At 44.2% G+C, this 72089-nt stretch overlaps 1 protein-coding gene and 1 pseudogene across 1 annotated transcript; one reads left to right on the forward strand and one right to left on the reverse strand.

Moving 5' to 3' along the window:
• Window positions 1-44252: 44252 nt before the first annotated feature.
• LOC133911131 (uncharacterized) lies at window positions 44253-44950 on the forward strand. The gene is made up of 2 exons (XM_062353334.1): window positions 44253-44744; window positions 44840-44950. The coding sequence occupies exons 1-2, from the start codon at window positions 44315-44317 to the stop codon at window positions 44854-44856; spliced, it is 447 nt and encodes a 148-aa protein (XP_062209318.1). The 5' UTR covers window positions 44253-44314; the 3' UTR covers window positions 44857-44950.
• A 22364-nt stretch (window positions 44951-67314) lies between these two features.
• LOC133910646 (ATPase GET3B-like) overlaps window positions 67315-72089 on the reverse strand; it is an 11537-nt pseudogene continuing 6762 nt past the window's right edge.

A 72089-nucleotide genomic window follows, 5' to 3' on the forward strand; every position in this document is an offset into this window, starting at 1 on the left:
CCTATAAGTCCTCCCAGCCTAACAAGATCAATTGTTGGGGGAGTCGCCGAGGCATCAATACCTTCGAAGGTATTGCTGATAGCTTCGCACGCGGCGATTGCCTTCGGCTCGAGCTCCCCAAGCACGTTCAGAGCATCTTCAGAGAAAGCCTTCGCCTCACTCAGTTCGCCTTGTAGCTGTTGTGCCTTAGCACTCTCCGAGGCACAAAGCGCCTGCAGGTCACATACTTGCGCCTCGGAAGATTGCAGGTTTTGGCGCAAGCATTTCACTTCGTCTTCAGCCACTTGCTTCTCCGAGCGAAGGGTGCTGAGTTCCTTTTCAAGCTGTTCCAAGCGTGACTCAGCTTCCCTCGCTTGACGCAATAACTCACGCTTCTGGCCTTCGGCTTTCTCGGCGCTCTTTTGCAGCATATTAATTTGAGCGTGTGTGCTCCAAGCACGGGCTTCGGATTTCTCTGCTTGCTTGCGCTGAGCCCGTGATAAAAGCAGAGCCTGGGATGTTGCACATATGTGAGCAAAATACTAAGTACATGAATAATAACAGAACATATTGGTATACCTTCACAATAGCCACGTCGGAAGCGTCGACGAGCTTGTTGACGGGCTTCTGGCTGAGCGAAATTTCAAGCTCGGGGAGGACGAAGGTACTAAAAATCTTCTTCGTGTCATCGACCTCCTCGGCGCTTGGTGCGAAGGAAGAAGCCTTGAACGCCTCGGGCGCTATGGCCTTTGCGTCAAGTAGCCCACCAAGGCCCATCAACCCTTTTCCGCAGCGGTGAGGCGCACTCGGGGTCGATGCCTCAGTCCCGAAAGAGGAACTTGAGGGCGAAGACGGTGAAGAATAGGCTACAACTTCAACATTATCGGTTCCTTCAACTTCGGTTTCCTGAGTGGTAGCCTCAAGGATTGTTCCCGTCTCTGTCATCTCCTCGTCATCACTCACGATTAGCGTTGGAAGGTCCACGCATGAACAAAACAATGACTTCGGAGGCCTGGCCTCCTGGATGCCTTCGGGAGTTTCCCGCCTGGGCATGTCACACGACGTGGAGGAACCCTCCGGAGACATTTTCGCATGGGCAACATCGGGGGCAGCTTTGTGTGGCCTTTTTCGAAGAGCAAGGGCCTTCTTTGTCCAACCACCCTGCGGTTATCGCTCAGACTGTTTCCTTTTCATTGAAGGACCAGCGGCAACCTCTTCGCCTACATCTGCTGCCGGAGATCCATCTCTAGCACCCTGCAGCACGGTGTAGGCCTTCGGTCTTTCAAGGTAAGAAAGGCCCCGGTATTCCAAGACTCGATTGAGTCTTCAAATGAGGCCTTGCTCGGCGCACAACTGTGCTTCGCCCGGTGTAAACTTGCCGACAAGCATCACAGCTCTGGCCTCCACTTCAGACACCGACAAATCTGGAAAATATCAATACCAGTTAACAAATAAGGCCGAAGTTATAAATTATATATGAATGTTTTACAGGCAATCGCATACCCGTGAAGCCGTGCATGGGAGGGTGGGGTCGGCAAAGCCCCTCGAGCCCTTTTTCCCCAAATTTTGGGATAATCCAATCCCGGCTGAGGGGCCAAACCCCAGCAGCTATAAACTCCTCTACCAGGTCGTGGGTAGATAGATATTTCGCGCACCTAGAGAAGGCCTCGAGAGCTATCTGTTGGGATGTTTTCAATCGCACGTCTGGCGCGTGGTTTCCCTTAACCTCTTCGCATTTCGACACGAGAAATTCTTCGACCTCCACCTTGTGGTAGAACCACCATTGAGTCCAGTCGCTGGGCCATTTATTCTTGTACACGACGATGAGCGTAGTTAGCCCAGTGTGGTACGCGAAGTTCAAACAGCTGTAATGAGCCTTGCTCTGGACTCCACGAGCGAAAACCGGTTTGGGTTGATGATGAAGCCGATGTGCAGCAACGAAGGCCCTCGCGGATGCCTTCGCTCCTTCTGACCGAGCGGCCCAGGAAAAGAGCCCCATCCTTACTATCGCATTGGGCGTCAGCTGGTGGAGATATACTTCGAATAACTTCAGTACTTTAATAACCATGTCATCGCATGGTAGGCGAAGACCCGCTCGGAAGTAATGAACAAATACAACCGCTTCGTCATCAGCAGGCTCCGGTGTCTCCTGTCGGTCTGGGAGCCGAACCTTCGAAACATCACCAATCAACCCTTCCTTCACAAGGCTAGCTAGCACTTCGTCATCCACCTTGGATTTCCCAATCCAGTACGTCTTCAGATGAGAAGACCGGACCTTCGGTGCCATTCGCCTCAAAGGGGATGACTTAAATAGAAAATTACGCGAAGAGCTCAAAAGCGGGGCTTCGTCCGAGAAAGGCTCGGAAAACCGTAAGAGGCTTCGTACGAGAGCGACAGCTTCAGCAAAGGCGCAGTAAAAACAATTGACAACGGTGTGATATTTATAGCGTAGGGGGATGGCGGTTCAAACTGCGCGCATCGGAACTTGAACCGGCGGGAAAAACTACGCTTCGATGTACATCAAGAACATTAAATGCATATCAACGATGCTGTTACCAAGGGACCGTTCGACAACCAAAAATAATAATAATAAATAAAAATAATAAATAAATAAATAAAATAAATAATAATAATGATAATAATTTTCAACGACATGCATTCACCACATTAGACTTCGATAGGCCGAAGGGGACGGCGTTGAGACATCTTGCAAACTACAGGTTCGGCCTATCGAAGATAAACCTTACCAGTAGGGGGCTACTGTTGGGGATGATCTCCCACCCCCGCCCCCGCCCCCTCCCCCCTCTTCGGAGGGGTCCTCGAAGTCTACTGGAAAGATCACATGCTTGCCACTGCAGCTTCATTTCAGGGACTTCATTCGCAGGTGGCGAAGATCACAAAGCGCCCTCGGTCGAAGGGTGTAGGCGCGCCCGCATCCTCGATTTCTCGTGCTGGCGAAGACGAGGGTGACCTTCGACTGGAGGGTGAAGTCCGTGCCTGCGGTCCTGAGTGATCGCGGCGGGCGAAGATACAAGCCGAACTTCGCTCGGGGGCCGAAGGCCATCTGACGGTCATCCGAGTGGAGAAGGCTTCGGTACATCTTCGGAGGCAGAGATCACTGCGGGACAGTGGGACCATTTTTGGTCGTTCGGGGTAGGGTTGTAATTATGTAATTATACTCACTTGTACCATAATGCCCTCGGATATTCCTAGAATGTAGCAGGTAAAGGGGTAGGATTTGTAAACCGCGCTTGTGGTAGTCGAGTACGGGCTATAAATAGGGCCACACTGTACCCGGAAGAGACATCGGAAAACTGTTCCACCTCTAACACGTGTCATTCCGAGGACCCTTCGATATTTCCGTAATCGAAGGTCCACCTTGTCTGGGATTTCGGTCCCAACACAACTCAACTCATCAAGCATATCATCTAACCTAGGGATAGGGTGATGATATCTTATAGTAATATTATTGATGCTCTACAATTAATACACATACGCCAACTACCGTCTTTCTTAGGAACCAAAAGAACGGGAACAACACAAGGGCTAAGACTTTCTCGTACATACCCGCGGTCCAAAAGGTCTTGGATTTGTTGTTGAATTTCCTTAGTCTCTTCCAGGTTGGGCCTATGTGCAGCACGGTTTGGCAAAGTTGCTCCCGGAATTAAATCAATTTGTTGTTCAATCCCTCGAATAGGTAGTAATCCCAGGGGTACCTCAGCTGGAAATACATCCACAAACTCCTGCAAAAGGTTGGTAACAGCAGGAGACAAAGAGCTTGATATGTTCTTGAGTGAAACTAAAGCATCTTTGCATATCAAAGCATAGCATGACAACTTATTATCACAAATTTCAGTAAGGTCAGATTTAGTAGCAAGCATAACACACCCTTTTAGTCTAATTCCATCGGACATAGAAGTTGTTGTTGCTTTCTCCTTTTTGGGTGGAATTTTTTTTCGCTACTTGTTGATTTTCAGATTCATTCTTAAACTCTTTTCTCTTATTTTCAGCTATCTCTTGTTCACATTTCATAATTTCAATAGAGGTTAAAGGTAGAAAAGTTATTTTCATTCCTTTGTGCATAAGGGTGTACTTATTACTTCTATCATGATGTGTTGCATCAGTATCAAACTCTCATGGTCGTCCTAACAAAAGTGAACATACTTGCATGGGTACTACATCGAAATCAGCACAATCATGGTATGAACCAATAGAAAAATACACCTTAGCTGTTTGCATTACATTTACCTTACCATTGTTGTTGAACCATTGAATATGATAAGGGTGAGGATGATTTCTTTTTGGCAAGGCATGCTTCTTGATCATATCTGAACTTACCAAGTTGTTGCAGCTTCCTCCATCAATAATGACTTGAACACGATAATCCTTGATTATGAGGAACATATGAAACAAATTATGGCACTGTAGCGGTTCCGCTTGCTCCATTTGAGTGCTTAACACTTGTTGCACAATGAGGGTCCGATAATCCTTTGTGGTAGTGGCATAGAACACTTCCAAAAACATGGTCGATACCCGTCTCACGACCATCCTCATCACCTGCAAGGTTAGCTGCAAGAGCATATTCATTCTCAACATAACTAGCACTTATATATCCACCGTCTTCTGTTACAATGTACACTCGCTGACTTGGAAAATCCTTCGTGACGTGGCCCATTCCCTTGCATCGGTGCCATACAATCCTGGTCGATCGGCCTGTAGAAGCAACCGAAGAAGAGCTCTTGGCTGGACCCTGCACACTTATGGATTTGCTTACCTCGGGAGCGTGTCGATGTTGAAGGTACTGCTAAACGCGCCCTACTTGAGAAGGGGGCATCAGACCATGTAGCTGAACGTGGGGCTATATTGACTTGTTTTGATGTTGATTTTGAAGTGGTCGTGCTTGCAAAATTGCTCCTTGGCCTCTGTTGTCGTCCCTGCAATTCTTTTTCTTCCAAACATGCAAGTTGAAACAATCTACGAACACTATTGGATTTTTTGTAATGAACTATGTTATGAATTTCATGCCTTAACCCTCCATAAAAGCATGGCATTGCAGCCTCTTCATCCTCAATAATATCACAACGCAACATACTAATTTGTAGCTCCTGATAATATTCTTCTACGGATCTATCACCTTGGTTTAAACACTGCAATTTCTTATGCAAATCATGTTTAAAAAAGGGTGGAATAAACCTGTTACGCATAGCAACCTTTAAAGCATTCCATATGGTAGGCGTTAATCCATCGATGAATGAGGGTTCCCGATCTTCCGAAAGGTTCTGGTAACTCTCGATTTGGTGGAAACGAGACACAAGTCGATCCGGCTTCCGAACAACACGATCCGAAACCCCGCAATCGCAGCACCACGTCTCCTCTGGTTATCAACCGGCGTTGCACGGTTGACCTCGCCAAGAAGGCTAAAGTCCTTGCCTGCGAATCGAAGAACACAAGCAAGAACAAGGAAGAATGCAACCAAATTGCAGATGAATGATTAATCTCACGAGTTGGGGTCTCACAAACCGACGAAACGGCGAAACTATTCTTGACAGAATAATCTAAGCAAAATCTGCCCTAATGAGAGCGGTGGCGGCTGATAATAAGGGTCTAGGGTCGTCACACCCCCTGGTCACGCCCCCCTAATGGGCTCAACGACGATACACGGCCCAACGGACCAAAAACGGTGACGCAGCACCGGGACAGATTCTGGACGCTGACTTGTTTCGACGTTTCCCGTTGACTCAAAAGGAATTTGGACCTCAAACCAACGCCATTGGTTTCCTTATGAAATTATCTTTCCAACCATATGTGAATCGTCAAAAACGGAGTCCGGATGCGTCCTGGGCGTCCGTTTTACTGCTCGCTGGTCCTGGAGGTCGAGGCTGATTCGGACTCGAGTTGGACTGGACCTCCTGCTGTTGTTGGACGTCCTAGCTGCTCCTCCACGCCTCCAAGCCTTCCTCTATGTGTCTCCTTGTCCTCTCCATGATTCCTAAGCAACACATAATCATTAGGTAGTAATCTATTCTCAAAATTATATAAAGAGTTGCTTAGGAACGAGCTCACCTCTAAATTTAATTGTCGTGCGCGAGCTCTTGTGATTGAACCTTGAAAGTTCAATGGAGGATCATTGTATGTATCCGAGGGAGTGATGTCCTCATCATCCTCCCCCTCTTGAATTGGAGTCGTCCTCGACTCAAGCTCATCATCGGCTCCCAAGTAAGGTTTCAAATCTGCAATGTTAAAAGAAGGACTAACCCCGAACTCGGGTGGCAACTCAAGTTTATATGCATTATTATTTATTTTCTCAATTATCTTATAAGGACCAGCAGCTCTTGGCATTAATTTAGACTTACGCAGCTCTGGAAACCTATCTTTTCTTAAATGTAACCACACTAAATCACCCGGTTCAAGTTTGACTTCTTTCCTACCTTCACTACCAGCAATTCTATACTTTTCATTCATCTTTTCGATATTTATTTTAATTGTTTCATGCAACTTACGAATAAAATCAGCACGTGCACTAGCATCACTATGTGTTCTTTCAGTGGTAGGTAAAGGCAAAAGATCAATAGGAGTGCGAGGGGTAAAACCATACACTACCTGAAAAGGACTTACCTTGGTGGTAGAATGTGTTGCCCGATTATAAGCAAACTCCACGTGGGGCAAACATTCTTCCCACATCTTCAAATTTTTCTTCAAAATAGCTCTCAACATGGTACCCAAAGTGCGGTTCACTACCTCCGTTTGGCCATCAGTTTGTGGGTGGCAAGTAGTAGAAAACAATAGTTTTGTACCCAACTTATTCCATAGAGTGCGCCAAAAGTGACTCAAAAATTTAGCGTCGCGATCTGAAACAATAGTAGAAGGCATACCATGCAAGCGAACAATCTCTTTGAAAAAGAGGTCAGCAATATAAACGGCATCATCACTTTTATGACAAGGTATAAAATGTGCCATCTTAGAAAAACGATCCACAACAACAAAAATGCTATCCCTCCCCCTCTTAGTCCTAGGCAATCCCAAAACAAAGTCCATCGAAATATCTGCCCAAGGAATAGAAGGAACAGGAAGAGGCATATACAAACCATGTGGATTCAAGCGAGACTTAGCCTTTTGACATGTGGTACAGCGTGCCACGAACCGCTCAACATCTCTCCTCATCTTTGGCCAAAAGAAATGTGTGGCCAACATATCCTCCGTCTTCTTAGCACCAAAATGTCCCATCAATCCTCCTCCATGTGCTTCCTGCAACAACAAAAGACGAACGGAACCAACTGGAATGCATAGACGGTTAGCTCTAAACACAAATCCATCATTGATCAGAAACTTGTTCCATGTACGTCCCTCTTTACAGTTCAACAATACATCTTTAAAATCAGGGTCAAGCACATATTGTTCTTTTATTGAGTCAAGTCCAAAAATTCTAGAATCAAGTTGGGATAACAAAGCATATCGTCTAGACAAAGCATCAGCAATTATATTATCCTTCCCTTTCTTGTGTTTGATAACATAAGGAAAAGATTCAATAAATTCAACCCACTTAGCATGTCTACGATTCAGATTATTTTGAGAATGAATATACTTAAGCGATTCATGATCTGAATGTATAACAAATTCTTTAGGCCACAAATAATGACGCCACGTCTCTAAAGAACGTACAAGTGCATACAATTCCTTATCTTACGTAGAGTAATTAAGAACAGGGCCATGCAATTTTTCGCTAAAGTATGCAACGGGCTTACCTTCTTGCATCAAAACACCTCCAATGCCAACTCCACTAGCATCACATTCTAGCTCAAAGGTCTTACCAAAATTTGGAAGTTGCAGCAATGGCGCGTGCGTAAGCTTGTCCTTCAAAGTGTCAAAGGACTCCTCTTGTGCCTTACCCCAATGGAACACCACACCTTTCTTTGTCAACTCGTGTAAGGGGGCAGCAATGGTGCTGAAATCCTTCACGAAACGACGATAAAAACCTGCAAGTCCAAGAAAACTTCTCACCTGTTTGATGGTTTGGGGCACCGGCCAACTCTTTATGGCTTCAATTTTCATCTCATCCACCTCAATTCCCTATGGAGTAATAACATAGCCAAGAAAAGAGACTCGATCTGTGCAAAAGATGCACTTCTCAAGGTTACCAAATAAACGTGCATCACGTAAAGCATTAAAAACAGCACGTAAGTGATCCATATGTTCATCCAAAGGCTTGCTATAAATCAATATGTCATCAAAGTAAACCACCACAAATCGTCCAATAAAAGCTCTTAAAACCTCATTCATCAAACGCATGAAAGTGCTAGGTGCATTAGTTAAACCAAAAGGCATTACTAACCACTCATATAATCCGAATTTAGTTTTGAAAGCTGTTTTCCATTCATCTCCAAGTTTCATTCTAATTTGGTGGTAACCACTACGCAAGTCGATCTTTGTAAAAATTATAGAGCCACACAACTCATCAAGCATATCATCAAGTCTAGGAATAGGATGGCGATATCGAATAGTAATGTTATTGATGGCTCTACAATCAACACACATACGCCAAGTACCATCTTTCTTAGGAACCAAAATCACAGGAACAGCACAAGGACTAAGGCTCTCACGTACATACCCGCGGTCCAAAAGCTCTTGGACTTGCCGCTGAATTTCCTTAGTCTCCTCGGGATTGGTTCGATACGCAGCACGATTTGGCAATGTTGCTCCCGGGATCAAATCGATTTGATGCTCTATCCCTCTCATAGGTGGCAGTCCCGGGGGTATCTCAGCTGGGAAAACATCCTCATACTCCTGCAAAAGGTTAGTGGCAGCAGCAGGTATCGAACTAATAACATCATCAAGCGAATACAAAACTCGTTTGCAAACCAAGGTGTAGCAAATATCATTATTAGAAATTTCAGCAAGGTCACTTTTTAGTGCAAGCATAACACCACCCTTCAATTTTATGCCCTCTACCTTAGAACTAGGTGCAGACTTATCCTTTTTAGGTAGGTAAAGAGAATTAGCAACTTGCTGATTTTCAGATTTAGTATCACGCAAATTAGCAGCTCGTTCTTTATCAGCTTGTACAATTTCAGCAGGGGTCATAGGAACCAAAGTAATTTTCTTTCCTTTATGCATAAAAGTATATGTATTACTTCTACCATGGTGTATAGCATCATTATCAAATTCTCAAGGTCGACCCAATAAAAGTGAGCAAGCTTCCATAAGTACCACATCACAGTCAACATAATCAGCATAGGAACCAATGAAAAAAGAAACTCTGCAAGTTTGTGTTACCTTAGCTTTTCCAGCATCATTAAACCACTGAAGGTTATATGGATGGGGGTGTTGGCGTGTGGTCAAGCCAAGCTTCTTGACCAAATCTGAACTCACCAAATTATTACAACTACCTCCATCGATGATGACACGTGCTCGCCGATTTTGGATGACGAAGAAAATCTGGAACAAGTTATGGCGTTGCAGCTTCTCTTGTTGTTGTACCTTTGTGCTGAGCGCCCACTGCACAATGATGCTCCTATAGGTCGCTGTGTCATCACTGCCCAAGATTTCGTTGCTCTCCTCAACAACTGGTTCTTCTTCTTCTTCTTCCTCAATGTTAGAGGCGCTGATGTACCCATTTTCTGTTGCAATGTATGCCCGCTGACTTGGGCAATCCTTCTGCACATGACCGAATCCATGGCAGCGACGACACTGAATGCCAGAGGTGCGTCCCGTTGATGCAATAGAGGAAGCATTCTTGGAAGGTCCCTGCAAAACAGAATTTTTACCTGAGCCTGAAGGTCGTGTAGTGACCGGATTTGGTGCCGTAGCTGCTTGTTGCTTGCTCGCTGGTGAGGGAGCCATGTAAGTGGATGGTTTGGACAGCCCAAAGGATGGTCCTGTGCGCGGCGTGTATGTGGTGCTGGCCTTGTACTTGCCCTGCTGCTCACGCCCCTGCAACTCCTTCTCTGCAAGCATAGCAAACTGAAACAACTGGTTGACATTGTTAAATTCTTTATAATCAATAATATCCTGGATTTCACGTCTCAAACCCGAATAAAATCGACAAATAGAATCTTCGTTTCCCTCTACTATGCCACAACGCATCAAGCCCTTTTGAAGCTCACCATAATAATCCTGCACAGATTTATCTCCCTGTTCTAAGCGCATCAATTTCTTACGCAGGTCTCTATGATAAGATGGGGGAACAAATCTATCACGCATAGCAACCTTAAGCTCTTCCCATGTACGAGGTGTGGCACCATCTGCAGCTAAACCAGTCCACCAAATAATAGCAAAATCTTTAAACTCACTAGTGGCTTGTCTAACTCTATGTTGTTTAGGTACTTGGTGGGCACTAAATTTTTGCTCTACTGTCATCTCCCAATCAAGATATCCCTCAGCATCATAATGTCCCGAAAAAGAAGGTATAGTAAATTTAACCTTAGCATAAGGATCTTCAGGAGCTCGATTATACATACCTCGATGGTGGTGGTGATGTGGAACGCCACCCATACCTGTGGTGTTAGTGCGAAGACGACGCCGTAATCTGTTTTGCAATGTCGCCGCTGGATCAACATTAACATCGTCATCATACAACTCATCACCGGTGTTGCTTCCATTCACATCTTCGTTGTGCACAGGACGGTTTTCCAACGCATTTACCCTGTCGGTGAGCTCGGATAACCGTTTGTCCACCCGCTCAACCGCGTTTGCGAGTTTCATCTCAATTATCGCTTCAGTGACAGCCTTGATGACTGTCTCCTTCATCTCCTTCTGAGCATTGTCTACAACAGCTTGTAGCTGCTCTTGGCTGACACACTCCTTGAAGTCCTTTGGCATTTTATCTCCTTCAACTGACATTGTGGAAACAAACACAACAACAAACAGTGAAGGTTATCCCTAATAATCGTACTACAAAGGTGGAGTGGTGCCTCTCAATCAAGATCATCAAAGGTAGACACCTTACCAAGCTCTTACCAGGGTTCTTACCAGCAAAGCAAAGGATACCTGGAAGGCGTGCGAGCGATTGCAGGGATGCAAACCAGTGCTGTCCAGAAGAATTCCGTGGAGCTTGGAAGGCACACAAAGAGAACAAATATGTATATGTGGAACACAAATCAGAAACAGATAGTAATGCTGAATTATAGTCCCAAGTACTTGTTCTCGTTGCTGGCCTAAAGTGTTGCAAGTACCAAGTATGTGTGATAAACAAGGTGGAGAAACAAGTATGATGGATAGCAAGAGCAACAGAAACAAAGAACTAAACAGCACACGCTAACACAGCTCACTTTGCCCTTCTCTATGTGCTCCTCTAGATATTGTTCCTCTTTTGCCCCTCTCTTTTTTCTATTTTTTTGGGGTGTCGTTGTTTTTTTGGGAAAATTTGACTTTTTCTTTTTATTTTTTTGATATTGTTTTTTCACTTAGGAGCACACAAGAGGGAACCACAAAAAATTTGAGCTTAAACAAGTGAAAGACGTGGCCTGTAGAATTTTCTGAAGTTCAGCCGGAAAATGAGAAAAATATTTGGAAATTGAAAACTCAAACTTCGGAGGCGAATTCGGGAATTCTGATTTCGCCGAACCCGGCAAAGCCGGGGACGAACGGATCCGAAATGCCATTTCAATGCGAAAAACTCTGTGACTTTTCTGAAAACGGAGTTCGTACGCGAAAGTTATGCCCGATTTGAGAAACGACTCCGAATTAGAGGACAAAACGGGAAGAAAGTGGGGAAAATATGCGACGGAGGCTAGGGTTTGATGGAAACGGTGGGGGAAAACACACGAACTGGACTCTAACACGACCTAACCAGCAACAAGACCTTGACCAGGACACAAACTCAACACGACGAACTCTGAAACTGAAATATGCAAAAGCTAAAGGCGCGGAAGGGTTTAGGACACGAAAAAAAAACGATATGGCAGTGGACTATGGAACGAAGGCGAAAACACTTGAAACTAAGGGTAGATATGAACCTGACGGTATACCTGAAGCTCTGAATACCACTTAATATGAACAAGGGTTCCCGATCTTCCGAAAGGTTCTGGTAACTCTCGATTTGGTAGAAACGAGACACAAGTCGATCCGGCTTCCGAACAACACGATCCGAAACCCCGCAATCGCAGCACCACGTCTCCTCTGGTTATCAACCGGCGTTGCACGGTTGACCTCGCCAAGAAGGCTAAAGTCCTTGCCTGCGAATCGAAGAACACAAGCAAGAACAAGGAAGAATGCAACCAAATTGCAGATGAATGATTAATCTCACGAGTTGGGGTCTCACAAACCGACGAAACGGCGAAACTGTTCTTGACAGAATAATCTAAGCAAAACCCGCCCTAATGAGAGCAGCGGCGGCTGATAATAAGGGTCTAGGGTCGTCACACCCCCTGGTCACGCCCCCCCTAATGGGCTCAACGACGATACACGGCCCAACGGACCAAAAACGGTGACGCAGCACCGGGACAGATTCTAGACGCTGACTTGTTTCGACGTTTCCCGTTGACTCAGAGGGAATTTGGACCTCAAACCAACGCCATTAGTTTCTTTATGAAATTATCTTTCCAACCATATGTGAATCGTCGAAAACGGAGTCCGGATGCGTCCTGGGCGTCCGTTTTACTGCTCGCTGGTCCTGGAGGTCGAGGCTGATTCGGACTCGAGTTGGACTGGACCTCCTGCTGTTGTTGGACGTCCTAGCTGCTCCTCCACGCCTCCAAGCCTTCCTCTATGTGTCTCCTTGTCCTCTCCATGATTCCTAAGCAACACATAATCATTAGGTAGTAATCTATTCTCAAAATTATATAAAGAGTTGCTTAGGAACGAGCTCACCTCTAAATTTAATTGTCGTGCGCGAGCTCTTGTGATTGGACCTTGAAAGTTCAATGGAGGATCATTGTATGTATCCGAGGGAGTGATGTCCTCATCAGAGTCACACACTCTCAAACGTCTTACCACGCTTTTGCAAGTGTTCTTACCAATCACCATAGTTGGCACAACAGGTGGCTGGTTCGTGATACCTTATCGAGTGTGAGTGAAGGTAGTTGCAAGAGGAGAAACCGTTCTGATTGAGAGAAGGTGTAGCTTGGATAGGCAGTATTTAGTAGCAATAAATAGCAATAATTGAAATCAGATTAGCAAAGCTGAAAAGAAGTCCACAGTATTCGTCACTATTGCTGGCAAGAACACATTCCTAGAACTAACTCAAACAAGCCGAAAACTATAACATACACAAGCACAATAGAACAAAATTGGCAATGCAAACTGATTCTTTCTTTTAATTCTCTCTCTTTTTTGCACTCTTTGCTTCTTTTTCGTTTGCACTCTTTAATGCTTGCTTGCTTTTCTTTTCTTTCTTCTTTTTTTTGCGAATGTGACACAAACTCAAAACTCTTCTACTGCATTTACAAAGACCAATGAGGTATGTGGGTCACAAACTTTTTCTGGAGAGCAGTGGTATAAAAGTAATAAAAAGATGAGTACGTGGGTCACAAACTCTCTCCCTCCCTCTCTCTCTCTCTCTCTCTCTCTCTAAACTTTGGCTCCCTCTTTTTGGGCTATCGAGTGATACTCGAACTTTGTTAGACAATGCTCGATATAATGAGTACGTAGGGTGTCTGAGAGTAGCCAGAAACAGATAGACTCCAACTAGGTTGTGGAGGCAAAAACGAGTGAATAGTTGAATCCGACTAGGTGGTCGAACCTGAAAGGATGGTCGAATCCAACTAGATGGTCGAATCCAAGGAGATGGTCGAAACGACTAGTGATCGAACCCGATTAGATGGTCAAAATGACTAGTGATCGAACCCAAGTAAATGGTCGAAACAACTAGTGGTTGAACCCGAGTAGATGGTCGAGTCGACTAGTGACCGAGCTCGAGTAGATGGTTGAAGCGACTAATGGTCGAACCTAAGTAGATGGTTGACTCGACTAGAGACACAATCTCGGCTATTGCAGACAAGGGCAGGCCGAGATACTCAACGACTAAACAACAAGACTCGACACTAGAAACTAGATTACGATGACTCGACCAGCAGCAAAGACACCGACGATGGACTCAAATTAAACAATGCGGATACTGAAAACAAAATTGTGAAGGCACAAAGTGGTTTCGACAGCGGAAAAACTAAGATCTAAATATTTTTGTGGGGCAATTTTCTGGACTCTAGGTAATGGAAAACAACAAAACAAAGGGGATAACTGAGATGACCTAACGGGCAATCTCGCTCTGATACCACTTGATGCGTGTTTGCCCTATCTTTTGAAGGTAATATGATAAGTTGATTGGTGGAGTTTCGACGTTGATGATCCAAAGGCTCTGAACATAACAGATCGAGAACCCTCGCAACCACTACACCACTACTCTGTGGTTATTAATCGTGCCAAGACGCGGTTGACCTCGCCAAGAAGGCTTTTCCTGTAAGCAAATCGAGAACACAAGCAAGAACAGGTAGATGCAATCTGAATATTGCTTCATTACCAATGAAGTACTTGAGTTGGGGTTCTACAAACCGAACAAGCGATAAAACTGTATAAAACAGAATAATCTAAGCAAAACCCAAACCTAAACTATGACAGCTATTGTGTATATAAAGGGAAGACGTGAGGAGGTCAATCTAGTGTTGTGCAGCCATTGAAAGAGGTGTACACAACCTGGACTCTGACCCTGACATGATTACAAGACCCATCTAGGTCCAAAACGGTGGCGTAATACCTTATTTCTTTGACTCTGACTAAACTATAAGGAATATTTTGTAGATCTCGTATCCATTGGTGGAAATAGCCTGTGGGATCGATGGTACATCTGGTTTGGCTTGTCATAAGCTTTCCAGAATATTCAAGATTGCCTAAAACGGACTTCGTATGAGAGAGTTATGCCCGTTTTACTGACGTGCTGTCCTGCGACTCGACCATGACCATGACTTCGACCACGACCACGACTAGAGCTCAGCCTCGAGTCTAAGTAGACTTGGCCTTCGAGGGGTGACGCCCGGGTAAGGTTGTGGTGCTTCTCCCACGTTCCTAAGCAATAAAATATCACAAGAATTTAGTAGGAATCCATCCAAAGAATCATGAACAACGATAAACGAGTTCATCTGGTAGTTTAATTGTCGTGCACGTGCTCTTGTAATTAGATCTTGTATGATTTGAGGATTATTGGTGGTATGTATCGTATCCGAAGGAGCCATGGGCTCATCACTATGTGAAGCTACGAAGCACCCAATGAACCTTGTAACAGTCAAGAGATTGATTAGGATGGAACTTGTAGCTATATACCCACTTGTCGGCGATCATATTGGAGCTCAGAGGGTAAGGTACAAGATCCCAGGTATTATTAGCCTGAAGGGCCCAAAATTCCGCAGTCATGGCTATGCACCAATTGGGGTCGGTGAGAGCACATCTATATGTCTTGGACAGTGATTAAAGAGCAGTCGTATTGAGATTAAACAACTACTGCGGCTGCCAAAAACCGGCCATGCCCTAGGTGACCATGCGATGCTCATTATTGATGGGAGAGATTGGAACCGCATTGGTCAGAAGAGCGTTGGCTGCAAGAGACAGTGCATCATCAGCCAGAGCATGGGGCACTGTAGCCATGGCAACACCAAGCTCGGGAGCAACATAGTTGTGACGACAGAGCACAACAACACTAGGGCAGGGCTACATGCGCAGCAGAGGGTGGCGAGGCAGTAGCCGCCAAAGGTGCTAGACCGATGCCACTGGTAGCAACCTGCGGCTAGGAGCTAGCATGGGTAGCAGAGTTGATACAGCAAGGAGGAATGCCTACCACAGAGGAGGCTGAGTCAGCACCGCTGGCAGTGACCTGTGGCTGGGAGCTAGCAGGGGCAACAGTGCTGGTACGACATGAAGGCATGGTGGTACCAGCAGGAAAACGAGCGCCAATAGGAAAGGGCGCATGATCGAACTCCGAGAGTGTCAAAGTTAGATGAAGGTGAAGGATTAGTGAGCTCAGCAAATGGAAAAGTGGATTCATCAAAGGTAACATGGTGTGAGATGATGATTCTATTTGTGGGAAAGTCAAGGCATCGGTAACCCTTTTGGTCGGAGGGGTAGCCAAGGAACACACACAATGTAGAGCGAGGAGAAAGCTTGTTAGGGGTGGTGGCCATGAGATTTGGGTAACACTTGCTTCCAAAGACACGATGATGGGAGTAGGGCAGTTGGACACCATAGAGAACGAAGAATGGCATGGAAATATCCAACATCTTTGTGGGATGATGATTAAGGAGGTACGTGGCAGCATGAAGGGCCTTAACCCAATAGGGTGTTGGTAAGCTGGCCTGCAACATCAGGGAGCAAATGATGTTATTGGTGGTACGAATGGTGTGCTTAGCTTTACCATTTTATAGTGAAGTGTGAGGACATGACATGCGAACAAAGACTCCACGAGTGAGAAACAAGGTGCGGGCAGTCGAATTATCAAACTCGCACTTGTTGTCATAATAAATGCTCTTTATGGTGCAACCAAATTGAGTGGCGACGTTGGAGAAAAAGTTGGAGAGGGTAGGAAAGGTGTCATACTTGAGATGAAGAGGAAATGTCCATAGAAAATGCGAGTAGTCATCAAGAATAACAAGGTAATATTTGTATCTAGACACACTAACTATAGGGGATGTCCAAATATAACAATGTATTAAATAAAAAATTCTGGACGCATGTGAAGTGGATGGAACAAACGGGAGACGCACATGACAACCATGTTGACATGCATGGCAAAGACTATTCGACTCACTTTTACTACATGGAATAGCAGAAGAGGTAGCTAGTCTATCTAAAGCCTCATGTCCAAGATGACCAAGATGGCGATGCCAAATGGCAGTGGAAGTGCTACTAGCGGTGAGAGCATGACGCTGAAGCATTGACAGGTGGATAGGGTAGAGCGGCCCAAAACAATTGCACCTAATGATCACGTTCTTGGAGTTGAGGAACTTCACAGAAAGGTCGTAAGGATGAAATTCAATAGAACAATTATTGTCAACAGTAAACAGATGAACATAGATAAGATTTTAATAACGTGTCAAATATCTAACTATAGGATATATACGCATAAGGAGTATACCGTATATAGATAGGACATACCATACGCATTTTTAACAACTCCGGATATTGCGGACCCGAATCTGCGGACCTGGTACATTTGGAGATTTCAAAGACATCTACTAGGAAGGTCTCGATCGAGTTGTCTGACTCGAGTACAACTAGTATCCAGGTTGGATTTTATCTACTTTGCCTTGGCCGACAAGATGAAGGACTCCCTATCGACTACGACTAAGACTAAGATGGTTCCTTGATCCCTTTATATGGCGGGGACCCTGACCCCCGGAGGACAACTTCTGAACCATGAGACAATCTACACGTACACAACTTGACGTAAGCAAGACCAAGACATTAGCAATCAGAGATACTTTGTGACTTCTACTGTAGATTAGTCAAGATCCAATATCCTCCATTGTAATAGGTATAGCCACACAACTCATACTTGAGATATGAATATATAGCAGCATCCACCTAGGATATAGGGTATTACTCCAATCAAGGGCCCGAACCTGTATAAACCATGTGTCGTGTTTTTTACTCGATCCCTGATCTCAAAGGTATACCCTAGTTTAATTAAGGATATATTATCGGGCACTAATCTTTGATAGTTGGCACGCAGGTATGGGCCTTCATCTGATTTTCAGGTGATCATGTCTCAAGTGCGCATCCGCGTCAGATTCTCCGATACCGGAATCTATGATCACTTTGAGATGGTGGCAGTCATCTTCGCATCGCCTCATACTGGCTCTGAGATCACCTTCGAAATTATGGCATAACGCTGGGATGATCAAGGTGGACAGATCCACACCAGTATCATTGAGTCCAGTGCATTGGATGCATACCGCGATGTGGGACACCTCGACTGGGATCCTAAGGAGCCTAACATTCTTCAGTTCATGGGCACCGATAGCGACAGTGAAGGTCACAAGAGTGGCGATGATAGCTCCATCGATAGCTATAGTAGCAGGACAGATCGTTTCATGTTCATGGCTGGAGTTGATGGCACACCTGCTGACCAGAACATAGAGGATAGAAACGCTATGGTAAACAATGGTGTAGGAATCCCTGAGGATCCAGTAGTGGAAGCCACTGCCCAAGGTACCGGCATTGCCAAAGGATTACCACTAGGGATGTCTGGAGCTGCAACCCTGCAGGTCCCTGATACAACTAGTCATCGATGGACAACAGAGAGTCAGGTGAACCCTGATATTCGGCGTTGACTTGTCATAGGGATGCCACTTGGTCAGGCGATGCTTCCACCAACAATAGTTCCAATATCGAGGAATGAACTCCCTCAGAATAGTGATCACAGAGCAACATCAGCTCGGCTGCAGCCTAGCATTGGCAGCGGTGTCTTCATTACTCCAGAAGCCAACGTCTAGGGTGCTCATTTGATTGTAAGATATGTTCATGAATTGGATTCGACGAATCCTTTAACCCTAAAGATCAACCAGTTGAAGACTTTGTTCAATGCGTCTTAGATCCAGACTGCTCGAGTAAACAACCCTAGTGACTCTAGGCACCCCAGCCGGCAAGGTGTTGGTTCGAGAAGTCATGAATGCAGACATGTCTGAGTTGAGGGAACGTAAATGAGAAGCTCGGCTGGTCGAGCTCGAGCACAGCCCTATAGGTCGAATTGTAACTACCCCATCCACAACGTGAGGAACCGCATCCCTGATGACAAGCGCGACTTACAAGAAGTGATTGACAATCACCGTGAAGACAATAGTCGTTATAATGATCGCAGGTCTCAAGGACGGGACGGTTGATGTGACTCCCCTGTTTGAAGAAACAGGTGTGATAGTCCCCCTTCACCTTCTGAAGAATTCGACAAAGGCTACTTAGCTTTTGCACCTAAGCTCCAGTCAATATGATGGCTCGAGAAGCTCAAGACGGGTCTGATCCAGAAGTACAATGGGAAGATCAACCCCAACAAGTGGTTACAGATTTCCATCACAATTATTTGAGTGGCTGGCAGTGACAACAAGGTAATTTCCAATTACCTACTAACTACTCTTGATGAACCTGCAAGGTCCTGGTTGTTGAACCTGCCACCCAACTCGATCTGATCGTAAGCCGAGTTGAAGGCTCAGTTCATCACCAACTTCCAAGGTACTTTCGAATGCTTCAGAAAGGAAGATGGCCTCCATCAATTGAACCAAGGCAAGGACGAATCTCTTTGGGACTTCATTCGAAGGTTCATTGATAGGCGTAATACGATCCTGGACATCTCCGATGAGTTAATCATCATTGCCTTCAAGAGAGGCGTCAAGGACAGAGATCTGGTCGGGAAGCTTGCTACCCAAAAGATCCATATGGTCAAATGGTCAAAGAACTCTTCGAATTGGCCAACAAGTTTGCAAAGCGTGTTGAAGCTCAGGCACACACCAAAAACCCTTAATCTGGCAAAGACAAGCCTAAGTCTTCAAAGAATGAGGGGAAGAAGAGCAAGTCAGGTGACAAGTGCAAGGGTCCGGACATGACCGTAGCTATGTTCAAGAGGAGCAAGTTGCACAACACCAGAGATAATAAGGGCAAGAGCCATGCTGGTGGGAAGTGGTGTCATGTCCATCGGTCCAACCAACACGACTCGGGCTCAAAGCTACTATTGTTGACTATCATAGCAAACAGGCCAAGCTAGGCGCTAATGAGGATGAGCCCGAGTGTCATGGGGCCGATCAAAACTTGGCACACATCTTTGGAGGATCTGCCATGTATGAATCCAAGATGTAGTACAAGGTGGTCTAAAGGGAGGTTAACTTGGATCTAACTGGTCCTCCCTAGTACCTCAAGTGGTCAGAAGTCCTGTTCACCTTCGAACGAGCTAACCACCCAACCGTGGTCCTACACTCAGGTTGGTACCCAATCATGGTCCAGCCTACCATCCTTAACATCAAGGTTTTTCGAACCTTGGTCGACGGGGGTAGTTCGCTCAACCTCATCTTTGTTAAGACATTAGATAAGATGGGAATCCAAATGTCGAAGATCAAGATAGTAGTTGAGCCTTTCAATGGTATAACTCTCAACTCATCGACCATGCTCCTTAGTCAGATCAAGTTGCCGGTCACGTTCAGTGCGCCTAACAACTTTGGCATAGAGAAGCTGACCTTCAACGTTGCGGACTTTGAGATGGCGTACAATGTGATATTAGGCCACCCAATGCTGGGCAAGTTCATGACCATGGTGCATTATGTGTACCAAACACTCAAAATCCCCAGTCCTAAAGGGGTCATTACCATCAAGGGAGATCAATATGTAGGGGTTAAATGCAATAAGCAGAGCCTAGAGATAGTCGAACACTTCTACTGAATGACGACTACCGCAAAAGGCATAGAGTCTAAGCGTCAAAAGTGTCTTGCCACTACCAAGAGCAAGGACAATGCCAAAGACTCTAATCTAGTAAGTTTCGTTGATACTTCCATGTCCGACGATTCTGCCAAGTGTGAGACCAACGACGGCACCAAGGATAAGAAGGCTGATGGGGGAATCAAGGTAGTGCCCCTAGACCCGTCTGAGGTGGCCAAGACAGTCAAGATAGGGACCGACCTTGACCCCAAATCAGAACTCAAGCTCATCACTTTCCTCTGGGCAGGCCAGGATGTGTTTACATGGCAACCGTCACATATGCCCATAGTCCTTAGGGAGGTGATCGAGCATCGACTAGCTGTGGAACCCGGTGCCAAATCTGTGGTGCAGAAGCAGTGAAGATTAGCGAAGGATAGAAAGAAAGCCATTTAGAAGGAGGTCAGCAAACTCCTAATGGCGGGCTTCATTCGAGAGGTTTGTCATCCCATGTGGCTCGCGAATCATGTCCTCATGAAGAAAGCCAACGTCAAGTGGAGAATGTGTGTCGATTTCACTCACCTCAACAAAGTTTGTCCCAAGGATCCTTTCCCTCTTTCTCGCATTGACCAGATTGTTGACTATACGGTGGGTTGTGCTATGATGTGTTTTTTAGATGCCCATTCTAGGGTATCACCAAATTAGTATAGAATAGAGGATGAGGAAAAACCATTTTTATTACTCCCTTTGGTGTATTTTTCTATGTAAAGATGCACTTTGGTTTGAAGAGTGCTGGTGCTACTTATCAATGGTGTATTCAAAATTATTTACAGCCCCAAATTAGGTGCAAATGTTGAAGCTTATGTCGATGATATTGTAGTCAAGTATAGAACCAATGATGCATTGATTGACGAACTTAAGGAAACATTCAACAACCTCAGAAAGTATCATATTATGCTTAACCCCAAGAAGTGCATGTTTGGTGTCCCGTCTAGCAAGCTTCTCAGTTTCCTAGTGTCAAGTCAGAGCAATGAGGCTAATCTAGGCAGAGGCTTCCGACGAGATGCGGTCACATCAATCACTGAAGGAAGTTCAAAAACTGATAGGATGCATAGCAGCCCTTAGTCTATTCGTCTCCAATATGGGTGAGCGAGGGTTTCCTTTCTTCAAGCTGCTAAAGAAACATGACCTATTCGAGTGGATGGAAGATGCAGAGAAGGATTTTCAAGACTTGAAAAGGTATTTATCGTCTTTGTTAATTCTAACCATGTTTAATGACAAAGAGGAGCTTTTTTTTGCATATTGCAGCTACCCCACAAGTTGTAAGCATAGTCCTGGTGCTCGAACGGGAATGTCCTGAGAAGAAGGCCAAGATCTAGAAGCCGGTTTACTATGTGAGTGAAGTCCTACATGATGCCAAGCTACGATACCCACAAGTGTAGAAGTTGTTGTATGCTGTCCTGATGACTTCTTGGAAGCTACGACATTATTTCCAAGCGCACAAGGTTGCTATTGTGATGACATATCCGTTGAAGGACGTTATATGCAATAGGGAGGCTATTAGATGAATCGCACAATGGGCGGTCAAGCTCAACGAGTTCAACATGGATTATGCACCACACACAAGCGCTAAGTTGGGAGTACTAGCAGAATTCATCGCCAAATGGATAAACGTTGAAGAAACAAAACCAAACATAGTAGAGGACCACTAGACAGTTTCCTTCGATGGATCGTTCACACTTCAAGGCTTGGGAGCTGGCATCGTATTCAAGTCTCCAACGGGCGTCAAACTCAGGTACGTTATTCAATTAAATTTTAAAGCTTTCAATAATGTTGCAGAAAATGAAAGATTGGTAAATTAGCTCCGCATAGCTACTTCACTTGGAATCAGGCGACTACTCATTAAAGAGGACTCACAGCTAGTTGTAAACCAAGTGCAAAAGGAGTACCAGTGCTTGGATGACAACAAGGTGGCTTATCTAAACGAGGTACAAAAGCTTGAGCAAAAGTTCGAATGGCTGGAAGTCACGCACATTTGGATAGGCGACAACTCCACTGCCGATGAACTTGCTGAAAGTGCATCTAGGCCCCCTAAGTGGGTTTTGGCTTATTGATGACAAAACGATTAAGGAACTAATATGCTTATTTAAGTCATGAACAGGTTTAAGTATTAGTTGAAAAGAGAAGTGACGTTTGACACTCGTCGAAACAAATGGAGAATCAACGAAGAGTACTCAATAGGATTTAAATTCTTTTATTTTTGAAATTGAGTCGAGGATAGCTGCTCTATTAAGAGGGTTGCATTTGATTGCTTGGTTAGTGTCTCAAAGCTCAAAATATCCCTTAGAACCAACTTGTTGAGAGACACAATCACCCACGGACACTGAGTTAGTTCTGCAAAAATTCACTGAGTCCGGATACTCCGGTACTCAGTGTTTAGTCCGGAGTCTCCGAGGTAGACTCCGGCGGAGAGTCTCGGTTCCGTTTTATTTTAATTGAAAACGACCGGAGTCTCCGGTGTTCACCGTATACTCCGGTAATTCATGGGTTATTAGACCAGAGTCTCCGAGGGAGACTCCGCCAGAGAGTCTCGGTTAAGTCTTTATTTTAATTGAAAATGACCGGAGTCTCCAGTGTTCACCGGATACTCCGGTAAGAGGTTAAGTTTTAACCGGAGTCTCCGAGAGAGACTCCGGCAGGGGTGTCTCGGTTAGCTTCTAATCTTTTTGATAAAAAGACCGGAGTCTCCAGTGTTCACCGGATACTCTGTTCCTGGAAAGACCGGAGGGTCCGGCTAGTCTCCGGACTTAGTGTTTTTGGAAGCCCTGTCAGGACCGGAGACTCCGGTGTTCACCGGACACTCCGGTAACTTAACAGAACTGTAATGGCTAGTTCTGACACATTCTGTGACCGTTCTGACGCCATTTTTGGATTTAGGGCCGGATACTCCGGTCAGTTCTGACAGAACAGTAACGACTAGTTTTTGAGAGAGGGCTATAAATGCTCCCACACCCCATGGCATTTAGGGCTTGCTGTTGCTGGTGAACTTTAGACCTCTTGAGCACTTTAAGAGCATTCAAAGACCCTCCAACCACCACTAGTGCAAAGTTTGCAAAAATTTAGAGAGTTTGTGTTTGGAGAGAGTTTAGCCACTTGAGCATTGAGTTCTTCCTCGAGCATTCGCTGCGATCATTTCTCTTGAAGCTTCGTGCTTCTAGACAGCAATGCGTCGCCCGTAGAACACCCAAACTTGTGGAGTGCCATGGGAAGTTTGTAAACATCTTCGAATTGAGTAAGAATTTCTAGCTTGATCTTGGTGGTCGCTAGAAGAAGATAGGGTTGGAAAAGACCCAGCTCTGTGTGAGCTCCTCAACGGAGACGTAGGCACTTCTTTGTGAGGTGGCCGAACTCCGGGATAATCTCTTGTGCTCGTATTCGTGCAATTTGTTTTATCGTGTGAAATTTGTGATTCTTCATACAAATTGCTCTAGTGATCATTTTGCTAGTGTTAAGTGTTATTTTAGCTATGTGATATCTAGTAGACCTAGCCTCAACCTTAGATTCTAGCTACTTGCTTTAATTCGTAGTTGTTCTAGAATTCCTGTATAGACCGGAGACTCCGGACTAGACCGGATACTACGGACCAGACCGGAGTATCCGACCTTCACCGGAGTATCCGACAGATTTAATCCGCTGTTTTAGTTTTAATTTTCAAAAAAGCCTATTCACCCCCCCTCTAGGCACTTTCAATTGGTATCAGAGCCTAACCTCCTATAAGGCTTCATCGCTTGGAGGAAATTATTATGTCGACATCCAGAAGTCCGAGGGGTTTTAAAGATGATCCATCAAGGAGTGATGACGGTAATGGTAAAGGAAAGGGAAGTGAAATTCCTTTCAATTATGATCGTTTGAATTCTTCAAGCAACTATATTTCCGTGCCTTCCGGGCGTGCACCATTCTTCGATGGTACACATTATGCCGTTTGGTGGCATAAAATGAAAATGCGTTTAATCTCTCTTCATCCAAGTATTTGGAAGATTGTTTGCACAGGATTTGAGTTGCCGGAGGAAGATCAAGAGCTCACCTCAAGTGAAGAACAAAATATGCATCGCAATGCTCAAGCCACAAGTGTGTTGCTTAGTGCTTTGAGTCCGGAAGAATTCAATAAAGTGGATGGACTTGAAGAAGCCAAGCAAATTTGGGATACACTTCAAGTTGCTCATGAAGGGACTACAAGTGTGAGAGAATCCAAAATAGAGCTGCTTGAGGGAAAGCTAGGAAGATTTGTGATGGAAGATCATGAAACTCCTCAAGCAATGTATGATCGGATGATGGTGCTTGTGAACAAGCTAAGAGGGCTTGGAAGAGAGGACATTGATGATCATAAAGTGGTGAAGAGATTGCTTAGAGCATTTGCTCCTAGAAATCCCACTTTGGTGACACTCCTCCGAGAGAGAAGGGACTACAAGAGGCTTACACCAAGCGATGTGCTTGGAAGGATCCTTGCTCATGAGCTCATGGAAGAAGAAGCAAATGAAGTGAAGATTCATGCAAAACAAAGCTCAACCTCAAAGAACAAGGAGGTTGCATTCAAGGCAAGAAAAAGCAAGCAAGTCCAAGAATCAAGTACAAGTGAAGATGAAAGCTCCGAAGATGAAGAAATTGCCTTCTTTGTGAAAAGGTTCAAAAAATTCATGAGAAAGGGAGGCTATTCAAAATACAAGAGAGAAATGCCCAAGAAGAGAACATCAAAGAGGGCATGCTATGAATGTGGCGAAGTTGGTCACTTCATAGTCGATTGTCCGAACAAGAAGAAAGGAAAGGACAAAGAAGACAACAAAATCAAGCCATACAAGAAGAACAAGAACAAGATGTACAAGAAAAGGTATTCGGGCCAAGCACACATTGGAGAAGAGTGGGATTCAAACTCCGACTCCAACTCCAATGATGAAGGAGTCGCCACCATTGCCATTCATGAGCCTACACCAAGAAAATCACTCTTAATGAGTGATGATGATGACGACTCCCCAAAGTGCTTCATGGCTAAAAGCCACAAGGTAAAATCTCAATCCAAGCTTTTAGATAGTGATAGTGAATATGATAGTGATTGTGATAACTTATTCAAAGGTTTGAATAAAAATGTTATGGCTAAAATAAAGGAGCTAATGGATACAATAGATAGTCATGAAGAGACCCTCGAGAGACGAGAGGACTTGCTCATCCTTGAAAAGAAGAGAAACCTTGAACTCGAGGAGCTCTTTGCTAAAGAGAAGGAAAAAGTTGAGAAATTGTCTAATGATTATGATTTAGCCAATTCCTCAATTGCCGATCTTAAGAGTAACAATTTCTTGCTTCAAGAGAAATTATCTTGTTTAGATGAAAATTATAAAACTCTTGAAACACAAATTGATATCCTTAAGAGAGGCTCATCCAACTCTAGTGAAGCAAATTTACTATCTAGTGCATCTACTAGCAATGGATGCTCTCGTTGTTCCAACTTTGATATAAATGCTTGTACAACTAATGTTGAATCCTTGCAAGCGTTACAAAAGGAAAATGAGAGGCTAAATGCCTTGGTCAAATATGGGTGCATCAAAACCTATAAATCAAAAGATGCACTTTACAAGACCATCCAAGCCAAAGACAACAAGCAAAAGAGAGGTCTTGGATTTGACCAATACACGAGCAAGCCAAATGGTCGTGTGCTATTGAATGGAGTGGAGTGCCTCAAGTTTGTCAAAGGAGGCAAACAAATTAATCACACGGCTCAAACAAGGCAACCAAAGGCTCATGCTCCTCAATGTTCATTCTATGCCTCATATATGCTCAAGAGAGACCACCGTGGTAAAGTGGTTGCTCTCTATGTTGGTCCCCGCACAAGAGATAGAATTGTTAAAAGGAATGTGTGGGTGCCAAAAGTGCTTGTGACTAACGCTAAAGGACCCAAACAAATTTGGGTACCTAAAATAAAGGCATAACTTTGTTTTGTAGGCATACTCCTCCGGTGGATCAAGTTGGGTCATTGATAGTGGATGTACAAATCACATGACCGGAGAGAAGAGTATGTTTTCCTCTTTTGAAGAAAATGGAGGACCTCATGAAAACATCATTTTTGGCGATAATGGAAAAGGAGAGGTAATAGGCCTAGGTAAAATCGCTATCTCAAATGATCATTCTATTTCAAATGTCTTGTTAGTCAAATCTCTTAATTACAATTTATTATCCGTATCCCAATTATGTGAGATAGGTTATAATTGTCTTTTTACAAATGAGGGTGTGATTATCTCTAGAAGGGAAGACGCCTCAATAGCTTTCACCGGTAAGTTGAAGGGTAAACTTTATCTTGTTGATTTTTCAACGGATGAAGTGAAGCCTAAAACTTGCTTGATGGCTAAGTCTAGCATGGGTTGGCTTTGGCATCGCCGACTTGCTCATGTTGGCATGAGAAATTTGTCTAAACTTCAAAAGGGCGAACACATTCTAGGATTAACAAATGTTTCTTTTGAGAAAAATAGAATTTGTAGTGCTTGTCAAGCGGGAAAACAAGTTGGAGCATCTCATCCCGTGAAAAATGTGATGACAACTACAAGACCATTGGAACTCCTCCACATGGACTTATTTGGGCCAATTGCCTACATAAGTATTGGAGGTAACAAATATGGTTTAGTTATTGTTGATGACTTTTCACGTTTCACTTGGGTATTCTTCTTGCATGATAAAAGCGAAACACAAGCTATTTTCAAGAAGTTTGTAAGAAGAGCCCAAAATGAGTTCGAAGTGAAGATCAAGAGGGTGAGAAGCGACAATGGAAGTGAGTTCAAGAATATACAAGTTGAAGAGTTTCTTGATGAAGAGGAAATCAAGCATGAATTCTCAGCTCCCTACTCCCCTCAACAAAATGGAGTTGTCGAGAGAAAGAATAGGACTCTAATTGAGTCCGCAAGAACAATGCTTGATGAATACAAGGTATCGGATCAATTTTGGGCGGAAGCAATCAACACCGCATGCCATGCCATCAACCGGTTGTATTTACACAAGATATTGAACAAGACCGCATATGAGCTTCTAACCGGTAACAAACCAAACGTTTCCTACTTTAAGGTTTTTGGTAGCAAATGCTTTATTTTAAACAAGAAAGCTAGAAGTTCAAAATTTGCTCCAAAAGTAGATGAAGGCTTTATGCTTGGTTATGGATCAAATGCCTACACCTACCGTATTTTCAACAAAATCACCGGTTGCGTTGAAATTGCGAGAGACGTAACATTTGATGAATCTAATGGCTCCCAAGTGGAGCAAGTTGATCCTAATGTGCTAGGTGACGAAGAAATACCAAGCGAAGCAATCAAGAAGATGGCAATTGGCGAAATCAAGCCCTTAGAGCAACAAAAGGTTCAAGAGGCTCAAAATGATCAAGATCAACCGTCTTCATCAATGCAAGTAGAACCATCAACATCAACTCAAGATCAAGACGACAAAAGACCACAATACCAAAATCAAGACCTTGAAGACCCAAATAATTTTTTGGATGACGAAGTGGAAGACATTCAACATCAATCACAAGTGCCACACCCACGCGTTCATCAAAGCATCCAAAGAGATCACCCCGTGGATAACATACTTGGTGATATACAAAAGGGGGTAACCACTCATTCAAGAATAGCAAATTTTTGTGAATTTTACTCTTTTGTTTCCTCTTTGGAGCCTTTGAAGGTAGAAGAAGCGCTTGATGATCCGGATTGGGTGATGGCTATGCAAGAAGAATTGAATAACTTCAAAAGAAATGAAGTTTGGTCTTTGGTGGAAAGGCCAAAGCAAAATGTGATTGGGACGAAATGGGTCTTCCGCAACAAACAAGATGAAAATGGGATAGTAACAAGGAACAAAGCTCGCTTGGATTTTGGTGAGACTTATGCTCCCATAGCTAGGATTGAGTCAATTCGTATTTTATTAGCCTATGCTACTCACCATGATTTCAAGCTATATCAAATGGATGTGAAGAGTGCATTTCTCAATGGACCAATCTTCGAATTGGTGTATGTGGAGCAACCACCCGGCTTTGAAGATCCCAAGCATCCCGGACATGTTTACAAACTCCATAAGGCGCTCTATGGGCTAAAGCAAGCTCCTAGAGCATGGTATGAATGCCTTAAGAATTTTCTTGTCAAAAAGGGCTTTGAAATAGGCAAAGTCGACTCTACTCTTTTTACTAAGAATGTTGATAATGATTTATTTGTTTGCCAAATATATGTCGATGACATTATATTTGGTTCTACTAATCAACAATTTTGTGAAGATTTTAGTAGGATCATGACAAGGAGATTTGAGATGTCTATGATGGGGGAATTGAAGTTCTTTATCGGATTTCAAATCAAACAACTCAAGGAAGGAACCTTCATTTGCCAAACCAAGTATATTAAAGACATGCTCAAGAAGTTTGACATGGAGAATGCCAAACCAATCAAGACACCCATGCAAACTAATGGACATCTTGATCTCAATGGAGAAGGCAAAAGCGTGGATCAAAAGGTATATCGTTCCATGAAAGGCTCTTTGCTTTATTTATGTGCATCTAGGCCCGATATCATGCTTAGTGTGTGCATGTGTGCAAGATTTCAAGCCGCTCCCAAAGAGTGCCATTTAATGGCCGTTAAGAGGATTCTTCGATATTTGGTTCATACACCATACTTTGGCTTATGGTATCCTAAAGGGTCATCCTTCGACCTTATCGGCTATTTGGATTCCGATTATGCCGGTTGCAAAGTAGATAGAAAAAGCACTTCGGGAACTTGCCAATTCTTGGGTAGGTCCTTAGTGTCATGGTCATCCAAGAAACAAAATTCCGTAGCTCTATCTACCGCCGAAGCCGAATATGTTGCCGCGGGAGCTTGTTGTGCTCAACTCCTATGGATGAGGCAAACTCTAAGAGACTATGGCCACAAAACATCCAAAATTCCACTTTTATGTGATAATGAGAGTGCCATCAAAATAGCCAACAATCCCGTACAACACTCAAGAACCAAGCACATAGACATTAGACATCATTTCTTGAGAGATCATGCAACAAAAGGGGATATCGATATTCGCCATGTGAGAACCGAAAGACAACTAGCCGATATCCTCACTAAGCCACTAGACGAGCAAAGGTTTTGTGAGTTGAGAAGTGAATTAAATCTCCTAGATTCTCGAAACGTGGCTTGAACTGTTGCATACATTTGCTTGTTATAGATTTATAGCTTTCTTAGCTAAAAGTTTGTGAAAACTGCACTTTTGAGTGATTTTCTCAAAATTATTTGGCTCTTTGATCTCTCGATCATGATTTGCAATTTGTGATCATAGTTATGTAATGATGCTTGTTGGCTGATCACATTTATCAAATTAGTCCTTATGTCCAATGATTCTCTCCCGAAAAAACTCCTCCCCAAATCTCAGCTTTAAATCTATTCTGTCACAATTCCAGGTGCCGGAATGTCCGGTGTTCACCGGAGTATCCGGACCTGACACTGTTCACTGCTCAAGCTGATTCTATCCTGGTTCCAATTACCGGATAGTCCGGTCTTCACCGGAGTCTCCGGTACAAGTATCAGGACCGGAGTCTCTGGTCTCCACCGTAGTCTCCAGTATAAGTGTCAGGACCGGAGTCTCCGGTCTTCACCAGAGTTTCCGGTGTCTCCAGATTTCCTACATAACCGCCCTGCCCGAACAGTTCTTCCTTTTCATCTATTCTCAACTCCTCTCTCCCAAAAGCACCCTCTCCGGCGATTTTTGAGAAACAACCAAGGAGCTTCAAGATTTGCTTAGTTTCTCACTTGGATTCAAGGCCAGAATCTCCAGAAATCCCTATTCATCAAGATCCCCGGAGGATTTTTGCTCAAAAGGTACTTTTTCCCAAAATCTTCCCGATCTATCAATGCCCTTGTCTAGGATCGTTTTCCCTTGGTAGAATAGCTCCTAATACCTCCTAGAACTCATCCCTAAACCAGTTTCAACTCTCGTCGGTCGAATCTTCCAAAACCCTAAGTTTTGGGAGATTTCTCGGGCTGAACACTGGATACTCCGGTATCTGCCTGTTTTTCAGCAACCCTTCTTTAATTAGTTTTCCTCACATCCATATTTCATTCTATATCTCTTAGGGTATTTGCAATGGCCGGAGATCATTTTGTGAAGGGTCATACTTTCGAGAGGAAGAAGAAACAAAAGAGTGACCCTCGCGCTCAAGAAGCAAGAGCACCGGCATATTCTGAAGATAGTGGAAGTGGGCACGCCAGCGGTGAAAGAGTTCGCAAAGTGGCCTCAGGCAGAGGTATTCACATTGAAGAAGGGGGAGCCACTGAACAATATGAAAGGGACATTGTGACCTTATGCCGGACCAAAACTCAAGCTATGAGAGGTCGAGAAAGTGCTAGGGGAAAGGGCTTAGCTAAAGTGACAGCGGGAAGGGGAAGAGGTGGAATGCCCTCTAGGGAAGAGAGAGGCAAAGGTGTTGCTTCAGAACACTCATCTGAGTCCGAGGATAATGAGGAAGAAGAGCAGGCTGATGAAGTTATCGGACCATTGAAGCTTCATAGACCTCTGAGAACTGCTAGCATCTTCGACACTCCAAAACAAATGATGAACTACATGAAGCATGTATCCAGGGTTGTCAGTGAGAGGTTGAACAACCCATATGATTATGAGAAAAATGTTGCAGATCATCAGTTTTGAAATGATTTTCAGGTAGATTTCTATGAAACAGTGATCTTGGCCAAGAAGAAGCTGATTACTCCTATGCAGTGGATTGACTGGAACTATATGGCTCAGAAAGATGATCCCGTGTTCAATGAAGTCATTGCAGCTTGTGAGAGCAAGAAGGTCAAAAATATAATGGCTTTCAGGTATGATTGGTGCAAGGAAGTTATCGCACAGTTTTATGCTACAGTGTGGTTTGAGGGATCTGAGAATCCCGTTATGCATTGGATGACAGAAGGAGTTAAGTACAGAATTAGCTTCAGAGGATTCGCTCATTACTTCCATCTTGATGCTGGAGATACATCCAAAGATCAAATTCACAATGAGAATCAACTGACTTTGGAGCAAATTGGGTTCATGTATCTCAATCATGGACGAGTCGAGTTTGGAAAGCTTACAGGGATCAGGGCATTCTATCATTGCTTAAACTCCCTGTTTTGACTGACCTTGGCACCTAAGAGTGGGGATGCAACAACTGTGCAGGGTATCTCCAGAAACCTCCTCGCCGCCATGTCCAATGACCATGCTCCCTTCAGTGTGGCGCACTTCCTTTGGGAAGAGATTGTGTTTACATCCAAGTCGCCAATCAAAAGCTGTGGATATGCCCCTTACATTATGTTTATCATTGAGAGGGTGTCCAAGAAGACCTTTGTGAAGGAAGTAAAGCATGAACCCTATCGGATGAGGCCCCTGAACATCCGAGCTCCTTCTTGTGAGGAACCGTCCAAATAGTATTCTAATTAATCATCAGGAGGATCATTATTCATAATCACAACCTCGACGATTAACCAGAATACCATTCCGGTAGTCCCGGCACGTGTTTTGTGCCCAGGATCGGAACACATGCCTTCCAACTCAAATATCACAACACAGTTTAATAGAGAGCAAGTAATTAAACTGGATTACAATTATTAAACATGCAACTGCTTCCACAATTTACAACAAAAGAAGAACAGCAACAACTAAGCAGCGGAAGAAAAACCTATACAACAAAAGAGTATGGAGCCGTATGCCCTTAAGCTCCATACCAAAAGCGTCGGAGTTCGGAGTAGAATGTGCTACTCCTGCCCGCCACCCGGATCGGCAGGCAAAAAGTAGCCAAAAACTGCCTCTTCCTCGCCGACCTGTGAACCTGAAAATAACTTAAGGGCAGCACCCCTTAGTACGAAGGTACTAGCAAGTCTTACACAGTATGAGTATATATATTTTCGACTCCAAGGATCATGCATTTAAAGCTGTAGCAAGGATTAAGACATGTTTAAGTTCATTAAGCGGTAAGCAACCTAGACTCTAGGTGTAAGCAACTGACTTAACCAACCACCGACTCAAACTCTGCCAACCAACTGACCACAACAGATATGTAAACAAGTGTATAAAAGTAAACCATTACCACCAAACCACCGACCACAAACCGACCAAACCACCCAATCCAACCATGCCACAACCCACATCGAAACTCTACGACCAAAATATGGTCGCTCGGTGGAGATAAGCAATAGCGATGCTCATGACCGAGAGCGCGGCAGTTCGAACTGATTATACACCCTGCAGGGGGATACTCCTGGACCCACACGACACAGGGACCATACGGCTTGTGCCACCCGCTAAGATGCGCACAAGGGGGTACCCGTGACAACCTTTCCCAACCAGGCCCAACCATGTGGATCAACCATAGCTCGGCGAGACGGTATTAGAACTACTCCTCGAGCAAACTAATACCGCTAAAAGCCCGGACTCAAACTGGACTCACACCGTCTATGACGAGGCCCACATGACCACGTCTGCGAAGGTAATCGGCTCGCCTACCATTATATCAGCATGTGGTGAGTAAGGTATGTGCTAAAGCCGACTACACCGATGATCGGTGCTTAACCGGTGCAAGCGGTCTACGGTGTCCGGGTTCCCTCCCCGAACTGCCTGAGGACTCCTCGTGAGCAGATGACACCCCTAACACCGCCCACACCTCGTCTCAACTCACCACTCACCAAACCGACTCATCATCAACACAACCATAAGTGTGAACAAGTAATAAGTCCTAGGCTCGCGACAACGGTGGACGCCGTCGTCGACTTCTACCGGAAAGCCTAAGTACCACTAAGCATAGCGAACTAAAATTAGACCGCGACGACACCACTAGGCTCCAATGGAATAACTCATGACACGTGACCGAAATGGAAAAATGCATAGGCATAGGTTCTACCCAACTCGGAACCCGACACATGCAATGTATACATAAGCGTAGATAACATATTAGATTTTCAAGTAGACACGGTGCAATATGATAGATGCTTGCCTTGCTGCCCTAGCTGCTGCTCACAGCTACCCGAGTCACGATCACCACTGCGGGAACCTCCGGGTACAGCCTCGTTCGCCGGGTCGAAGTTCCCTAAAAGAATCACGCATGCAATGTAATGAATATGAATGACATGCAATGAAAGATGCCTCACTGTAAGACAGCAGCGGAGATGCAATGCACTTATGCCATGAGTTAAAAGCCTGAAGGATTTCCTTATTTGAATTATTGTTTAACATTTAACAACTTATTAATCCTCAGTAAGCATTTCATAAACCCTAGCGTTTTTAATGAACATGGCATAATTTAACAAGACTAACAGAATTTGATTTACCAATTTTGGACTCATCAAAAATTGTTTATGAATTATTAAAGATTAAATCCATTCATTAATTGAATAAAATTAATTATACCTTTCACAACACCTAGTATTTTTCATGTGCAGAGTATGATAATACAAGGCCAACAAAATTAGATTCATCAATTTTGGAAACACCAAACTTTAATTAGGAATTAACAAAGCCTAGACATAATTTATTAACTCAATAATTCACAGCACCTATTTCATGGCCACTGGCATTTTTAATGGACAGATCATGACACAACAAAACCAACAAAATTGGTTTTAGTAATTTTGGAGCTCTACACAATTTCCTATGCATTTTTCAAGTCTTCAGCCGATTTAATCATTAAACAAATATTCTAATTCGCATTTTCCGGAGTTTTCCCGATTAATAAAAATGCCCGAAATATTTTTTTGCACACCCGGCCGGTTAGCCACTGAGGCTGACAGTGGGCCCAGTGGGTTTGACCCGGGTCAAAATTGACCCGCGCCCAGTACCCCACGCCGGCGGCTCGGGCGACGTCGCCGGCGGCGAACGGCGGTCTGAACGGCCCGGCCGAAGGTGGCAACAGCACCAGCACGAGCACGTGGTCACGGTGGGGGTACATGTCGACGCCGGCGATGGCCGGAGCACGGCGATCGGCGGCGAGGGGCAAAACCAATCCGGCGGCGGCACGGCTTTGACGCGCCGAAGACGAACGGCGACGCAACAGACTCGGGTGAGGGCAGCTATAGCTTCTACGAGGGCGCGTGGACCAAATGGCGCGGCCCAACGCTGAAGAACTCGACGGTGGCACGGCCGGCGGCGAGAGCTATGGCGCGGCGGCAGCCGGTCGTCGCGGACTCACGCGCCAACGACGGGACGGAGGGAAAGCGGCATGCGCAAAAGGTGTACAGGAGCACGGGGAAGCTCACCGTGCAGCGGGTTAGGTCGGTGAGGCTGTAGAACAGCGGGGCGACGGAAGACGGCGGAGCTCGGTTGCCGTCGTCGGGGAAGAAGGCGCGGGCGGCTCCAATCCGCGCGGGAAACGGCCGGGGAAGGAGGGGAAACGGCGGAGGAGCTCGGGGCGCTCCTCCCTACGGCTCCACGGGGCTCGGGCTCGACGGAAACCGTCAACGGCGCGGCGACTCTTGCCAGCGGCCGATGCTTGTGCGAGTGCTCTGCGCTCTGCTTTTCGGCCGCGCGAGAGAAGGAGCAGAGAGAGAGATAAAGTAGAGGGCGGGGAGGGGAGGATAAGGACTGGGGCTGATCTTTCGGCCGGCAACGTGGAGGTGGCCACCGAAGTCAAGGATGGCGGCGCCGCATTGCTTTGTGAGAGCGGGAGAAGGGGGAGCAGAGGCGGTGTGCGTGCGAAGGGGATGACAGGTGGGGCCGATGAACAGTAACCGCCAGGCAAAAATATCTTCACTACTTTGGTTATCAAGGTGGAGGCCTTACTGTGGTCTAAAAATTGTGGAACAAATTTTGTTGGCTTCTATAAATCATGAACAATCCATTTTACCTTGTTTGACCCAAAAAGCTTGCACCAAATTCAAATGAAAATTCTCCAAAGAGGCAAGCTTTTCTAACTTGTGTTAATTTTTATGCCTTTAAAATAATTCCCAAAAATTTGGGAAAATTCATTGATATTCTCCTCTAGGCACCTACTAATTTCTAAAATTGTTTCCAACCCTATGTTGTATAGAAATATGGTGAGTTGCTTAACAACGCGTCGACTAATATTGATTTTTACAATTTATTTAATTAAAAATTGCATGCCTAAAATTGCTCAAAACCAAGCAAATGATGCTAATGACGTCCATTAGCACTTAATTATATGTTTTGGAAATTCTGGGCCATGACAAACCTCCCCCCCCTAAAAAGAATCTCGTCCCGAGATTTGGTATGAGCCAGAGAGGGGACAATGAGAACGCTGTGATGACTTAACAGGTTGGGAGACGACACCATGACGCATGAGATGGAATCCAACGCAGATTTTTTTATTCAATCATAGAGATGAACACATACATGCGAGAGATTCCAAATACGCTATATTACATTGGCATTACAAATTCTCAAAGAACTCAGGATACTCGGAACGAAGCTGATCTTCCCGCTCCCAAGTCGCTTCGGACTCAGAGTGGTTACTCCACTGAATCTTCAAGAATTTGATTGAACTCCGCCGCGTCTTGCGCTCGGTTTCACCCAAGATTCGCATCGGTTTCTCACAATATGTCAAGTCCGGATGCAATTCTTCGGGCACAATATCAACGACATCAGTCGGGACTCGGAGACACTTCTTGAGTTGTGAGACATGAAACACATTGTGCACCGCGGAGAGGGACGGTGGCAACTCTAATTGATATGCAACCTCTCCACGCCGAGCTAAAATCTGAAACGGTCCAACATACCGAGGCGCCAGTTTGCCTCGGACTTGGAATCGACGAACGCCTTTGAGAGGTGAGACCTTCAAGTACACATGATCCCCCACCTCAAATGTGAGCTCCCGGCGACGTCGATCTGCATAGCTCTTCTGCCTAGACTGGGCCGTGAGAATACTCTTGCGGATATTCTGAACATGGTCTTCTGCCTCCTTGACCAAATCCGGACCTAGAAAAGCCCGTTCACCGGATTCGGACCAATTCAGCGGCGTACGGCACCTCCGACCATAAAGGGCCTCAAATGGCGCCATCTCTATACTAGCCTGGAAACTGTTGTTATACGAAAATTCCGCAAACGGCAGGCATATGTCCCACTTCTTCCCATAAGTGAGCACACAAGCACGGAGCATATCTTCGAGAATCTGATTTACCCTCTCCGTCTGACCATCCATCTGTGGGTGATACGCCGTGCTGTGGAACAACTCAGTCTCCATAGCCTCTTGGAAATTTCTCCAGAAATGAGAAGTAAACTGGGTACCTCGATCCGAGATGATCTTCTTCGGCACCCCATGGAGGCAAACAATTCTAGTGAGGTACAACTCCGCATACTGTTTAGCAGAATAAGTGGTTCTGACAGGAAGGAAGTGTGCGGACTTTGTCAACCGGTCCACGATGACCCAAATAGAGTCATACCCACTCGAAGTCTTCAGCAAGCCGGTAATGAAATCCATCCCAACTTCCTCCCACTTCCAAGATGGAATGGGCAAAGGTTGGAGTGTGCCGGCAGGCTTGATGTGTTCAGCCTTCACCCTTCGGCAGACGTCGCACTCAGACACATATCTAGCAACCTCCCGCTTCATGCGAGTCCACCAGAAACGGGGTTTCAAATCCTGATACATCTTCGTACTGCCCGGGTGAATGGACAGCAATGAATCGTGAGCCTCATCAAAGATCTTCTTCCTCAGCGCCTCGACCCTCGGAACCACTAGACGGTTCCCAAACCAGATAACGCCCTGATTATCCTCAGTAAAACACAAGGCCTGCCCGATCTTCCTCTTCTCTCGAATTCGGGCCATACCCTTATCATCTCTCTGAGCCGCCTTAATTTCATCAATGAGCGTGGACTTGATTTCAAGATTTGCAATAAAACCGTCTGACACCATATCAAGCCCAAGACGCCGGAACTCATCACACAACGTGGAATCCATCGGCGAGGCTACAAGACAGTGACAATGAGCCTTTCGACTCAAAGCATCGGCGACCACATTCGCCTTGCCTGGATGGTAGTGAACCTCCAGCTCGTAGTCTTTGATCAACTCGAGCCATCTTCGCTGCCTCATGTTCAAATCCGCCTGCGTGAAAATGTACTTCAAACTCTTATGATCCGTGTAGATACGGCACAAGTTGCCCATCAAGTAGTGGCGCCACATCTTCAGAGCGTGCACGACAGCAGCAAGTTCAAGATCATGTGTCGGGTAGTTCTCCTCATGACGCTTCAACTGTCGGGATGCATATGCAACGACTCGGTCCTCCTGCATCAAAACACAGCCAAGACCGATGCCAGACGCGTCGCAATACACATCAAACCCTCTGGTCATATCAGGTTGACCAAGCACTGGGACGGTCGTGAGCAGCTTCTTCAATGTCTGGAAGGCAGACTCACAGGCATCTGACCAATCAAACACGCTGCCTTGCTTTAACAACTCGGTCATTGGCTTCGCAACCTTGGAGAAGTTCTCGATGAACCGGCGGTAATAGCCCGCAAGTCCAAGAAAACTCCGGATCTCACTAACATTCTGGGGTTGAACCCAGTCGAGCACATCCTGCACCTTGCTCGGGTCAACTGCCACCCCGTTCTCTGATAGAACATGTCCCAGAAAGGCCACCTCCCTGAGCCAGAACTCACACTTGCTGAACTTGGCGTACAGCTGATGTTCTCGGAGTCTGCCCAGAACAACACGGAGATGCCCAATGTGTTCTTGCTCGGTCTTGGAGTATATCAGAATGTCGTCGATGAAAACAATTACAAACTTGTCCAACTCCTCCATGAACACTGAGTTCATAAGGTACATAAAGAAGGCCGGCGCATTAGTCAAGCCAAACGACATAACGGTGAACTCATACAAGCCGTATCGAGTAGAGAACGCTGTCTTTGGAATATCCTCTGGCCGAACCTTAATTTGATGATAGCCCAGCCTCAAGTCAATCTTTGAGAAGACTCGGGCTCCCGTCAACTGATCAAACAAGATGTCAATCCTAGGAAGCGGATACACATTCTTCACCGTGACTGCATTCAGCGGATGGTAATCAACACACATCCTGAGAGTGTCATCTTTCTTCTTCACAAATAAAGCTGAGCATCCCCAAGGTGAGGAACTCGGACGAATAAAACCCTTTGCTAGCAGCTCATGAATCTGTTTCTTCAGCTCAACTAGCTCAATTTGCGACATCTTGTACATCTTCTTCGAAACCGGGGCCGCACCGGGTACGAGATCAATAGAGAACTCCACTGCCCTGCCAGGAGGCATTCCAGGCAACTCATCTGGAAAAACATCTGGAAATTCCCACACCACAGGAATGGTCTCCATAATCCTAGTGGGGGCAGCCTTTATGGTGAACAGGCAGGACTTGACACCCTTCAGCTTCAACTGAATACGAGTGCCTGACAGACCATCGAGGGTGACGGTTCGCCGAGCACAGTCCAACACAGCCTTATTCTTGGAGAGCCAATTCATTCCCAAAATAACATCAATTCCCTTCGAGTCCATCACTAACAGATTGACAAAGAAAGGCACCTTGTTGACAATTACTGCCGCTTTATTCACACACTGGTTGATTAGAACTTTGGCCCCCGGGGCGTCTATAAGATACGGTGTGTGGGTAGCACTGACTCTCAACCCACACTTCCAAACATAATCCGACGATATAAAGGAGTGAGAGGCTCCTGAATCAAACAAAACCACTGCAGAAAAGATGTCAGAGTTGAAACTCATATCCAACGTACCCATCAGGACGGTGTCACCCTCCTGAACCTCGTCGGCGGTAGTATGGCGAGCTCGACCACGCTTGGGAACGTGGGTCGCCTGCGAAGACTGCGGTGCTGACTGAGCCGGCGGTGGTCGTGGGGCACCCATCACGGCTCCCGGCCTCGGATACGGGCACTCCCTCGAGAAATGGCCGACGCGGCCACAGTTGAAGCACGGACCACCTGAGCCACCGGTCACGCTCACTTGGGAGCCGGCTGGTCGTGCAGCCTGCCCCTGTGGAGCGGAGAACGCAGGACGTGGTACAAACCACATCGGCCGTGGGTAGCCAGCCGACGGCACCTGAGACTGTGGAGGCTGGCTCTCAGTGCGGGCGCGCTACGAGCTACCGCCCATAGAAGACGAGGAACCCCTCTTCCGCCTCTTCTCCTCTTGGTGGCTCTTATACTTGAGCTCCACCGTGATCGACGTGCTCACCCAACTCGGAACCCGACACATGCAATGTATACATAAGCGTAGATAACATATTAGATTTTCAAGTAGACACGGTGCAATATGATAGATGCTTGCCTTGCTGCCCTAGCTGCTGCTCACAGCTACCCGAGTCACGATCACCACTGCGGGAACCTCCGGGTACAGCCTCGTTCGCCGGGTCGAAGTTCCCTAAAAGAATCACGCATGCAATGTAATGAATATGAATGACATGCAATGAAAGATGCCTCACTGTAAGACAGCAGCGGAGATGCAATGCACTTATGCCATGAGTTAAAAGCCTGAAGGATTTCCTTATTTGAATTATTGTTTAACATTTAACAACTTATTAATCCTCAGTAAGCATTTCATAAACCCTAGCGTTTTTAATGAACATGGAATAATTTAACAAGACTAACAGAATTTGATTTACCAATTTTGGACTCATCAAAAATTGTTTATGAATTATTAAAGATTAAATCCATTCATTAATTGAATAAAATTAATTATACCTTTCACAACACCTAGTATTTTTCATGTGCAGAGTATGATAATACAAGGCCAACAAAATTAGATTCATCAATTTTGGAAACACCAAACTTTAATTAGGAATTAACAAAGCCTAGACATAATTTATTAACTCAATAATTCACAGCACCTATTTCATGGCCACTGGCATTTTTAATGGACAGATCATGACACAACAAAACCAACAAAATTGGTTTTAGTAATTTTGGAGCTCTACACAATTTCCTATGCATTTTTCAAGTCTTCAGCCGATTTAATCATTAAACAAATATTCTAATTCGCATTTTCCGGAGTTTTCCCGATTAATAAAAATGCCCGAAATATTTTTTTGCACACCTGGCCGGTTAGCCACTGAGGCTGACAGTGGGCTCGGTGGGTTTGACCCGGGTCAAAATTGACCCGCGCCCAGTACCCCACGCCGGCGGCTCGGGCGACGTCGCCGGCGGCGAACGGCGGTCTGAACGGCCCGGCCGAAGGTGGCAACAGCACCAGCACGAGCACGTGGTCACGGTGGGGGTACATGTCGATGTCGGCGATGGCCGGAGCACGGCGATCGGCGGCGAGGGGCAAAACCAATCCGGCGGCGGCATGGCTTTGACGCGCCGAAGACGAACGGCGACGCAACAGACTCGGGTGAGGGCAGCTATAGCTTCTACGAGGGCGCGTGGACCAAATGGCGCGGCCCAACGCTGAAGAACTCGACGGTGGCACGGCCGGCGGCGAGAGCTATGGCGCGGCGGCAGCCGGTCGTCGCGGACTCACGCGCCAACGACGGGACGGAGGGAAAGCGGCATGCGCAAAAGGTGTACAGGAGCACGGGGAAGCTCACCGTGCAGCGGGTTAGGTCGGTGAGGCTGTAGAACAGCGGGGCGACGGAAGACGGCGGAGCTCGGTTGCCGTCGTCGGGGAAGAAGGCGCAGGCGGCTCCAATCCGCGCGGGAAACGGCCGGGGAAGGAGGGGAAACGGCGGAGGAGCTCGGGGCGCTCCTCCCTACGGCTCCACGGGGCTCGGGCTCGACGGAAACCGTCAACGGCGCGGCGACTCTTGCCAGCGGCCGATGCTTGTGCGAGTGCTCTGCGCTCTGCTTTTCGGCCGCGCGAGAGAAGGAGCAGAGAGAGAGATAAAGTAGAGGGCGGGGAGGGGAGGATAAGGACTGGGGCTGATCTTTCGGCCGGCAACGTGGAGGTGGCCACCGAAGTCAAGGATGGCGGCGCCGCATTGCTTTGTGAGAGCGGGAGAAGGGGGAGCAGAGGCGGTGTGCGTGCGAAGGGGATGACAGGTGGGGCCGATGAACAGTAACCGCCAGGCAAAAATATCTTCACTACTTTGGTTATCAAGGTGGAGGCCTTACTGTGGTCTAAAAATTGTGGAACAAATTTTGTTGGCTTCTATAAATCATGAACAATCCATTTTACCTTGTTTGACCCAAAAAGCTTGCACCAAATTCAAATGAAAATTCTCCAAAGAGGCAAGCTTTTCTAACTTGTGTTAATTTTTATGCCTTTAAAATAATTCCCAAAAATTTGGGAAAATTCATTGATATTCTCCTCTAGGCACCTACTAATTTCTAAAATTGTTTCCAACCCTATGTTGTATAGAAATATGGTGAGTTGCTTAACAACGCATCAACTAATATTGATTTTTACAATTTATTTAATTAAAAATTGCATGCCTAAAATTGCTCAAAACCAAGCAAATGATGCTAATGACGTCCATTAGCACTTAATTATATGTTTTGGAAATTCTGGGCCATGACAAACCTCCCCCCCTAAAAAGAATCTCGTCCCGAGATTTGGTATGAGCCAGAGAGGGGACAATGAGAACGCTGTGATGACTTAACAGGTTGGGAGACGACACCATGACGCATGAGATGGAATCCAACGCAGATTTTTTTATTCAATCATAGAGATGAACACATACATGCGAGAGATTCCAAATACGCTATATTACATTGGCATTACAAATTCTCAAAGAACTCAGGATACTCGGAACGAAGCTGATCTTCCCGCTCCCAAGTCGCTTCGGACTCAGAGTGGTTACTCCACTGAATCTTCAAGAATTTGATTGAACTCCGCCGCGTCTTGCGCTCGGTTTCACCCAAGATTCGCATCAGTTTCTCACAATATGTCAAGTCCGGATGCAATTCTTCGGGCACAATATCAACGACATCAGTCGGGACTCGGAGACACTTCTTGAGTTGTGAGACATGAAACACATTGTGCACCGCGGAGAGGGACGGTGGCAACTCTAATTGATATGCAACCTCTCCACGCCGAGCTAAAATCTGAAACGGTCCAACATACCGAGGCGCCAGTTTGCCTCGGACTTGGAATCGACGAACGCCTTTGAGAGGTGAGACCTTCAAGTACACATGATCCCCCACCTCAAATGTGAGCTCCCGGCGACGTCGATCTGCATAGCTCTTCTGCCTAGACTGGGCCGTGAGAATACTCTTGCGGATATTCTGAACATGGTCTTCTGCCTCCTTGACCAAATCCGGACCTAGAAAAGCCCGTTCACCGGATTCGGACCAATTCAGCGGCGTACGGCACCTCCGACCATAAAGGGCCTCAAATGGCGCCATCTCTATACTAGCCTGGAAACTGTTGTTATACGAAAATTCCGCAAACGGCAGGCATATGTCCCACTTCTTCCCATAAGTGAGCACACAAGCACGGAGCATATCTTCGAGAATCTGATTTACCCTCTCCGTCTGACCATCCATCTGTGGGTGATACGCCGTGCTGTGGAACAACTCAGTCTCCATAGCCTCTTGGAAATTTCTCCAGAAATGAGAAGTAAACTGGGTACCTCGATCCGAGATGATCTTCTTCGGCACCCCATGGAGGCAAACAATTCTAGTGAGGTACAACTCCGCATACTGCTTAGCAGAATAAGTGGTTCTGACAGGAAGGAAGTGTGCGGACTTTGTCAACCGGTCCACGATGACCCAAATAGAGTCATACCCACTCGAAGTCTTCGGCAAGCCTTTGCGTACACGCATAGATTGTTGTAATAACATGATCCCATCACGACATTAGAATTCGATTCTACGCTTAACTCGTTTTTGCAGAGAATGTTGTGACTGGTATGGCCTTGTGATATGTGATGCATGTGTGTAATTTTTCATGGCCTGCGTGTCATGGTTAATTGCAGCCCAAGGCTGTCATGTTATTGTATAACGGCCTGCGTGTCGACTTGTGATGCTTCTTCTCATGTAATTTATCTAGTGCTATTAGGTGTAATAGACTAGAACAAGATCATGGAGATTTGAAGCATGATGACCCGGAGGACAGGAACCGTGGCGATGAAGATCACCATGTGAAGGGGCCATACTATGTCACAGTTAATATGATTGCCTGTGATGTTTTTATGTTCCTGTCATACTATTCTTTCATGTTTTATATGTGGTGGATATGATTTTCATGATAGAGTAGTTTCCCTCAGAAAAATCAAGAGTAATTGATGCCCTTCCAATAGCTGCACCTACAAAGGTTTTGATCATTGTGTGGTAGGTCTGCCAAAGCAGGGTGCCATCATTTATCTTAACCAGTTAGAGTGGATGTCGGACATCCACACGCATAGTATTGGTTTACTTGATAAAGCTATCAAAACGGTTTTGGGCTTTGGGGCATGATGTTGGGCGCTGGGGCATTCGATGCCACCCAGCAAACAAGAGTCACATAGGGATGTGATTAGCAAGGCGTTGCTTACCTATGTCACTAAGTTTCTAGCAGTGATGCCAAAGCTCACTAGAACTTAGTTGAATATGGATCTTGATCCTCTATATGTTGTTAGAGGGAAAACACATATAGTGGAGTATCTTTTGTTAAATTGTTTAATAGAAGATTCACATAGGCATAGTGCTGAACCTGCATTTTCTGTTGTAGATCATGGCACCGGCCGCTAGTAACACTTCCAGTTTTAATTTGCGATCGATTCTTGAAAAAGAGAAGCTTTCTGGAACAAACTTTATTGATTGGTATAGAAATCTGAGAATTGTTCTCAAACAAGAGAAAAAGGAATATGTTCTAGAGGTCCCCTATCCTGATGAACCAGCTGATAATGCTCCTGCCGCGGATCGGAGGGCTTATGAGAAGCACACCAACGATTCACTGGATGTTAGCTGCCTCATGCTTGCCTGTATGTCCTCTGAGCTTCAGAAGCAATATGAGAACAGGGATGCCCATGATATGATTGTGGGACTCCGAGGCATGTTTGAGAACCAAGCTCGGGCCGAGAGGTACAACACCTCAAAGTCCTTGTTTGCGTGCAGGTTAACAGAAGGCAGTCCAGTCAGTCCTCATGTGATCAAAATGATTGGTTACATTGAAAGCCTGGAAAAACTTGGTTTTCCCCTTAGCCCTGAGTTGGCTACGGATGTAATTCTCCAGTCGCTCCCTGCGAGCTTCGAGCCGTTCATTTTGAACTTTCATATGAACAGCATGGAGAAAAGCATGGCTGAATTGCATGGGATGCTAAAAACTGCTGAGGAAAGCATTAAGAAGAGCTCTAGTCATGTGATGATGGTTCAAAAGGATAGCAAGAAGAGAAAGCGCAAGGACAAGGCTAAAACTTCGGATGAGATCTCGAGTTCTAAGCCTAAACCTGTTGGAAAGCCCAAGGCTGGCCCTGCCGCTTCTGACACTTGCCACCACTGCCATAAGACTGGTCATTGGCGGAGGAACTGCAAATTGTACTTGGAAGAACTCAAAAAGAAGAAGGGAAGTAAGACTTCATCTTCAGGTATAAATGTTATTGAAATTAATCTTGCTACTCGTCCTGATGATTCATGGGTATTTGATACCGGATCAATGATTCATACTTGCAAATCGTTGCAGGGACTGAAAAGGACTAGGAAGTGTGCAAGAGGCGAACTGGATGCTCGCGTCGGCAATGGTGCAAAAGTTGCTGCGTTGGCCGTTGGCGTTTACTCCTTATCGCTACCCTCAGGATTAGTTTTGGAATTAAATAATTGTTATTATATTCCTGCCTTGGGCAAAAACATTATCTCTTCTTCATGTTTGGAAGAAGACGGTTATGAATTCATAATAAAGAACAAGTGTTGTTCGATATTTTTGAATGGTATGCTCTATGGTAATTGTCCATTAGTAAATGGATTATATATATTAGATCTTGAGGATATAACTATCTATAACATTGATACAAAGAAGCCTCGGCTTAATGATTTGAATCCCACTTTTGTTTGGCATTGTCGATTAGGTCATATAAATGAGAAGCGTATGCAGAAGCTCCATAAAGATGGTCTTCTACATTCATTTGATTTCGAATCATTTGATACATGCGAGTCTTGTTTACTTGGCAAGATGACTAAGACGCCTTTCACTGGTCGAAGTGAGAGGACAAATGAATTATTGGCCCTAGTACATACAGATGTATGTGGACCGATGAGTTCTACAGCTAGAGGTGGTTTTCAGTATTTCATTACTTTCACCGATGACTTTAGTAGATATGGTTACATCTACCTAATGAGGCACAAGTCTGAATCCTTTGAAAAGTTCAAGGAGTTCCAGAATGAAGTACAAAATCATATAGGCAAGACAATTAAATTTCTGCGATCAGATCGTGGAGGTGAATATTTGAGCCATGAATTTGGTGATCATCTAAGGCAATGTGGAATCGTTCCACAATTGACTCCACCGGGCACGCCACAATGGAATGGGGTGTCCGAGCGGAGGAACCGAACTTTGTTAGACATGGTCCGGTCGATGATGAGCCAATTTGATCTTCCATTGTCCTTCTGGGGATACGCTCTAGAAACTGCTGCTTTCACGTTAAACAGGGTTCCATCTAAGGCTGTAGAGAGGACACCATATGAGATATGGACCGGGAAGCGTCCCGGATTGTCTTTCCTTAAGATATGGGGTTGTGAGGCTTATGTAAAACGTTTGTCGTCTGATAAGCTCACTCCCAAATCTGATAAATGCTTCTTTGTGGGGTATCCTAGGGAAACCAAAGGATATTATTTCTATAACCGGGAAGAAGGCAAAGTGTTTGTCGCCCGGAATGGTGTCTTTCTTGAGAAAGAGTTTCTCGCGAAGAGAGTTAGTGGGAGCACGGTGCAACTCGAAGAAATTCGGGAACCACTTGAAAGTGTTTCAGCTCCTATTGAACCACAACTCGGTATGCAAGATGTTGCAGAACCTGTTGTCGAGACACCAGCCCCACGTCGGTCGGAAAGGTTCAGTCGTGCACCCGAGCGGTTTATGTTCCTAACCACGGGGCAGCGTGACATATTATTGTTGGACAATGATGAACCTAAGACTTACTCGGAAGCAATGGTGGGACCAGACTCCGAAAAATGGCTTGGAGCCATGAGATCCGAGTTAGAATCCATGAGAGAAAACCAAGTTTGGAACTTGGTCGATCCACCTGATGGTGTGAAAACTATCGAGTGTAAATGGGTTTTTAAGAAAAAGATAGACGTTGATGGAAATGTTCACATCTATAAGGCACGATTGGTGGCGAAAGGTTTCAGGCAAATTCAAGGTGTTGATTATGATGAAACGTTTTCGCCCGTCGCAATGCTAAAGTCTATTCGGATTCTCCTAGCAATTGCTGCATATTTCGACTATGAGATATGGCAAATGGATGTCAAAACGGCTTTCCTTAATGGAAACCTAAGTGAGGATGTGTACATGACACAGCCTGAAGGTTTTGTCAATCCGAAAAATGCTGGGAAGATTTGCAAGCTGCAAAAGTCCATCTATGGACTAAAGCAAGCTTCTCGGAGTTGGAATCTTCGTTTTGATGAAGTGATCAAAGGGTTTGGTTTCATCAAGAATGAAGAAGAGACTTGTGTTTACAAAAGGACTAGTGGGAGCGCACTTGTGTTTCTGGTCTTATATGTGGATGACATATTATTGATCGGAAATAATATTCCAATGCTCGATGCTGTCAAATCTTCATTGCAAAAGAGTTTTTCAATGAAAGATTTAGGAGAGGCAGCATACATATTGGGCATAAAGATCTATAGAGATAGGTCGAAAAGACTAATCGGATTAAGCCAGAGCACGTACATTGACAAGGTATTGAATCGGTTCAATATGCAAGATTCCAAGAAAGGTTTCTTGCCAATGTCACATGGCATCACTCTCAGCAAGAATCAATGTCCTAAGACATCTGATGAGCTCGAGAGGATGAGTGCGATCCCGTATGCTTTTGCTATCGGGTCCATCATGTATGCTATGTTTTGTACACGCCCAGATGTCTCCTATGCTCTAAGTGTTACGAGCAGATATCAATCGAACCCAGGTGAATGTCACTGGGCTATAGTAAAGAGTATCCTCAAGTACATGAGAAGAACTAAGGATATGTTCCTAGTCTATGGAGGTGAGGAGGAGCTCGTTGTAAATGGTTACACCGATGCTAGCTTCCAAACCGACAAGGACGACTCGAGATCGCAGTCTGGTTTTGTGTTCTGCCTCAATGGAGGTGCGGTGAGTTGGAAGAGTTCCAAGCAAGAAACGGTTGCTGATTCCACAACGGAGGCCGAGTATATCGCAGCTTCGGAAGCTGCAAAAGAGGCTGTTTGGATTAGAAAATTTGTTTCTGAGTTGGGTGTGGTCCCTAGTGCGTCCAGTCCAATGGACCTCTATTGTGACAATAGTGGTGCCATTGCACAAGCCAAGGAGCCTAGGTCGCACCAGAAGTCCAAGCACATACTTCGGCGCTATCACCTCATTCGAGAGATTATTGATAGAGGTGATGTAAAGATATGCAAGGTGCACACGGATTCGAATATTGCTGATCCGTTGACGAAGCCTCTCCCACAGCCCAAGCATGAGGCACACTTGAGCTCTATGGGTATTAGATACTTGCGGGATAGACTCTAGTGCATGTGAGAGAATGTGTTCTGTCTATGCTAATGTACTTTTGGATAATTGTTATCTGGTTCCATGAATAATTATCATTTACATTGATCAGCAAGTATGTGACTTGTTTGTGAAACTCTTTGTTTTTATGATGTTATTCTAAATAGTCCCTAATCTCATATCATTGTGTGGGACAATAATGATTTATAGATTAGCACATTTGACTGAATGATGATCATGTTTCACGGATCATAGATATGGAGATATCAAATCAGTAATGTGGACACATGTTAGAGAACATGATGTTGGATAGACCCACCCTGAGATACTGCTGGGATTGTTATTTTTAATGTGCCATCAGTTGTTATCTCAAATGGTGTACCTACAGAATCCTTTGACCTGAGATCATCATTGATTCCAGAATGTGTAGTAACACACTTAGGGGCTTCCAAACGCTATTCCGTAACTGGGTAGTTATAAAGGTTGCTTTCGGGTATGTTATGAAACATGTCGTGGGATGTGAGTGATCAAGATGGAATTTACCCCTCCTAAATAACGGGAGAGATATCTCTGGGCCCCTCGAGGTAGTTGGATTGGAAAGTGCATGGCCATGCCAATGTGATTAAAGAGTTAATCATGGTGAATCCACTACTTGATCGAGTGAATGGTCGAGCTATCACAAGGGTGGCACGAATCTCGCCTTGAGCTTGACTGGTATCGTGTGGTAAAGGGATTGGTGCATGAGTATATCAAGGTTCAGCCGATATGATCTTTGTGTGCATTCGGGAGTCAATATGTCCTGCTAGGTACCGCTATTGACTTGCAATTCGGAAAAGGGTTTCCGGATAGCGGCCGTTTACACATGAACCTAACGGGTCACACACTTAAGGGGATGGAATATAAAACTTGTGCTGACTCTAGTGCAAGTGGGAGATTGTTGGTAATATGCCCTAGAGGCGATCGAGTTTGCGGATTGGATCTGCTAATGGGCTTTAATGTTGATTAAAGGACCATTAGGGTTTAGAGTCATAATGGGCTTTAATGTTGATTAAAGGCCCATTAGCGTGCTCTATATAAGAATAGGCAGGGGCCAAGGCGCATGGGGTTCCTTAGAAACCCTAGCCGCCTCCTATTCCCGAACTCCCTTCGAAACCCTAGCCGGGCGCGCGGTGCTAGCACACCGGCGCACGGCGATTCCATCCTTGTACGTGTGGATACCGTGGAGGCGCTGCTACTATTGCGGTGCTGATCTGCCCGGGAGTACTCGGGACGTACCCGCGAGTACTCGGAAGGTGCTCGGGATGTGCTCGGGATGAGGTTGACGATCGACTACTTGACGCGCACGACGTTGGATTGGTCTGCTCCAACTCTTCTTCCGCTGCACTGCTCGTCAAGTGGTAACGATTCATGATCCCCTACTCGCATGGCTTCCTGGTTGAATGCGGTAGAGAAAATTTATTTTGTGCTAGCGTAGCCTACCCGCAACCCTTCATCGTGCTCCTCCAAGCTCAAGACAGTTTGCCTCGAGACGTGCTCCTCCTCGAGGGTCATCGTTCATCAAAAGCGCTCTCAAAGCAATCTTCAAAGTTTGCACTCACAATGCTACTCAAATCAAGGAGCAAGGTGTTCGCTTAAAGAAAATGGAGAAGCGTCAGAAAGAGATGTACACCTCCATGAACCTTCAGCCACCTTGTTCACCCATCGCTTCGGATGAAGTGGAGAGTGCACCAGTTGAGTTTGAAAACTCTTGGGCATGGTATGATGAAGCCCAAGCAGCTGCCGAGAGCTCTCAACATCAAGCGCAAGATCACTCCTCCGACGCCGCTCCTGGCAACAACTCTGAAGGAAGTGATGATGAAGAAGATGATGATGATGATGAAGATGGCAGTAGCGATTAGGCTCTCTCTTTTTGGTGCTTGATGCCAAAGGGGGAGAGAAAGTTATCCATTCCATAGTTCCAAAGTTTCCTTAGTTTCTAGCTTTGGACTCTGTTTAATTCTTAATCGTTGTTGGAAAATTGGACTATTGTTTGTGATGAACCTTGTGCTCATTTAAATTTGTAAGAATTTTATGTTAGTGTGATGATTGTCGTACTTTCTTAAGTTAAGTGTGTTCCATATCCTGCCATAAAGCATTTTGTCTTCTTAAGATTGTATCCCACGGATTCTAGGATATAGGGAGAGCTCTTGCGAATTTAATTCTTGAATATGTGCATTTGTGTATAACTCGAGTTTAAACCAATGCACACATCTAGGGGGAGCTCACCACATCTTCTAGAATTCAAAATCCTATTTCATATATCTTTGTGTAAGCTTTAATCATGTTGTCATCAATCACCAAAAAGGGGGAGATTGAAAGTGCATCTAGGCCCCCTAAGTGGGTTTTGGCTTATTGATGACAAAACGATTAAGTAACTAATATGCTTATATAAGTCATGAACAGGTTTAAGTGTTAGTTGAAAAGAGAAGTGACGTTTGACGCCCGTCGAAACAAATGGAGAATCAACGAAGAGTACTCAATAGGATTTAAATTCTTTTATTTTTGAAATTGAGTCTAGGATAGCCGCTCTATTAAGAGGGTTGCATTTGATTGCTTGGTTAGTGTCTCAATGCTCAAAATATCCCTTCGAACCAACTTGTTGAGAGACACAATCACCCACGGACACTGAGTTAGTTCTGCAAAAATTCACTGAGTTCGGATACTCCGGTGTTCACCGGATACTCCGGTACTCAGTGTTTAGTCCGGAGTCTCCGAGGTAGACTCCGGCAGAGAGTCTCGGTTTTATTTTATTTTAATTGAAAATGACCGGAGTCTCCGGTGTTCACCGGATACTCCGGTAATTCATGGGTTATTAGACCGGAGTCTCCGAGGGAGACTCCGCCAGAGAGTCTCGGTTAAGTCTTTATTTTAATTGAAAATGACCAGAGTCTCCAGTGTTCACCGGATACTCCGGTAAGAGGTTAAGTTTTAACCGGAGTCTTCGAGAGAGACTCCGACAGGGGTGTCTCGGTTAGCTTTTAATCTTTTTAATAAAAAGACCGGAGTCTCCGGTGTTCACCGGATACTCTGGTACCTGGAAAGACGGGAGGGTCCGGCTAGTCTCCGGACTTAGTGTTTTTGGAAGCCCTGTCAGGACCGGAGACTCCGGTGTTCACCGGACACTCCGGTAACCTAACAGAACTGTAACGGCTATTTCTGACACGTTTTGTGACCGTTCTGACGCTGTTTTTGGATTTAGGGCCGGATACTCCGGTCAGTTCTGACAGAACAGTAACGGCTAGTTTTTGAGAGAGGGCTATAAATGCTCCCACACCCCATGGCATTTAGGGCTTGCTGTTGCTAGTGAACTTTAGATATCTTGAGCACTTTAAGAGCATTCAAAGACCCTCCAACCACCACTAGTGCAAAGTTTGCAAAAATTTAGAGAGTTTGTATTTTGAGAGGGTTTAGCCACTTGAGCATTGAGTTCTTCCTCGAGCATTCGCTACGATCATTTCTCTTGAAGCTTCGTGCTTCTAGACGGCAAGGCGTCGCCCGTAGAATACCCAAACTTGTGGAGTGCCACGGGAAGTTTGTAAACATCTTCGAATTGAGTAAGAATTTCTAGCTTGATCTTGGTGGTCGCTAGAAGAGGATAGGGTTGGAAAAGACCCGGCTCTTTGTGAGCTCCTCAATGGAGACGTAGGCACTTCTTTGTGAGGTGGCCGAACTCTGGGATAATCTCTTGTGCTCGTATTCGTGCAATTTGTTTTATCGTGTGAAATTTGTGATTCTTCATACAAACTGCTCTAGTGATCATTTTGCTAGTGTTAAGTGTTATTTTAGCTCTGTGATATCTAGTAGACCTAGCCTCAACCTTAGATTCTAGCTACTTGCTTTAATTTGTAGTTGTTCTAGATTTCTTGTATAGACCGGAGACTCCGAACTAGACCGGATACTCCGGACCAGACCGGAGTATCCGACCTTCACCGGAGTATCCGGCAAATTTAATCCGCTGTTTTAGTTTTAATTTTCAGAAAAGCCTATTCACCCCCCCCCCACTCTAGGCACTTTCACTTGCCAGGCTAGCTTTGTCTAGTTCACCAACACTAGTGGGAGTCTTTGTTGAGAAACTAATCAAACCATCTGTCTCGATAACCTCGAGTACAGATGCTACCCAACTTGACCAGTAGTCTAGTCAGGTCAGCGAGGCAGGATCCTAGACACGGAAGCCAAAAACTTGTAGTTTTCCCTGTCAATCCTCTAGGACTACACTACTAAAAAATGAGCCAACTTGGATGATGCCATTTCGATCCTATCTCGAAGGTCGAGAGATCCCTGACAATGATGTGTCTACAGAGAAAATTGCTCATAAGTCCAAGCTATGCGCTATGGTAGACGGCAAGCTCTACTGAAAGGGGAGTGATGGAATCTTAATGAAATGCATCACTCAGGAAGAGGGCAATAAAATATTGTTCGATATCCATGGAGGCACGTGTGGTAATTATGCATCTTATTGCACCTTGGTCAGAAAGGCTTTCTGCCAAGGATTCTATTGGCCAACTGTCCTCCAGGATGCTTGCGAGCTAGTCAAAAAGTGCGAGAGCTACCAATTTTTTGGAATGGTGACTACTTGACCAATCCAAGCTCTGCAAACAATTCCTCTTTCTTGGCCCTTCTCCGTATGTGACTTGGATATCCCGAGACCGTTCCCAAGGGCCTAAGGTGGTTATAAGTTCCTATTCGTAGCTATTGACATGTTCACTCAGTGGATCAAGGCCACACCCACAGGAAAGATGAACGTAGAAGTAGCTAAGGAGTTCATGAGGAGCCTAATTACTCAATAAGGCATCCCACTTTGAATAATTATAGACAACGATAGAAAGTTCAGAAGCAGAACCTTTACTGCGTTCTATGAAGAATTTGGCATCAAAACATGTTTCGCTTCAGTATCTAGCCCTCGAAGTAACGGTCAGGCTGAGCACGCCAATGGCATAACCTTGCAGTGTATCAAAACTCGGGTCTTCAATAGGCTGAAAGCCTACTCAAAACACTAGTTGAAGGAATTTCCCTCAGTACTATGAGTCGTTTGCACCTCGACTAATAGAGCCACCAATGAAACACCTTTCTTCTTAGTCTATGGAGCAGAAGTAGTGCTCCTGACTGAGTTGCAGTTTTGATCGCCACAAGTGAAAAGTTACTCAGAAGGAGGGCAAGAGCAATTGTGGGTAGATGATATCAATCTCCTTGAGGAGTATCATGATCGAGTATCCATACGAGCGGCTAAGTACCAATAAGCATTGCATAGATATCACAGTCAGAAGATCTAGCCCAGGACACTCACTGCTAGGGACCTTGTTTTACGAAAGGTGCAAAAATAGGCTAGGCACCACAAGTTATCACCAACGTTGGAGGGGCCCACATAGTAGTCAAAGTCACACGACCTGGATTAGTGCGATTATCTACAATGAATGGTGAGGTACTCAAAAACTTGTGGCATATCCATCAACTCTGACAGTTCCATAAATAGATAAGGTGAATTGAAGCTAAGTCGATTACATTTAATTATACTAACTATTCTATTACATATTTTTTCTTCTCCTTCTGACCTATGTGGCTAATGCAAAGTTCACAAAAAGGATGTGCCTAGCTCTTGCAAATAGGGAATGTCCTACTTTCCCTCGAACGAGTCGAGGAACCTCTCCTTCTCCTTGGGGTGGCAGCTGATCGCCCCAGGGACCGACCGTCGACCAGCGAAAGGGCTAGGGAAAATGGCCAAGGTGAAGAACCTTCCTGTGCTGGAGCTGCTAACCAGCGCCAAAGGACCCTCCATGAGATGTGGAGGTGATCTGGCGGTTGTCAACGAAGGTGAAGACCACGCTCTCTTCACCACTAGAGACTCAGGGGCTCCATCGCTGAAGACCTTGTTGGTGACCTGGTCGATGGTCTCATCAAGAGCATCACCATCTTCATCCCCTTGTTGCGCAGCCCGCACCACCTACTCCTGTGCTGCTCGCTCCACGGCATGGGCGTTGAGGAAGCACCAGAGGTGTCGGGTGAAGGGTTGACGACCTCCATTGGACATTCTGCACCCTCTTCTCCTAGGCCCCTCACTCTACTCCTCCCCGTAGGAGGATATGATAATGACTCCCGGTGAAACCATGGTGAGAGGTTTTGGGGCAAGAGATCCTACTTCTTTGTTTTCCTGGCATTGCTTGGTAGATGACAATGGAGTGGAAGCTATGGTCTTAAAATCGAGCACTACTGATCAATATCCAACAAAAAATAGAAGGAAATTGGGGTGAACACGGACGGGCTCGGGTACCCTCTATTTGTAGTTGTGGGAACCGGTCAGACTGTGGAAATGGAACTGTCTAGATCCGGTAGCGCCGTTTGCGATTTCGAGGTTGCCTTGGTTGCGTGGCGTTCACAAGCTGATGTGTCAAACAGAAGCCAGGACATCACAAAGACAATATGGTGTGTCCAATCCCTACGCACCAAGATGTTACATCATTATGGGATGTCGAATCAAGAGTTGCAGTGAAAACGTGCACAAACGGGAGTGGGTTTTTAATGTTCACCTACCTGACTGTTCGAATTCACTAAATGACAAAACATAATTACAGCCATATGCTTGTAGGTTTACATCTTCGAGCATATGGTCAAAAGTAATGAGTCGATGCCTATGTTATACTCTTCACATGATCCAGTCATCGAGTAGAGAGTTGGGGGCTACATCATACATTTTTTATGCTTGTGCTTTACTTTCTATTTTGATTATCACATCAACCAGAAAGTCGAAGGCTACATCGTATAATGTCAGCACTTATGCTCCACTTTATATTCGATCTAGTCACTGAGTGAAAAGTCAATGGCCATGTCAGGTATTTTTTCTGATGCTACAACTCTATTCTCTATTTTGGTTATCATATCAAACAGAGAGTCGAGGGCTACATCACATACTTTTGATGCTACAACTTTACTCTCCACTCGATCCAGTCATCTTGCAGAGAGTCGGGGGCTACATCATATATTTTTATGGTACATGTATGTTCTTTCTTACTCTCCGATCAGGATCTTTTCCATGACCAGAGAGTTGGGGGCTACATATAATGCCATATTTCATAAATACATATTTTTTGCAAAAGTTTATCAAGTTATGCATCGACTAGAGTGTATAGAACCAACAGAGGCATGTGTTGGGTCAATGACGAACAACTACACCTCATAAGGCATAACAGTATTAGAGATTGTCAGACATCTCACACGTAACTGCCCACAAGTTTCCGAAGTTCGAGTCGGTCTTGTATGTGTTTCTCTATCGAGTTCAGGCTTGCGTGCTGGTTAAATATGTAAGTTGGTGAAAGTTTGCAAAAATCATCATGTGATCTCTTTTTTCTAGTTTTGCGCTAGTGTTTTTCTTTTTTTCTTACTCTTTCAGCTACTTCGAGTGCTTACTTGAGGACCGATGTATTTAATAATATGTCTAGTTGAGATTTCAAGTATCAACAGATATGCAGTCAGCCAGTTCCGAGGATGGTCATAACATGTACTAACCAGTATTGCATCTACTTATGCTAACTCTATTTCATTAATAAGGAAATAGTAGGCAATAGCATGCTAGACAAGCAAAATAGCAGTACTGTTACAGACATCTCCTAATCATACAATAAGTTTCAAATGTTTCAAGTAAAAAACTATAGAAAATCAGCTAGAAGGACTGCCCTCTCTCTCGTCGTCAGGTAGCCTAAGCGCTAAAGACTCAACAAAGGCAGGGATCAGAGGCCTGATGCTTTGAATAATATTTGTTGCCTCCTCTACAGAGCATTCAAACCTCTCCGTCACCACCGATGTGCCGAGGTTGGGGTTATAGCTCTTGAAGAGACCAAGCATTGTCTCGATGCTAATGGAAGTCGACTGGTTCATGCGGTCGAGGGTCTGATCATTAGCTTTTGAAGCATTGTAACCGCAGTGTCCTAAGTGATAGCCATGGCATCCCGATTAGTTTCCACTTTCTTCAAAGTTCCCCTGAGTTCTTATGGCATTGTATCCTTCTTCTTGATAACTTTCATTGCCTCATCAACATCCTTGAGTTTGATCTTCAAGTCAGTTTCGAGAGCTGGAAAAGCAAATGACAATAATTTAGAATCAGCAGTTAAATGTTCGAATCATACACTAATGATATACAATTAAACTAACCATTGATCTTCTCTTATCTAGCGGCAAGATGGACATCCTTCACCTCGAAGGCCCTTTGCCAGTCAATATGGTTGATCATCGAATACTAAGCTTTGGTGACTACTACCTAGGCTCTTGTAGCCTTGATGTAAGCTTCTGTTGCCGCCCAAGGATCAACAGTTGGCGCTGTCACCAGGGCTTTGGCTAAGCTGAGTTTTGAGCTTGGTTCAGGTGCATCCGCGGGAGGTTGATCTGCTCGAGAAGGTGAAGGTGACACAACAAAGGAAGCTGGAACCAGTTGACTAGCCAAATCGCTTGTCGTCTGCTCCTTTGATTCCTTCATACATGGCGACATGCAATCGACATGGTCAAGAATGGAAAGGAAAGCCATGAGTCAAGGCAAATACTCAAGTCAAACCTTTTGGCGACCAAAATGCTCGAAAGGACGTTCGACTTCTTCCTCGCGATTGATATTTTCTTCTTCATCATACCGATAGCTTGGATTGGTTGTGTTGAAGGGATCTCCTAGGGGATCAAGCCAAGGTTTTCACTGCCTACAAGAAAACACCCCACAATGACTCATCATCATTCTGGACTTATCAAGCCAATCCTCAGAAAAATGACCAACATAAGAAGGGAAACTTGATATGAGTTACCTTTCCCACCGAGTCATCAGACGCATCGGTTACTCGAGGAGGCAATGGAGGAGGATCTCTGGTTGTTTCCTATAGAAAGGCCACCCATACAAATTGGATGTTAGTTGGTATGTGCTTGATAATCAGAGTAGAAACTAGATAAGTGATCACCTGACAACTCGATGTTAGTACCAATTGAATTTTTCTTCGCATGAGCTTAAGGAGCGGCAAATCAGATGACGAGGACGATCTCTTAGATCGAGGAGACACTTCGGCCTCTTGATAGGCCTGCTTTTTTCCCTTGGTCTTAGCTTCTTCTACAACAATGCTAGTTGTGGGATGAGGGCCTTCCTTGTTACTGGCACTGAAGGAGGAGGTGTCCCTAAGAACAAGGACCCTAGTTATGGGGATGTTGATTTCTTGGTGGAAGACTGGAACCTGGAATCACAAAGACAAATCAAGTTGAACAAATAATCAGTATTGCTTCCCCAATCAATAAAAATTCTCACCGGTGGTCAAGGATTTATGAGGGAGTAGGGCTGAACAGAGCATGGTTGCGCCTCTTTAGCAAATAGTTTGCTCAATTGAGTAGCAGTCTCTTGCAAAGACAATGCTGAAAAAGAAGAAGAAAAAGTTACTCGAAAGAGCTCGATTGCGGCAATAGAAGTAGCAAAATGCTATATAAATCTTACATCCAACTGTGTCCCGAAGCTATCATCATCTCCAGCATAGTCCTAGGCAAAGTGATTCCGCATTTTCAAAGGACTCGACCTCTGACTAATGAAGTCTTTGGCCATATGCTACCCGGTTAAACCACTCTACCTAAGTTCATCGATCCTCTTGACGTAATGAGCAATGTGGTCAGACTCGTAGTGCTTCTTTGACCAGGACAAATTTTGGTGGGGATGGAGGCCCTTATAGACTAAAGGGAGAATTGACAGGGTTGGGGTTGGAGACATAAAACCAATTTTTTTTTCCAATCTTTATGGTAGGAGGAGGTTAGTGAAACTAGGATATTGGAATTCTTCATTCCATTCTGCAGCTGTAAACCACAACATTCGACACATTTGTTTTCCGTATTCCTTTTCAAATGATAAAAGTACGATAACAAATTTAAGCTTGGCATGATACCAAGGAAGGCTTCACATAGGTGGATGAACACGCTAAGCATGGTAATTGAGTTGGGATTAGGGTGATGGAGCTCGATTTGGTAACAATGGAGTATTGTGAGAAGGAATTTGGAAGGGGGAACATTGAAACCACATTGGAAAAAAGATTCAAACACCATGGTCTCATGATGAAATTGACAGGATGAGCATTCCTCAACCACACCGGCCTCCAGTTGGCTAGCTCGCGAGGAGGAACGATTCCTTCGGCTTCAAGTTCCTGGAGCTTCAGTTCTTGCATCGTCGAGATTGACCAGACATCTTTCAGGAGCCTCATTTCGTCCAATTACCTGGGAGAGTCATTGATGGCCTTCGCGTCGGACTTCTTCTCAGGCGAGGAAGGAGCAGTGGCGTTCGCAAAGGAATTGGAAGCCATAGAGTTGAGTTTCTATGCAGCGATGTGTTCCTGGGCGAAGAAAGATGAGAGCTTGTTGGAGAAGACTAATGGCAAGAGGGTAAAAGAATAGCTATAGTCCAGGTTAGTACGGATAAATAGTCAGGACATACCGTCTATTTGGTAACCACTCCCTTTACTATACCGTCTATTTTGAAGTTTTCTTTTTTTAACTCTGCTCAGAGTCTTGTGTTGATAAGTTGAGTTCCAAGCCTTTCTTGAATCTCGAGTGCGAACAACGACAGGGTGTTTAACCCAACTGCATTTCCACTCGATACTTGGAAGAAGACCTTTTCCTGCTCGATTCTTTTAACTAAAAGCTTGATCCACCTTACTCGACCACGCCTAGACTTGGTAGTACTTGAGTGGGCATGGAAGCCTTCCCTTCTAAATAGAGTTAGGGGGCTACTATCGAATATTTAACTATAGGATACACACGCATGAGTATACAATATATAGATAGGATATATCGTACACATATTTAACAACTCCGGATATTGCTGACCCAAATTTGTGGGACCTAATGCATTTGGAGATTTCAAAGACATATACTAAGAAGGTCTCGATTGGGTTGTCTGACTCGAGTATGACTAGTATCTAGGTTGGATTCATCTGCTTTGCCTTAGCTGACAGGATGAATGGTTCCCTATCAATTACGATCGAGACTAAGGCGGTGCCTTGAGCCCTTTATAAGGCAGGGACTTGATGCCCGAAGGACAACTTCTGAACCACAAGACAACCTACACGTACGCAACTCAACGCAAGCAAGACCAAGACCCTAGCAATCGATAATACTTAGTGACTTCAACCCTAGATTATTTTAGATCCAATCCCCTCCATTGTAAGAGATCTAGCCATATTGCTCATACTCGAGATATTAATATACAGCAGCATCCACACAGGACGTAGGATATTACTCTAATCAGGGGCCCAAACCTGTATAAGTCACGTGTCTTGTTTCCTGCTCGATCCCTGATCTCGAAGGTACCCCAGTTTAATTATAGATATATTGTGTGGCACTAATGTTCGACATAATGTGCGGCGAGACAAGAACGTTATGAAGGTGGAGAGGTCTGTGGGTAGCAAGAAAGGACACAAAAACGGTGGATGTGACGGGCAACAGTGACCCGTTACCAGTGATGATATTAGATGAACAAGATGAACTAGGGGCGGGAGACAAGGAGATTATTTGAGCTCGACGTCATGTCAGAGTGGCACCTGAGTCCATATACCATTCTGTAGTCAGTTGAGGTGTGAGCGTCATCATGTTGAACGTGATGCCAAAGAATACTGATCCCAGGATGCCATAGGAGGCAGTGCCAATAGCTGGGGCCATAGCCATCCTTGCTGAACTAGCTGTGATGGACCATGCGGTTGGTGCAGGTTGTGCGATGGTGGGAGGCCTAGCAAGCTTGGCACAGTGGTAGTAGCGAGCGCATGTGGTGGCGGTGTAGGGCGTTGCTATTGTTGTTGGACAGGGGACGCAGCGAGGATCCATGGGACCGGGCCAAACCTGGAAGGTCTTATTCCATGGATTATATGTGGACGACCACCCGGAATTGTCGCTAGGTGGTCCCACATTCTGATGTCGTTGTGACGACCATGACCCTAGTTGAGACCATTGCTGCGAGATAAAGACATGATGCTATGGCCGCCGAAGGAGCCCTGGCCGCTCGTGCTACGGTAGGGACTGCCCAGGCCGCCGCTACTACCCTGAGTGGTGCCAATATGATAAGTTGATTTGGTGGAGCTTCGACCTTGATGATCCAAAGGCTCCAATCAGAATAGATCAAGAACCCTCGCATCGCCTACACCACTACTCTATGGTTATCAACCGTGCCAAGACGCGGTTGACCTCACTAAGAAGGTTTTTCCTGCCAACTAATTGAGAACACAAGCAAGAACATGTCGATGCAATCTGAATATTGTTGATTAAAAATGAAGTACTCGAGTTAGGGTTCAACAAACCGATAAATAGTGAAATTATCTAAAACAGAATAATCTAAGTTAAAACTGAGCCTAAACTATGACAGCTACTGTATATTTATAGGGGGGCATGAGGAGATTGACCTAGGGTTGTGCAGCCATAGAAAGAGGCGTACACAACCTGGACTCCGACTCCAACATGATTACAAGACACAACTAGGTTCAAAACAGTGGCATAACACCTTATTTCTTTAACTCTGACTAAATTATAAGGAATATTTGGTCGAGCTCATATCCATTGGAAAGGGCTCGTCATAAGCTTTCCAGAATGTCCAAGATCGCCTAAAACGGACTTCGTATGAGAGAGTTATGTCCGTTTTACTGACGTGCTGCCCTAAAACTCGACCACGACCACGACCACGACCATGACCATGACTAGAGCTCAGTCTCGAGTCCAAGTAGACTTGGCCTTCAAGGGGTGATATACGGGTAAGGTTGTGGTGCTTCTTCCATGTTCCTAAGTAATAAAACATCACAAGAATTTAGTAGTAATCCATCTAAGGAAGCATGAATAGCGAGAAACGAGTTCACCTGGTGGTCTAATTATCGTGCACATGCTCTTGTAATTGGACCTTGTATGATTTGAGGATTATTGGCGGTATTAATCGTATCCGAATGAGCCATAGGCTCATCATCCTCCACTTCTTGAATTGGAATCGTCCTCGACTCAAGCTCCTCTTTTTCTCCCAAGTAGGGCTTCAAATCTTGGTGGTGGAGTATACCGACCTCTGTTTGACCATTGGTCTGGGATGACACATAGTAGAAAATAGCAGCTTCATCCCCAATTTATTCCAAAGTGATCTCCAAAAGTGACTCAAAATCTTTGTGTCACGATCCGAGACGGTAGTATTAGGTACTCCATGTAGTCAAATGATTTCCCTGAAAAACAAATCAGCTATATTTGTAGCATCATCGCTCTTATGTCAAAGTATAAAATATGCCATTTTAGAAAATCTATCAAAACTACTAATATGCTATCCCTCCCCCTCATTGTCCTAGGCAGTCCTAAAACAAAATCTATAGAAATATCCTCCCATGGTGCACTCGAAACAGGAAGAGGCATATAAAGATCATGTGGATTTAAGCGAGACTTAGCTTTGTTGCAAATGGTACAATGTAAAACGTAGTGCTCGACATCACGTCTCATCTTTGGCTAGAAGAACTGGGTGGCCAGCACATCTTCAATATTCTTTGCTCCAAAATGTGTCATCAATCCTCCTCCATGCGTCTCCTTCTTTAATTAACACACCTCCAATTCCAATCCCGCTAGCATCACACTGCTCAAAGGTCTTACCAAGAGTTCGAGTAAAGGAGCATGGGTAAGTTTCTCAACAACTTGAATGTTTTTTCTTGTGGAGGTTCCCATTTGAAAACCACTCCTTTCTTCATCAATTCATTCAATGGGGCAGCAATGGTGCTTAAATCTCACACAAAGCACCGATAGAAACCTACGAGACCATGAAAGTTTCTCACTTGAGTAACAATCTTGGGGGTTACTAGCTCTTTATGGCTTTAATTTTTACTTCATCCACTTCTATTCCCTGTGGAGTAACAACATAGCCAAGAAAAGAGACTCGATCCGTGCAAAGATTCACTTTTAGAGGTTACCGAACAAGCGTGCATCTCTCAAAGCATTAAAAACAGCACGTAGATGATCAAAGTGTGACTCATGTGACTTGCTATAAATCAAAATATTATCAAAGTATACCACCACAAATCTTCTAATGAAAGTACGTAAAACTTCATTCATCAATCACATGAAAGTACTAGGTGTATTAGTTAACCCAAAAGGCATTACTAACCACTCATACAAGCCAAACTTAGTTTTAAACGTATTTTTCCATTCACCTCCAAGTTTCATTCTAATACGGTGGTAACCACTTCACAAGTCAATTTTAATGGAAATTATAGAATCACTCAACTCATCAAGCATGTCATCTAGTCAAGGAATAGGATGACGATATCTTATAGTAATATTGTTGATGGCTCTACAATCAACACACATACGCCAACTCCTGTCTTTCTTAGGAACCAAAAGAACATGAACAACACAAGGACTAAGGCTTTCTCGTACGTACCCGCGATACAAAAGGTCTTGGACTTTTCGCGGAATTTCCTTAGTCTCTTCCGGGATGGTCCTATATGCAGCATGGTTTGGCAAAGTTGCTCTCGAAATCAAATCAATTTAATGTTCTATTCCTCAAATTGGTGGTAATCCCAGGGGTACTTCAACTGGAAAAACATCCACAAACTCCTGCAAAAGGTTAGCAACAGCAAGAGGCAAAGAGCTAGATATATCATCGAGTGAAACTAAAGCATCTTTGCATATTAAAGCATAGCATGGTAGCTCATTGTCAGAAAAACATCCACAAACTCTTGCAAAAGGTTGGCTAGCTGATAGTGATAGCAATAGTTTTTAGATCGCCGATTTGGTGGCTAACTCATGTTGGGTGGTGGTCCAAATCCATTGGAGCAACCGGTTGCTGCTGTAAACAATGGTAGAGAGAAGCATCACAGGTTGCTGCCTGATTTCCCATAGGGCATATCTAATACTGAGTTGTGAGGCAATCTTTCAAGGCTGCAGGACATTGCATAACATATTTATATCCCAATACAAAAAGATGTTTTCAGTAGAAGTCTTGACTAATCTAACAAGCATAACACACCCTTTAATTTAATTCCATCAGACTTAGAAGTTGTTGTCACCTTCTCCTTTTTGGGTGAAAAAATTTGTTTCGCTACTTGCTGATTTTCATATTCATGTTTATGCTATTTTCTCTTATTTTTAGCTATCTCTTTTTCACATTTCACAATTTTAGTAGGGGTTAAAGGTAGAAAAGTTATTTTCTTTCTTTTATACATAAGTGTGTACTTATTACTTCTACAATGATGTGTTGCATATGTATCAAAACTCACATGGCCGACCTAGCAAAAGAGAGCATGCTTGCATGGGCACAATCATGGTATGAACCAATAGAAAAATGCACCCTAGCCATTTGCATTACCTTCACCTTACTGCTATTGTTGAACCATTGAATATGGTAAGGGTGAGGATGAGTTCTTATCAGCAAGGCAAGCTTCTTGATCAAATATGTACTTACCAAATTGTTGCAGCTCCCTCCATCAATAATGATGCGAACACGGTAATCCTTGACTATGAGAAACATCTTAAATAGATTGTGGCATTGTAGCTATTCCCCTTGCTCTATTTGAGTGCTTAACATTCGCTACACAATGAGGTTCCTATAATTCACAGTGGCAGCAACACCGAATTCTTCCTCATGGTTGATATCTGTCTCGTGTTCGTCCTATTCACCTGCAAGGTTAGCTGCAAGAGCATATTCATCCTCAATATCACTAGCACTTACATATACACAGTCCTCTGTTGCAATGTACGCTCGCTGACTTGGGCAATCCTTCATGACATGGTCCATTCCCTTACATCGGTGGCAAATAATCCTAATCGTGCAACCAACAAAGCAACTGAAGACGAGCTCTTCGCTGGAGCCTACACACTAGCAGATTTGCTTACCTCGGGAGCATGTAATGGTGTCGAGGGTACTGCTGAACGCGCCCTACTCGAGAAGGGGGCAGCAGACCGTGAAGTTGAATGTGGGGCTGTTTTGTCTTGACTCAGTGTTGATTTTGAACTAGTCAAGCTTCTAAAATTGTTCCTTGGCCTCTTTTGTCATCCTTGCAATTTTTTTGCCAAACATGCAAGTTGGAACAACCTAGGAATACTATCATATTCTGTGCAATCGACTATGTCCTGAATTTTACGCCTTAACCCCCCATAAAAAGCGTGCAATTGCAGCCTCTTCATCCTCAATAATATCATAACGCAGCATGCTAATTTGTAGCTCCTGGTAATACTCTTCTACAAAACTATCAACTTGGTTTAAGCATTGCAATTTCTTACGCAAATCACATTTAAAAGAAGGTGGAACAAATTTGTTATGCATAGCAACCTTTAAAGCATTCTATGTAGTAGGTGCTAATCCTTTAATGCACACCCTATTCCACCAGATGATTGCAAATTTTTTAAATTCACTAGTGGCTTGCTTATCGTCATCTCTCAATCTAAATACCTTTTAGCATCATAAGCACCCTCAAAAGATGGTATAGTAAACTTAACCTTAGCAAATGGATTATCATTAATACATAGGTTATGTTGTTAAAAATTATTACCTCTTATACCTTGACGATTGAAGGTCAATCGGTTCCTTTGTTGTTCATCAAAGACGTCACGTTTTTGCCTCAAAATTTCATCATTCACGACGGACTCCTCTTGTTCATGAGCTACATCATGAGGATCCACTCGACCATTGTTCGGTGGCGGATCAAAGCGTGTATTGAGCATTGCAATGCTTTCATTGAGTCGCTGCAATGAGGTATTGGTTCCTGCAACCTTTTTGTCAATGTCATCATTAATAGTTTGTCGATGATCATCCAACAACATTATGAGTTCTTCCATCAAAACACACTCTTTCGCATCTGATATTTCACCTGTCATGGTTAGTAGCAGATATAAGATAACAAAAGATATTATCCTGATTGACTACTAGGTGGTGGAAAGTGAAGTGGAGTCACACACTCTCAAGTGTCTTACCATACTCTTGCAAGTGTTCTTACCAATCACAACAGTTGGCACAACCAGTGGCTGGTTCATAATACCTTATCGAGTGCGAGTGAGGTAGTTGCAAGGGAAGAAATCGTTCTGCTTGAGAGAAGGTGTAGCTTGGACATGCATTATTTAGTAGCAAGGAATAGCAATAATTGAAATCAGATTAGCAAAGCTGAATAAGAGTCCACAATACTCGTCACAGTTGCTGGCCCGAACATGTTTCTAGAACTACCTCAAGCAAGCCAGAAACTATAACAGACACAAGCACAATAGAACAAAATTCGCAATGCAGACTGATTTTTTTTAATTCTCTTTTTTTTTGCAAATGTGACACAAACTCAAAACTCTTCTACTGCCTTTTCTAAGACCAGTGAGGTACGTGGGTCACAAACTTTTTCTAGAGAGCAAGGGTATATAGGTAATAAATAGATACTCTCTCTAAACTTTGGCTACCTCTGTTTCGGCTGTGGTGGTCGGATCCGAGAAGGTGGGTGACTCCGAGTAGGTGGTCACGGTGACTAGATGGTCGGACCCCAAGTGGGTGGTCGAAGTGACTAGTCAGAACCCAAGTGGGCAGTCGCAGCGACTAGATGGTCGGACCCCGAGTGAGTGGTCAGAGTGACTGGTTGGAACTCGAGTGGGTGATTGGAGTGACTGGTCGAACCCCGAGTGGGTGGTCAGAGTGACTACTCGGCTATATTAGATAAGGACTCAACGCTAGAAAAATACGACATGATGACTTGACCAGCAACAAATACATCGACGATGGACTCGAACTCAACAACACGAAAACTGAATACAAAATTGTGAAGGGCACAAAGTGGTTTGAACAGCAAAATAACTATGACTTAAATCTTTTGTGTGGCAATTTCTGGACTCTAAGTAATGAATCAAAACTGAACAAAGGGGATAACTGAGATTACCTAACGGGTAACCGAAGCTCTGATACCACTTGATGTGGGGATGCTTGATCATCCGTAGGTAACAGATCAACAACCCTTGCAACCAGTACGCCACTACTTCGTGGTTATCAACTGTGCCAAGACGCAGTTGACTTCGCCAAGAAGGTTTTTCTGCCAACGAATCAAGAACATAAGCAAGAACAGGTAGATGCAATCTGAATATTACTGATTACAAATGAAGTACTCGAGTTGGGATTCAACAAACTAATAAACGGTGAAACTGTCTAAAATAGAATAATTAAAGTTAAACCTAAGTCTAAACTATGACGGCTACTGTATATTTATAGGGGAACATTAGGAGGTTGACCTAGGGTTGTGCCTATGGAAAGAAGTATACACAATCTAGACTCCGACCTCAACACGATTACAAGACCCAACTAGGTCCAAAACCGTGGTGCAACACCTTATTTCTTTGACTCTGACTAAACTATAAGGAATATTTGGTCGAGCTCATATCCATTGGAAAGAGCTCATCGTAAGCTTTCCAGAATATACAAGATCGTCTAAAACGAACTTTGTATGCGAGACTTATGCCCGTTTTATTGACGTGCTGTCGTGAGACTCGACCACGATTAGAGCTTAGCCTTGAGTACAAGTAGACTTGGCATTTGAGGGGTGACATCCAGGTAAGGTCGTGGTGCTTCTCCCACGTTCGTAAGCAATAAAACATCACAAAAATTTAGTAATAATCCATCCAAGGAAGCATGAATAGCGAGAAATGAGTTCACCTGGTGGTCTAATTGTCGTACGCGTACTCTTGTAATTGGACTTTGTATGATTTGAGAATTATTAACAGTATTGATCGTATTCGAAGGAGCCATGAGCTCATCAACTGGAGGCAGACATCATGGTGGCAACAAGAACGGTCAACGAGGATCCCAGCTTGGACAACATGGTGAGCTCCTCGAGCAGCAGATCGGAGCGCATGTTGATGAATGATGGGAATAACTTTTGATGATTGAGGAGGGCAGCCATGTAGGAGAATTTGTCGTTGAGGCCATGAAGGACGGAGAGGAACGGTAAAAAGGGCACGTGTTAGCTACATCTGTAGCTATATTGGTTTTTATTTATTCCATGTTATTGCTGGATGCTCGGTCCTATTGCACAGCTAAGTATGCCATATTTATTGTAGATTTTAAAGTTTGAGAGTAAGCTGGTGAATAAATACATATAAGTTCTATTATATTAGCAGCGTTGCTAGAGATATATACAGCAAAATGAGTTTCCCTGGTGGGCTTGTTTCTATAGAAGGCTAAACACAGTGCAATTTATAGATCAAAAGCGATGCTGCTCCAACCAAGATTAAACACAGTGCAATTTATAGATCAAAAGATAAGCTGCTCTAGCTTGGTACCAGATATAGTAAGGAGCTGAGTACCAATTGGTATCAAAAGATAAGCTTGATCTATTACAGAATCAGTAATACTACGCCATTTGGGCTCAATTGGCATATTTCCAACTATATCAAATCCGGCATAGCTGCTAAGTGTAACAATTTGCCATATGCTAGTACAGCAAACCACTAAGATTTAAGGTATGAGAATATGCTACCTGCATTCTATCTATAAAGAACTGCCCAAGCTGATAGCAAGTTTCACAGTTTGCAAAGCAGTTCGACAATGCAGCACTCAACGGGCTAACAGTGGTATTGAGCTATTAAGTACCCTGAAGTGGTCCTACTTTCCCTACTGAAGTTACTGCCACACTATATCACCCAAACACTTGAGAGCAGGAACACCTCTAATCTCCATGTCCACACGAGGTGCTTGGATAATGTTCAACCCCATCAATTCTGGATCAGTCCTTATCATGTCCAAAGCACGTGTTTGATCCTGCGTGAAAGAAAATAGGTAAATGCCCCTGCAGGTAGGTAGTTCTTACCAGAACCAGATATTCAGTGAAAATCTAATCAGTTTGTACCTTTCTTTTTATAGCACAAAATTTACAGTCTGATGTTGAAGGTGGTAGAACTTGGTTGACAATGAGTCACCTTACAGGAACACTTTCCTCTTGCAACGAAGAATGCAGTCTTGATGATTCACTGATTGCCATCACCTGAAAATGTCAAACCAAAAGGAAAGGGAAGAGTATACCTTATGGAGACATGCATATAAAAGGGAGATGGAGAGTTAGGAACACAATTGTTAACGTTTGGATTGTCATGATTATAAACTCTGTTGATTCCTGAGTCACGAAAAAGCTCTCGCACTTTGACCATCCCTTCTCTGAGTTGCTCCTAGTGAAGAAACAGTATATTCCAGAGGATCTAAGCAGAACACTTACTGCATCCTGTTGTTGAACCTCTTGTCTAAATACTGATTTAATAGCTGATGTTGCAGAAGCAATCTTGCTCCCCAGATGGGGAAAAAAGAAGGCAAAATCAATATAAGAAACCTCAGCACAATACAAACATCATTTCAAGTTTCAAAATACAATAATAATCCTAATCAGATGAGATATCTAACTTTTGGTTAATGGATATGAAGGACAGCTTCATATAAAATTCTAATTAAATTGCAGGAACAACAGATGGAATAGACAAATAATTGTATATTAACAGTCATGATCTTTGGTCACATTGTTGGCGTGGAATTGGGCAACACCTCGCCAACACGGTTTCCGTCAAAGAGACTTATCGCTTTTCGCAGCGACATGTGACTTGTTCACAAGCAAACAAGTAAAGGTTTCGACCAGCAACCTTGGGGATCACTGCGGACGATTTACGAGCAAATAAACAAAGAACTACCACTCGAACCACAGGGATTCAAAGTAGCAGCGAAGAACTAACCCTAAATTGTAGGAAAGTAAAGGCAAAACAAAAAGTAGATGCAATAGATGCGATTGACTGATAGATATGCAATCGGCCTCCACCCCTCAACTATTTATAAGGGGCGGTATGGTCTTGACCCCATTGAATCGAAGTAGGACTCTATTCCAACCCTAAACATGCTCTATTCGACCAAAATCACGAAAAAGATCCGAACAAATCCATGAATCCACTTCGATTCGGTTTCAGACTGAACACCGGATGGTCCAGTGAAAACAAACTCCAGAAGACCAGACCATCCGGCGAGTTAACTCGGCCGAAACTCTAAGACTCGGACTTACACACATCGGATATTCTCACACCACATTTATACTCACCGGAGGATGTCACCAGACCAATATTTGCAGAGAGTAATTTTTTTGCAAACTTTTCCTTTTGAACTCACTGGACGATCCGGTGATCATCAAAGACATCACCGGACTATTTTCACCAGAGAACATTTTTTCGGCTAAAAACCTTCTTCTTCTCACCAGATAGTCCGGTGATACCCCGGAATCTCCACCAAACCATTTCTTCCAGAGATTAAGTTTTCGGTACAAATTAACCTTCTACACACCGGATAGTCTGGTGATACACTGGAATCTCCACCGAACTATTTCTTCCAGAGAGTAATTTTTGGCACAAATTGATCTTCTACACACCACATAGTCCGGCGTTTTCACTGTATCATTCACCGAACTATTTTATATAGAGAGCATGTTTTACTGCACCAAATTCGAACTATAAGTACCGGATAGTCTGGCATTCAATGAGCCCCTCACTGGACTATTTTTTCTAGAAAGCATGTCTTCTGGCCAAAATAGAACTATAAGCACCAGATAGTTCGGCGATGACACGGCATTGATCACCGGACTATCCGGTGTATACAAAAAATCTGGCTGTGTCATTTTTAACTATCAACACATGCCCCCCTATTTTTTGGTAAAGCTTGCGCACCGAAAAATATTTTTACGTAGGATAATCGCAAATACCTCATCTTCTACTCTAAGTTAAGACTTAGGGTGATACAAACAACATATCGGCCATATGTGCATGTTCTAAGGGTGGTGATATTCACACCGGCCACGTACAATGATATATCTTAGGATGATAGTAAATTACATCGGCCATGTATAGTTACCTTCTCAAGCATCTTGCCAAACGTTCGGATAATATTGCTTTAAGTATTTCCCATTGATAGTGTGAGGCATCTTGTCTCCTTGTACATATTGCAACATGTATGAATTCCCAGGCACAATTCCTACAACTTTAAAAGGACCTTCCCAACTAGGAGACCACTTCCCGAATTTATTATCTTTAGACCCAATAGGTAAAATCGTCTTCCAAACTAAATCCTCTATTTGAAACGATTTTGCCTTTACTTTTTATTGTAGGCTTTAGCTACTCTCAACTTATCCTTTTTAATTTCTCTCAAAGCTTTAAACCTTTCATCATTGAGGTTATCTACTATATCTAGCATTGCATTATAATAATCACCACCTGACAAGTCATTTTGTCATACCACTCTCAATGCGCCAAGATTTACCTCAACGAGCAAAACGGCCTCTTGTTCATACACTAACTCATAAGGACTAACCTTAGTAGCACTATGCCTAGATATACGATGAGCCCACAATGCTTCACTCAAAACCTCATGCCACCTTTTTGGATGTTCTTCTATCTTCTCCTTTATAAGCTTAATCAAAGTTTTATTGCTAGACATGGCTTGTCCATTAGCCTGAGCATAATATGGTGAGGAATTGAGAAGCTTAATTCTAAGTGATTCGGCAAACTCACACACTTGATGAGAAATAAAAGAAGAACCTTGATCTGTAGTTAAAGTTTGCGGAATACCGAACCTATGAATAATATGTTCCAAAATAAACTTGATTACCTCTTTGTGTGTCATGTTCTTCAAGGGAACGACCTCGATCCACTTTGTGATGTAATCTGTAGCAACCAAAACAAAGCGATGACCTTTGGAAGATGAAGGATGAATTTGGCTGATGAAATCCAAAGCCCATCCTCAGAACGGCCATGGTTTGATGATAGGATTCAACATAGAACCAGGAGCTAACTGTATATCACCAAACTTTTGACATGCTTCACATCCTTTGTAATATATAGAACAATCATCAAATATAGTTGGCCAATAAAATCCATCTCTCCTTAATAACCATACCATTTTGTGAGCCGACTGATGTGTTCCACAAATACCTTCATGTACTTCACCCATAGTAATTTTACTTTGCTCCGAACCTAGACATTTTAGAAGCAACCCATCTATGGTTCGGCGATATAATTCACCATCCAACATCACATATTTTAAAGCTTATCGCCTAGTCTTTCTATCTACCGATGAACTAGGATTTTCTAAATATTCGATCATCGGCTTTCTCCAATCACTAGACATACGCAAATCTGATTTTTTTAGCAAAACCGAACCTTCTTCATGTTGTTCAGCGAAAAGAACATTAGCAGAAGCTAACAACGGTTTTTCTAACACAAAGAACATCCCTCTATTCACTCAATAACCGGATGCTTGCTACGCTAAATCAATTGCCCTCATACTCTCTTCTCTAGAAATGTGAACGATGGTAAAATCATCAAAACTTGCTATGATATCTAAGCATCTATCCAAATAGCTATTTAGTGACCCATCAAGGAATTGATAAACTTTAGAAACTTGCTGCATCACTAATAATGAATCACCAAACACTTCTACATGTGTCACGCCCATGGACTTTAAAATTTGCAAACCTAACAAAAGAGCTTCGTACTCAGCTTGATTGTTGGTACAAAAGTATTCTAAGCGAACAGATGTTTCAAAAATAACACCTCTAGGGGAAATTAAAATAATGCCAACACCTTGATCTTCTCTACAAGCCGAGCCATCAAAGTATAACTTCTATGGACACACACTAATCAAACTAACCAATGCATCACTATCAATACTATGATCAACAATAAAATCAGCAATGATTTGGCCTTTCATAGATCTTAACGGTTCATAAGCCAAATCATATTCAATCAAAGCATAGGCCCACTTTCCGATTCTACCACTCAAAATCGGCTTTTGCAACATGTACTTAATAACATCGGTTTGGCATGCAACCACACAAGTACTAGAAAGCAAATAATATTTCAACTTGGTGCATACATAGTATAAAGATACACATAATTTTTCAATAAATGCATACCTTGTTTCCTCATCCAAGAGACACCGGCTCAAATAAGTGATCGCATATTCTTTCTCTTTGCTTTCTTGTGTAAGAACAACACCTATTACCATCTCTTGTGCACCAACATATAGCCGAAACGGAATCTCGGCCTTGGGCGCTATTAACACGGGAGGTGATGATAAATAGTTTTTGATGTCATCAAAAGCTCATTGTTGTTCTGCCCCCCAAGTAAAATCAACTTCTTTCTTTAACCGAAGTATGTGAGTAAAAACACTAATCTTGCCGGATAAGTTAGATATGAAACGCCTCAAATAATTGACCTTTCCGAGCAATTTTTGGACGTC

Source organism: Phragmites australis, chromosome 3 (assembly GCF_958298935.1).
Source record: "Phragmites australis chromosome 3, lpPhrAust1.1, whole genome shotgun sequence".
Taxonomy (NCBI): domain Eukaryota; kingdom Viridiplantae; phylum Streptophyta; class Magnoliopsida; order Poales; family Poaceae; genus Phragmites; species Phragmites australis.

Excerpts from the sequence above, each read along its gene's own strand:
- LOC133911131 (XM_062353334.1), top strand. The coding sequence starts at position 44,315 with ATGATTGGTTACATTGAAAGCCTGGAAAAACTTGGTTTTCCCCTTAGC.